The following is a 72,089-nucleotide window of genomic DNA, read 5'->3' as shown; positions in this document are numbered from 1 at the left end:
CCTAAGTTTTGTTTAGTAGGTGATCTCGGTAAGGGTCACTACATAGCCTGTCAATCATGGACTGCCTTAATCCTGCGTCGGATTAACTCCATTGCATCAGTCATCTGATGAATCATCTGAGGACCCTCAACCTGACGCTCGCCAATCTCATCCCAAAACAGAGGTGTACGACAACGACGTCCATAAAGAGCCTCAAATGGTGCCATGCCAATGTTGCGATGGTAACTATTGTTGTAAGTGAACTCCACCAACGATAAATGATCATGCCACGCTGGACCAAAATCCATTACCGCTGCGCGAAGCATATCCTCCAAAGTGTGAATAGTACGCTCGGACTGTCCGTCTGTCTCTGGATGATAAGCCGTACTCAAGCTCAAAGTAGTACCAAGGGCTCGCTGGAACCTACCCCAAAATCTCGAGGTAAATCTCGGATCTCTATCACTGACAATGCTCAACGGAATGCCATGCAATTGAACGATCTCTCTCGCACATAAAATTGTGCCAACCTATCAAAGGTATAGTCTCGGTTATAGGGAAGAAAATGCGCTGACTTAGATAATCGATCCACGAAAACCCAAATAGCATCACAATTCCTGGAAGACATAAGCAAGTGGGTAACAAAATCCATCGTCACATGCTCCCACTTCCACTCAGGAATCTCTAAGTTGTGAAGTAATCCTCTGGGTCGTCTAAACTCTTCCTTGACATGCTGACACACAAGGCATCGGGATACAAAATGATAGACACTGCGCTTCATCCCTTTCCACCAAAATCGAGTGCGAAGATCCTTATACATCTTCATGCTGCCCGGATGTACAGAGAATCTATTGCGGTGAGCTTGCGATAAGATCTCGTCCCTAAAAGCAGAATCATCGGGTAACACTACTAGACCATAAAGACACAACATACCGTATCCTTGCAGATGCAAACCAGAAGTATTATCACCCTCAGCCAAACGGGTTAACTTATGAGTCCTCATATCAGAATTTTGAGTTTCCCGGATTCGTCGATACAATGCTGGCTCTGCAAGAACAGAAGAAACACGAATCCCTTGTTGTTCTTTCTTATGACGGAACGTGAATCCCAAAGAACAACATTCCTCCACTACCTTTGAAACTAAACTGGTACAAAGGGAACTCACATAAGCGCATCAGCAACGGGGTTCGAAGAACCTGGATGGTACTTGACCTCACAGTCATAATCTTTCAACGGATCCATCCAACGACGCTGTCGCATGTTCAACTCAGCCTGAGTGAACAGATACTTCAAACTCTTATGGTCGGTGAAGATCTCAAATCTTTCTCCGTACAAATAGTGACGCCATATCTTCTGAGCAAAGACAATGGCTGCAAGCTCTAGATCATGTACGAGATTGTTCTCCTCGTGAGTCTTCAACTGTCTGGAAGCATAAGCGATCACATGGCCATTCTGAGTCAACACACACCCCAAACCCTGGAGAGAAGCATCAGTGTAGACTACGAACCCACCTGATCTAGACGGCAAAGCAAGAATTGGCACTGTCGTCAAACGATGTCTCAGTTCACGAAAACTATTTTCACAAGCATCAGACCACACGAAATAAGTATCTTTCTTTGTCAGCTGTGTCAAAGGCCTAGCTATCTGAGAGAAGTTCTCCACAAAACACTGGTAGTACCCTGCCAATCCGAGGAAACAACGGATCTCAGAAGCTGTAGTCGGACGCGACCAATTCAAAATAGCATCTGTCTTGCTGGGGTCAACAGATACTCCCTCCTGAGAAATGACATGATCAAGGAATACAACTCGGTTAATCCAGAAGTCACACTTGCTCAACTTCGCATACAAATGTCTCTCTCTCTCTCTCTCTCTCTCTCTCTCTCTCTCTCTCAAGACTTGGAGTACAGTGTATAGATGATAGGAATGTTCATCCATGCTGCGAGAATAAACCAAGATATCATCGATGAACACAACCACAAACTTATCCAGAAAGTCGCGGAACACCTTGTTCATCAGATCCATAAAGACAGCTGGAGCATTCGTCAGACCAAACGACATCACTAGAAACTAATAGTGTCCATACCGCGTACGAAATGCTGTCTTAGGAACATCCTCCTACCGAACTCGGAACTGATGATACCCAGACCGAAGATCAATCTTCGAATAAACTGAAGTACCCTGCAGCTGATCAAAGAGATCATCTATCCGTGGAAGAGGATACTTATTCTTTACGGTCACTTGGTTCAACTGTCGGTAATCGATACACAGCCGCATCGACCCGTCTTTCTTCTTTACAAACAGTAGTGGGGCTCCCCATTGCGAATCACTGGGTCGGATATAGACCTTATCAATAAGATCTTGCAATTGCTTCTGCAGCTCTTTCATTTCTGATGGTGCTAAATGGTAATGAGCTCTGGAAATCGGTGCAGTCCCTGGCAGTAACTCAATGCCAAACTCAACCTCCTGTACTGGCGGCAAACCTGGAATTTCCTCCGGAAACACATCTGGAAAATCACGAACCACTGGTATCTCCCGGATATCTGGTTCTCCTAAGGATGCGTCAATGGCGTAAATAAGGTAGCCTTTCCCGCCAGACTCTAAAGCACGCCGGGTTTTCAGAGCGGAAATCACTGGCATTGGGGGTCGCGCTCTCTCACCATAGAAATACCAAGACTCGCCATTCTTCAGACGAAATTGAACGAATCTCTGATAGCAATCCACTATCGCTCGATAGGTAGTCAGGAGATCTATCCCAATGATGCAATCAAAATCTTTCATAGCTAAAATCATCAGATTAGCACTAAGTTGATGCCCCTCGAAGTCCAAGACACAACCCACCACTAGAAGCTTGGTTAAAACCTCACTACCCATAGGAGTAGAAACCACTATTAACACGTCTAAAGGAATGTATGACAACCTATAATTCTTAGCAAAACGTGCTGAGACGAAAGAATGCGATGCATTAGTATCAATCAAAATATACGCATTTCCAAATAGGATAATAGGGGTGTGGTGGTTTTTGCACTAAAGAGAAATATTACTGCAATTGTAAATAGATGCTTAAACAAACATTTAATCCTTATAATTTATTTCTCATAAATCATTTTTTTAAGTTTGGCACATCATATATACGAGAAAATATTTTCTTCGTGACTTCGATCTAATCAAGTAAATGTGATAAAAGATTACTCCAGTAAATCAAAATGGATTCTAGAATTACCATGCTCTGATATTCAAGCACTTCAGAATACAAGGCAACTAAAAAAACATGTACATCTACAAATATTATTGCGGCCAATATTGATACAAAAAATTGGTGTAATGCAGATTTTTCATTTCATGTAGAAATTTAATTTTGCATAACACAAGAAATTTAGAATATCTGCCTCAAAATCACACTATACCTAATTTTCTAAATTTCACAAAACTTTCAAAAAAATCATCCTAATGCAATTAAACAATCGAGTAAATAGCAATATCAAGAACAAACCATAGAAATTTTAATCGGTTATGAAATTTTTCGGGTTTGAGGATGAAATCGGATTTAGTATCATTCTTCTATCCACATCCGACCTGAATATCCAATTAAATTATAATTTATATTTAATTAAAAAAATGTTAATTCTAATATATTTTTGATGAATTATGGTATTTTGATAGAATGAAAAATATTATTAGTACAAAACTAATGTTATTTTTTTTAATAATAATGTTACTTTTATGAAATATTATATATTTTTCAAAGTGGAAAACTTTATTTTTACTATAATTTACATATTCAAAATTATTTTTTTAAAAAAATCTCCCAAATTAATAACGTTGGAACCATAAAATTTTATTGATTTATAGAGATATTAATTAATCGATAAATTAATAATTTATTATTTTATAGAGTGCATTTTCGATCTAACTAATATATAGTAATTAAATTGATGCAGAGTTAATATTTTTGTATTATTTGCAAATAAAAAATATTTCTATATTATATAGGTAAAAATAGATGTGTTCACAAATGTAGTACTCAAAATTTACACTAATGCAATTGAAAATCACATTGACGATGAAATTAACAACAAAATATCTTTTGACTAGTCATGTAAAATGAAGCACATAAAAAACAAGTCTTCACAATTTTTCGTTACAGTTCGAGAATACAAGTAACAACACCATAACGTTTGGATGCAATGAGAAAATTTAGAGCTAAAATTCAATTAGAATAATATTTCAATTAGATTTGAATTTAAAGAAAAAAAAATAGAATTATCTTTTACCGACTTGTCCTAGAAGATTATTAATTTATAATATTGACGGGACCATATATTTATATAACAGTTTTTCGAAAATTTATTATCGTATTAATTTATCGAATTTGTTGATATAATAAAATGTCTCAAGTCGGAACTAAGAAAAAAATATTGTTTTAAAGAGATTGATTAATTAATCGTACGATTCTAATATAGTTCAAAATTTTCAATAATCATTATTTTTTTAAAAAAATAAATAGTTTGCCGAATTTAGTAGCTTCCTCGTATATTGGTAAAATAAAATCATCAACAAAGACAGCGAAAGTAATTTCACCACTTGTATTTCAAGGATTCCGGTTTCCGAGCACTGACGCCGGCACGCCGCCCACGAATGGGCCGAGAGCTCCAAATCCAACAGCCCTTTTCTCTTCCGCCTCCGCCCCCTCCTCCGCTCCCGCCGCCGTCAACAGCGCGCGATGACCCCCCTCATCCGTCATCATCTTCGCTTGGCGACGCCCCTGAGCAGCCGACATCCCGTTTCGATGCTAGTCGGAGTACCTGTCCCTATCTCTACTATTTTTTTCCCTTTGTTTGTGATCTTCTTCAACTCGTGAGTTATGATTCGATTCCCTATATTTTGAAGTGTCAATTTTTGTGGTTTGAGTGTGTACGTGTATTCTTGTGAGTTGTGCCCAAGATTCTTGATCTATGTCCTGTATAAGCTGCCCTTTGTATTAGTAGTTTGGGTTGTTTTTGTTAATGAATATATACACACCACCAGAGGTGTATGATGTTTGTATATAAACTTTCTAGCAATCTGTGCTTCGCTATGTTAAAAGATCAATTGTTGTTTTATGATTCTGCTAATTTATATGATGGTGAGTTACCGGGGAATCAAACGATTAAAGACATAAATCAATGTCTGCTTAAATTGAAGCCCTCTAGTTCAAAAACTGATCTTTATGTGGTAGGAAATTGCTGGAGGTTTGGTAGCGTGAAAATTTTGATTTTTTTTCCCCTTTTTTGTATACTACCAAGTGCTGGAGGTATATGTTTACTCGCCTAATTCATGATGGTTCAAAATAAGACAATGTGTTCTTCGACCAATCCCCAGGTTATGTTTAAATTGCCTCGTGACTGAAACTGTATTTTGGTTCTGCTTCATGAAGTGATTGGTATCATTCGACGGAAGGCCTTGATTAAAGATTTAGCCGGTTTATATCACGCAGAGTGCCTAACTTATTGCCAAGAACTCCTGGAACTTCAGAAAAAACTAGATGAGGTGCACACCCTTAGCATCTTCGGTGATCAATTTTTTTTAGCTGAATTTTGCTTCATCGCTTTATTTGCTCTCTTTTATCTTTGACTAGGTTGTGGTGGACTTGGTAGTGTAGGCAAGAGTCATCTTGAGTTTTTGTTTTTGTTTTGTCGCAAATTCACTAAATGTGTGAATATCAGATGTGGTTGTGAGATAGCCATTTGGTACGAGTTTGATAATTGGCTCTATATTGGGAGATGAATATCTGCAGAATTCTAGTTATCAATATGACAATTCATGATTTAGACTTGGTGGGCTGAGCAAAAATACACTTTAACCCATTGCTGTAACGCAAACATGAAATACTTTTTTCAACCTATAAAATGAACCTAAACACGACCATTACTGATGTGAATCATTAACCTAGTTTTTGGGACTTCCCTCTTCATCTATGTATATAAATCTTGCATTTTATATGTGAATTGCACCATTATATCAATATGTGCTTTCTATCATGACAGTTCTATATTGACGCCCGCAACACTCTCTCTCTCTTTGATTATTTGCAGCCATTTACTGACCTTAAAGCTCCAGAAAACTCACGGAAAGATGTGTCAAGACCTCCCAAACGCCTGAAAAAAACGCGTTAACCGACGATGTTAGTCTAACTTTTGATCTCTACCTACTAATCTAGACGCCCGTATCTTTTTAGGATTCGAAGGTATGTTGCATTGAACATTCTTTCAAAGTCTCCAAGATTGCTTAAGGCTTCTTTCAACTTGTTTTGTAGTGGTCAGAAGACCTTTTTTGCTCCACTCTTGGTGCGGATGTTGATACATTATGACTGTTTGTCTCGCGATTTCGAATCGGTTGATTAGATGCTACTGCCTTTTATTCGATATTCTTACCGAAAAGTCTTTGATAGAATGTTTAGTAATGTAGTAGCCTTCTCAAATTCAATTGCTAGAAGCCGGTTTCCTGAACCTTTGAAATTCAGTGAAAACATTTCAAATTTTTTGCATTATTTATTCCACATATTATTCGTGACAATGGTTTGAAACTTGTTTTCGATATTTGAATGCATTGCAAAAGAAATTCTAAATAATAAGGTATATACAAAGATAAATAATACTTGGTTAGAATAAAACTTTTGGCTCAAACAAATATTTTCATATTTTATGAGTACTGTTCTATTGCTCTCATATTCATGCTTGTCTGTCGCTAAATAAATGCCCCTTTTGACAGCTTTTTATCATCTTACTTTTTAATATACATAAATATAATATAATTAAAATACTTGTCACAATTTTGTTTTGTTATATAATTATGAACTCTGCGATAGTGGTGATGACAGTACGTCCATAAAGATTCTAATGGTTAATAATTTATTATTTGTTGGGTTTTAAGAATTATTTATGCTTGGCTTCCTTTTTACCGGCAAGTGCAACGCTAGCTCTCTCTTAAAGCTCAGGTTCTAAGTTTTTAAATTTGGGATTTTATGTCGAATTTGAGACCAAATTGTAATGAATTTCGCAACTCGAAGAAAAAAGAAAGAAATAAATTCCAAGCATTTGTGATCGTGACAAATGGCACAAGGGAAGTTTAAGATTAAATCGACACTACGAGAATGATATTTCCTATTCACGTGAATCAATCAATGTATTCTAACATGGCAAAGTTAAACGAGCTGAAAATGGATTCGAGACCCTACGCACAACATTTCCTCCTCAAATTCACAACAATTTTAGATTTTGCTTCTAGTTTCCATCAAATATAGTTGTGACTTGTGAATTCATAAAATGTACAAAGTTGTCCTTATTCAATCAACCATTGAATGATTGAATCAGTTCCCTATACATTAGGATATCATGATAAGTACCATTAAAATGGTTCATTTTTCTTGATCAATTAACAAATGTAGTGAGATATTATCATTTTAAGAGGACATAAAATTTCGACTTTGATCAGTAACTCCAACATTTTTGTACTCATTTTATCGAGAGGAATTAAATTATAGCCGATTACGGAAAATTAATTACGGTTGTATTTAGATGGAAGAAATTATTAGATTCGAGGAAATGATTTTTGAAATGACTCTATGTTTGCGATGGATTTGAATGAGTATGACTCGGAAAACAACTATATGGAATTTGAAAATCATTTGTCAAGTGGACTTATCAAAACACAACAATAGATTTGTTATTATGAATTTCAAATCCATATATTCAAATACAACGTAACGTTAATAGATGCAATATCTTACGTGGATTGTTTTTTTTGTTTTGTTTTTTCTGTTCTTTAAAAAAGGTGTCACCAATAATGCGTTTGGTTTCTGATGCAATTCTATCGTCACCATTATCTATTTAAATGGTGAAAATGGTGGCAGAAGCAGTGAGGCACATCGTACGGGAAATATTAGTTTAATCTCCATGTTACACTACTAGGATTATGAAGGTGCTTATTTTATATAGTGTATATAATATGAAAAAGGTTCACAACTTGACATGTGGTGGTGGAGAAATAAAATAAGACCCCTTTTGCTTTTAAATACTACTTTGGGGGGAAGCTTTTCATATTTCTTGGACCAATATATTAAACCACGTACGAAGAATATTAAATGTCTAAAATGGTGTTAGTTTTTAGATAAAGTAGTGATTCAATACACTAATAATAGAGTTAGAGATGCCCGAATGTGTCTTGAATCACTCACCAAAAAATAAAAGGTCCATTTTCTTATATATGTCAACAATGTACGTTTGCGGAGATAATAAATACTAAACATATCACATTTTTAGCAATCCAATCTTTTAATGAAGTGAAAATTCATATTGCATGTATTCATTATAGCATTGTAATATGTTTTGATGGTCTTACGGATTTATTTTCGTTAAACGGTCAACTCGGTTAATATCACAATGAAAGTAATACTCCTAACATAAGAAGTGATATTTTCTCATGGATTGAGTCGGATATGAAACATATCTCACGAAATTGATATGTTAGATCGTCTCACAAAAACTTTTGTGATTTTTCATAATCTCAACACATCAAAGCTCATTGTCGATAAAATTATCCGTTCTTTACATCATTTCATGTTGGACTCAAGTTTTACGGTAAGACCATTTTTTGAGCATATTTCCAAGATTATTTATTGGATGTTTTAGATACGAAATTTGGTCCAAAATATTAAAACAAATGGCCTGACAAAATTAAATATATTGTAAAATGAAAATAAAATGAGTGATGTATCCTTGTAATGTTGAAAAGATTGAAGTTGTAGATAGAGAGGTGTCTGAAACTGTCAAAGATCCAACTGTTGTGGATTTGTATTATTCCTCGTCGTTACATTGGCATTTCTCCGACCAAAAGGTCCACACACAAAACATATATCTTTTATTATTTATTATTATATTATGACTATTTTCGAATTTAAATCAAATATAATATTGTAAATTTTATCTCCTATTATGCGTTTGTACACTGTTTTATGTGTGGTTGGCCTTTAATTTTCCAGCATAATAGCAAACAATAATGACTGCAAAATTAAAGTTTCAGACTTTCAGGGCCAAGCTTTAATTGCTCACAGTCTCCTTCCCTCCATTTTCTCTAGTACCTGTCTCTTTCCTTCTGTCTGAACACAAGCCCAAATCTTGTTAATTTCGAAGCTAGAATCTTGGCGTTGTAGATTAATATAAGAAAAAATTGCGTTTTTTTTTTTTGGATTTCCCTTTCTCTGTCTAACTAATTGGCATCTGATTCTGTTTCCTTTTCTGGGTTTTGGCTGGATTCATCAGGATTTTATTTTATTTTTTTTTTGCCCTTTTCGTTTTCTTGGATTTTTTGAAGGTGAGTTAGCTGAGGGGAGATTGATTGTGAGTACGTTTAACAGTGTTTGGGTTTTTTTTTTTTGCTTTTGAGCCATAAAAAGCTTCAAACGAAAGCTTTCGCCATTTTCTGACCTTTCTCTGTTACCGAACGTGATGTATCGTACAGCAGAAAATACGGCTTTATGTGTGTAAGTCTGTTGTATGTATATGTCATTACAAAAGCTAAAGTACTTGGTGTAATAATCATCAATGCAAAGGGAGCTGGTGGGACTGTCTCCCTCCGAAACCACCACCCAACGTGACTGTGCTGCTGTATTCTCTCTCAGTGGGTGATAAGAACCCTAATTCAAGAAGTTGAGATTCGGTTTAAAGATTGGATCTTTTTTTCTTTTGGTTTTATGTGAAGAGTAGGTGAGGTGGGAAGGGAGCTGAAAAGGGGTTTGGAGGAAAAAAGGCATGAAATTGGTGGGATGGATTTGGATGAGATTCAGCGTAAGTTTCCAAGAATCAGCAAAGGTGATGGAAGGCTGGACTCGGGAAAAGTAGTCTACGGTAAGAAAATGGACGGCCAGTATGGAGATGAAGAAGATGGCAAGAGTAAGAGGGGTGGTGGTTCTAACGGCGGCGGAAGTGTTGGAGGAGTGGATCTCGGCGGTGGCGCTGGTGGGTTTTACGGCTGGGCTTCGTCTAGGATCGTTAGGGTTTCGCGAGCTTCCGGGGGAAAAGATCGGCACAGCAAAGTGCTGACCTCCAAGGGGCTAAGAGACCGACGTGTGCGCCTCTCTGTGAACACCGCTATTCAGTTCTATGATTTGCAGGACCGCTTAGGGTATGATCAGCCCAGCAAGGCGGTGGAATGGCTGCTCAAGGCGGCTGCTAGCTCCATCTCCGAACTCCCGCCCATGAATTCTCTCTTCCCAGACACCCCCAAGCAACTGAGTGATGAGAAAAGGTCTAGCATCGATCAACTCAGGCTAGATTCAGTCGAAGTAGAGATGGACGGGGGAGGCGGAGCCGGGGATGCCAAATACCACCGTCACCAGCAAATGACGAAATCCTCCGCCTGTAGTAGCACTTCTGAGACGAGCAAAAGCTCCGGCCTCTCGCTCTCCAGATCTGAAAGCCGGATCAAAGCCCGGGAGCGCGCAAAGGAGAGAGTTGCGGGGAAGGAGAAGGAGAAAGAAAACGAATCCTGTCAAATGGCTTCTCTAAACCCTCTCTCGCATACCACTTCCTTCACTGAGCTCTTGAGTTCAGGGATGAACAGCAACCACAATCACAACCCCACCAGCCCCAATAGGCCAGTTCAAGAAAACTCCAACGAGTCCAATAATTTCTTTCAAAAATCTCGTCTTTGGTCCTCAACTCCAATGGACTACTTCAACAATGCTTCGGGGCAAATCCACTTTGCGAATTCTATGGCTTCGCCGCTTTTTAGCGTGGCCGGAGAGAACCAGACAGAGACCCAACACTTCTCCTTTGTCCCCGAACACTTTGTCCCAGCTAGCAACAGTAACAGTAACCAAAACAATGGCAATGGCAGCAACGAGTACAACTTGAATTTCACTATCTCCTCCTCTTCTGCTAATTCGTCTGGCCTTGCTGCTTACAACGGGGGGACCCTTCAGTCCAATTCCACGCCGCCATCTATGTTGCCTTACAATTACCTCCAGAGATTCTCTCTCATAGATGTTCCTTCATCTCCTAGCATCTTCCTCGGCACGGCGGCGCCGGTGGAGAACCACCACCAATTCCTTCCTGGGTTCGATGCTCGTCTGCAGCTCAGCTATGGCGACCCAAATCCCAACAACGCCCCCAGGCATTCATCCCAGAAAGGAAAAGGAAAGAACTGAGGCCACATCTTCATATATAGGCTGGTATCTTTGCGATATTCAAATTTTTATTATCATTATTATTCATCTGATATTGTTCTTGCATTGATGTTATGATTGAATTGTTTTCCATTTCTTTTTTCTTGGAGATTCTTGATTGATTTGACGTGCAATACCATGAACAGTTCTCCATTTTCTTGATTTCATAAAAAAAAAAAAGATTGCTATTGGAGCCATTTATTGCTTCAGAATAAAATATAATAATCTCTCTCTCTCTCTCCATTCAATGGTTAAATTTCATAGATAACGGTGAATTGGGATCGGCTGGTTGTCTCTTTGTTTGGCTCCCTCGTTTTCTAACATGTCTATGGCGGAGACAGATGTTGATATTTGAGTTAAAGTTGCGCACTTTGGCATGAATTAGACTCGTAAGCAGGCGACACTTGGTGCTGTGTAAAAGGAACCTTAAATTTTTTTAGTTTGATAATTCCATAGTTTTATTGTCCTCTTTACTGCGCCTGCCCCAACATTAATCTAAAATAATGGTTGCAGCTCAATACTTGTCAGTTAGCCTTCTGCTCTTTTCTTTTCTTTTGTCCTTTTTTATAATATTTATAGCTCTAGGTTCTATGTTAATTTCCACACTTGGTTATTAAAACAAATTGAAATGGCTTGGGACCAGATCTCGATTTCGATATTGAAGAGATATAATAGTCAATATTTTAATTTAAGATCAATATTTTAATTTAATTTTTTTGCAAAGTAGATAAATAAGTAGATAAATTCATTTCATACGACACATTTTGAGCTTGACTAAATGTAAGTACAAACTCCATTAGAAAATATTAGATGTAGAAAAGTTAACTAATTAATTAGTGAACTCTCCCTCCTTCGAATAGTTCTCACTTCTCTATGTAGAAGTTTTTTCAATTAGCAAAGGTATCTAGTAGCCAAGAACTTCAAAACAAAAAAACTACAATTGATTTAATTACTAGATCCCACACCAACAATATAGCAAAATCCTCGGCTCTACTTGAAATTGCTGATCTTTTGGCTTTGGACTCATTCTTTTCTCGATTCAACGCCGACCACCATTGATGCTCTCGTTTATCCAACGTTGTTGAAAGTGACCGACTCAAGTACTTGTTGTCAATAAGGTGGTTTGTAAATTATATTATAGGTTGAATAAGATTCATGCACTGATGCGCGATAATCGATAGGTGCATGAAAACCGGCGAAAACGGCCCATGCTATCTCATATTTAAGAAGCACACGATATCAGGGAGTGAGTGATAAGCTTTTGAACTCAACTTCTCACACCTAAACTACTAGGATCTTGGGGTTTAAACTCTTCTATTGTGTATCATTACGAAGGGATGTAAATTTAGAGAGTTTGACGAAATTGAAGAACATCTGTTGCAATTTAGTCGGCCTTTGTGCATGAATTCATTTTTGACAGAATTCAATGTCCCGTGAATTCTTGTGCTTTTGAAGGTTATGCATGCACTGTCTGTATCCTGTGATGCAACAGTCGAATACGCATGTAATTTATTTTACATAAGAAATTTATCCAACATATAGTTCACTTCCGTTTTTGCCATAGCAGTTCAAGATTGAAGGACTGAGAAATTATACAAGCACGCATAGTTCCATTTGCATGCCTGGTCTGATCGTTATAATACCATGGATTGCGAATTTCTTGAATCTGTTATGATCCATATTTGAGATGTGATCGGCTTTCCGGTAATCTGCTGATAGATCAGTCGATATTATGTTGTTACCAGCATCTTATCTTGGTTAAAAAAGAAATGATATTATTGTTGTTACCAGCATCTTATGTTGTTTGTTTCATGTATATAAACACACTTGATATCTCTGGAATCTGAACAAAATTTAGATGATTTTGTCTGTTTCATGTACGTATATATACATACCTGAGGTCACTGGAATCTGAACGAAAGTTCAAACAAATCAAATCCTCAGTCACTGAACTAATAGATCAGTAGAATGGTTCATATAAAAACTTTCATTATATCTCGTTATAAACTCATTTAAACATCTACGCAATGGGTTCATCCACCATGTTCACTGCTTCAGGATATGCTTTGGACACAACATGTTAACCAATTTTTTTCCCATTTGTTTTCAGGCAAGTGAAGATGAGAAGCTGCACCATCGATCCTTCCCACGGATCAGACCTCGCGTTGTTTTTATTGTACCACCTGTGTCAAGTTTCTAGAAATTTTGCATGCCTTCACATATTCTGGGTCGTCGCTGCCGAAATCGTCTTTCGTGTTCGGCGACGCAGAATTCGAAGACTATCTGATTTCTTGTTATAACTTATCCTTGTCGAGTTCATTTTCATCCTTTGCTTTTAAACAATTGTTGATATGGTATGGAGCCCATTCGTCAATTATTGATGAAATGCATGTTCTTCAGCCAATGGAAGTTTATGTATATTATATGTATGATAATGTAACACACACACACACAAGCAGATTGCCAATGATGGATGTCATATCTGGAAAGTGGAAACAGCTAACTCAATAATTGATGCATATATTATATAGTTTAAAAAGTATACCCATCAATGTATTGATATATGACTCTGATGGAAAAGAAACGAAATGAAATGAAAAGACTTCAACTAAGAATTAAATGCACCTGCTCAAGGAAACATATATATATCCTAACTACTGGTTAAATAATACATCTGAGTTTATTCTACATTAGGAGTAGCTGTCCTGGTTTTGTTTTTTCATAAGATGTTAACACAAACATCTAAAAAAAAGTGAGGTACAGTAGTTTTTTTAGTTAGATGTTCCAGTGAACATCTTATTACTTGTCATTTAACCTCTGGAAACAGACAAATTCTACTCCAAATGATAATATAATAGGTGGAGATGCAAATTCCTCTATTCAGACATTTTACATTCTTATTACTTATTATTGTGGCAGTATCAGTTTTACATGAATACGCAGCCCAGAATTCAGAATACAGTCCATGAAACAGACAAATTCTACTCCAAATGATAATATAATAGGTGGAAATGCAAATTCCTCTATTCAGACATTTTACATTCTTATTACTTATTATTGTGGCAGTATCAGTTTTCCATGAATACGCAGCGCAGAATTCAGAATACAGTCCATGGTGTGTCTCTGAACCATCACATAAAGCATATAATCTTCACAACCATAATATTCACATATAGATAACTAACAAGTCTGAAAAATTCCAAGGAGATGCAAATTCCTATATTCAGACATTTTACATTCTTATTGTGGCAGTAAATCAGTTCTACATGAATACGCACGCAGCCGAGAATTCAGAATACAATCCATGGTGTATCTCTGAAACATCACATAAAGCATATAATCTTCACAACCATAATAATATTTACATATAGATAACTAACAAGTCTGGAAAATTCCAAGGAGTGTAACTCGCACATCATATCCAATAACAATAGTCTCTGCTCATAAAACCAAGTGCTTGAGTTCAAGATCTAAGCGACTAAGCCGCTGCATTTCATCCATTGTTTGACTGTAGGTGGGCAGTTTCTGAGTCATAATTAACCAACCAGAAATAAGGTTTGCTCGAAACAAAACTGAGTCTTCTGCTTCGGCGACTTGTCCATCCTTCAGAGACAAAAACCCCGTACCTTCCCTAGAAAAGCCATCGAGGAAACGGATAAATTTACTGCCAAGACATAATCTCAATAGACATACCAACTATAAAGGAGCAGATAGGTGCATCACTCATTCTCAGCATCAATGAGCACAATGAGCGCACAAAATAGATCAAAAATCCATCCTTCTAATAGAAATATTATGACTTCAGAGCACATTATATTAAGGAAAGAATCATCCACAACAGAGAACAACCAAGAGATAATCACAAAAAATGGTCAGACAACATTATGATTATGAACATCACTTGTTCATGAGCAAGAGTGTCAGGACAAACATTACTCGAAAAGGCCATCCTAAGTCCCAACAGATAGGGGTCTCATTTCAAGCTACCAAATTTTATAACAAAAAGTTAATCATGAAACAAATGGAGAAGTCGAAGCAAAATGTATTCCCTGTGCCGGTTTCATAGCTAAAATTAGATATTTTTGGAATGCTATTTTTCAATTTACTAAAACAATCAAAATGTTTCCAACATTCAATTTATTTGATTTATTAATAAGCTAAACAATAATTACTCGAGCCATGTAATCATAACCAAACATGACTCATGGTGTGCATGGTGTTACTAATATTTACAGTAAACTAGAACAATACTTTCAAACACACTAATGCAATGATCTAGAGTAAAAATAAAAATTACCTCAAAAATTCATTAGCCAATCTTATACCCAATACCCACTCAGAATGAGTTCATTTCCAGACAATATGTCCTCCTCTTCACCAACATTCTTGCAGCAGTTCCAAACGGCTCCTCAAATGCCGATGCAACCCAATTCACATCCAAACCCACAGCTTCTTTCTTGGACTGCTCAATAGGCTTAATAGCAACCAAGGTCGCTCCTTTTAGAATCATCCCATTCGGCAACTCCAAATGCGGAGAGTACCATAAACGCATATCCAGAGCTGGAACAAGAGTCCTCTTCGATGCCGAGGAAGCGGACAAAGGCTTCACCCGTAGTTCCTCCAACTGATCTTTATTCATTGACAACACCCCCTGCCCATCTGAATCCATCAACATCAAGCATTCTAGCGTCTTGTGTTCAGCTATTATCGGCTGAAGCAGGTAATGTCTCGCTGAGGCAGCAATCAATGAGCTAATAGTCCACACAACCCGTAACTTCAATCCCCCGTTCGTGTAAAAAGAGTCGGGTATGCTCCCATTATCATTCTCCACTCCATGGCCACGGTCGGTATTGCCGACATCACAAGAGGCAATACAATCGCCAACTCTATTCGGATTAGTAATGACGCTCGAAGCTCCAAGAATTACACAACTATCGAGGGTAGAACCAAAATTAGCTTTCCACTTAAGCAAAACACCCTCATCGATCCCCAACTCCCCACTAGGAAGTTCAATCCTGAGGATCTTGATCTCATTGAAATTTTTCAAGACTTGAGTAGGTGAATGGTGGGTGACGCTGCTCCGCTCATTTTCGCAATCAAAATCTTGGGAAATCGAAGGAAGGCGACGGGTGGAAGGGGTCATGAGCTGAGTGAGCGATTGCAACGGCTTGAAGATTCCCAAGAATAAGCGGAAAAAGGAGGAAACTGGGTGGCGGGACTTGTCCACGGAGGTCATGGAGGCGGAGGGATCATCGTCGGAGATGACGCAATCCACGCGGACGATTATGCTGTCCACTTGAGGAACGAGAGAATGAAATCTCTTCGAAACAGTACAGCATCGGCCCAAGGCTTTGACATCCCCGATTTTGTTGAAGATCAAGAGAAGGATAGAGTCCGGGAGCCGGTCGAATTGATCGATCGGTTCTGGATGAATCTTACCGACCAGATCTAGCCGAATCGACCCCATTTTCCACAACCCAGAAACAAAAAAACCAAATTTTTACACACACACACACCCCTCGATATCAACTGTTATACGACGGAATTTATTCGCGTAAGAAAACGAGGGCGTAACGAATGTGTCTAAGAATGGGTCAAGAAACTATGGATCTGAAAGAAAAATCACAGAATAAATGCGTACAAGTACAAATCCTCGATTCTTGTTAGGTTTTCAGTCAGAGGTTTTCTGTGTTTTGGAGGTTTAATAGTAGCAAGAGTGGATCCAACTTTGGAGAGATGACGATAATGGAGGAAAATTGGTGGTGGAGACTAGAGAAGGAAACGCGAAAACATACAAAGGCCAGAGGCAGAGGAAGAAACGACAGCGTTTGGACATTCTTAAATCTACCTATATATATACATATACATACGTTTTGTTATTAATATTAGGGCAATTTGCTCAAAAATCCCCAAATGCAAACATGTTTTGCTTTGAGCTTATTAGTTTTAAAATGTGGTACAACATCATACATCATGTGATACAAAATCATATAAGATATGGTACAAATTAAAAAAAAATTATGGTACAAAAAGATATCTAAAAAGTGTTGAAAAAACATGTTTGTATTGAAAATTTTTTAGCAATTTACCGTTGTTATTATTATTATATTATTATTATTATTATTATTTGAACCCGAGAACCCATGCTCGTTATCCTCAATTTTTAGCATTGATATATATTTTAATTATTTTCGTTATCTTCAATTTTCATACATTTCTTTCTTAAAAAAAAAAGTTGATTTCGAAGAGGACCTCATTCAACATGAGTTAGAGGTTTATTTGCTCATGCGGGATTAAATCGAGGAATGTGCACGAACGGCAGAAACTTAAGGAAGGGAGCATGGCCAACCCTTAGAGCATAACCCACAATATTTCAATAGAAAATATGCTCCACACGAGGATCGAACCCGCTACGCTGAACAATTTTTTCTCACATCACCTCAGACCTTACCAATTTACCTATGCCCCTGTGGGCCTACATTTCTTTCTTTGGTCGTGGAAAAGGTGGTTGCAATTGAGTTTTTGATTCGAAGTCTCGTTCAAACTTAATTTCGCGATGCTCAAAATTTGTAACTTTTAAAATAATTCGTCTTTTATGAGACAATAGGAGTAAACTTTGATCATATTTATAATAAAAAAATAATATTTTTGACATAAAAATAATATTTTTATATGATTGACTCAAATAAAAAATCTATCTCACAAAATTGACCGATAAGACCATCTTAAAAAAGTTTTTGTGCTTATTAAATTATGGACAAAACATTGTGATTATAATAATTTGAAATTGAATGAAGAATTTTATTCATGATAAAAAATCATTATTTTTAAAAATAAAATCTAGCACTAAAGAAGGAGAAAGAGCATGAGAAGAAGATGATATGTATTAAAAAGGTGTCGTGAATTATAACTAAATTTTGTAAAGCGATTTGATTTTACATATATTCCTAGAGTGCATTTGTATTTTGTACTAACCAATCCGAGATTGTGAAAATTTTGAAAAAAAAAAAAAAAAAAAAAAGCATTAATTTTTGTTCGGTGAGGTTGATTTGGGTGCGTGAATTTATACTTCGGTTCCTTTCAAAATTTAGATTACTCTTCGTGAAAGACAATTTTGAAATCTATTACGAGGTCATTAATAAAAGTGGCACATGACATGAGCACACTTATTGAATGCGTAAAACAATAAACCATAAATTTGTATGTAATAATTTATTTCTTAGTATTATACAAAACAAATTAAAGTGAAACATAAAGATTGTTACATGCAAATAAAATAATTTATAAATGATGGGTTATTTAAAATTATTTCAACAATCACCAACCTTTTCTTCTTTAAAATAGCTAGGGTTAGAAGTTTGGGAATGTGTATCTCATATAGGTTGGTCCATAAAAAAAATAACAATACCAATCTACTTGAGGAAAAGACGATGAATCCATCCATCCCCACATTGTATTAACTTCTTCAAATACCAAACCAATAAAAAAAATAAAAAAATAAAAAAAGGAGACAAATGAGTCTATTTCCAACCCCACATCTCAATCAACTTGTGTTTATAAATATATCTTCCATTTTCATTTTAAGAAAAATTAAATTCTTTACACTATCATAATCATTAGCTAAACAGTCTAATCCACATTTCGCCACATCACAAACACACATATATATATATATATATATATAGTTTTTGATACGGTGAACACCTATGTGATGATCATCTTGAGATGACATCTTGTACTTTCAATAAATGATCGACATCTCAGTTAATGCTCACATAAGTGCCGAGAATTGGTACTTCTCATATCAAAACATATATGCATATATATATATTTACACACATACATACACACAAACATTGAATGTCTTTGCAAAGATGAAATCTTGAATAGGTAAAGGTAACCATTTCAATGGAATAAAGACGACAAAGACATGACACCATTCTCACAAAACAATTAGAGTAAGTTTGGATGACAGAATTATATAATGATGAAATCCAGCTAAGGCTCTTTAAATAGTACCTAAAAACCAGGTCCCAGTTGTCTCTCAGACGGAGCAATCAAGATTTACAAAAGGGAAGAAGAGGCGCTATCATTTGTTTAAACTCGCATAAAGTTTCATAACTACCAAAATTCTAGGCCATTATTGTGTCTCCTCTTGGTCTCCCAAGAACTTGTATTATATATTTTATGATAGGCGTGTACAAGTCTGCACCTTACGTCAAATTTAAATATCTTGGGAGTATTGTGCCTATATATTATATTATTTGTCACACATTATGATTTCCCATACTTGGAATTTTATAACCACACCAACTACCAAAGCAGAAAAATTCGAACTCTTCGCTGACATTGACTCAAAAGTTTTAGAGATGAAAGAAACTTACATAACTAGTGTTTTAGATGGTATGGTTTAACTAAAAGAATGTAAACTAAATTTAAAAAAAAAAAAAAAAAAGTAAAGAGTGTGTGATCAACTACTATTGCGATTAGGAGGAACCATACAAGTTACGCCCGCATCTGTCGCAGGCGGTGGAAGCTGAATGGGAGATATTTTTGTCATCTGGCTTCTCTTTCTGCATCTTAGGCAGATCAAGTTCCAAAATATTTCGCAGTGCGTTGGAACCTTCTTGGAGCTCATCCCGACTGCATCAAGAAAATACGCTGGTGGTTAGTTATCATGTTAACGATGATGTGAGATTCAGTTTTTTTTTTTGCTCCACTTGAAGCACAGATCAATAGTCGCATGCGCATTAAGAAAGCAAGGAGAGTATTCAGCGTCTCCGAAATATACATGAAAGTAAACTAGGATACTCGACATCATGAGCATCTTAGATTACTCGATCTGTGCTCATATAATTTATCGGCAGTAATGCATTGAAAATGGATACAGGACGTTTAAAAACCACGATGGACAAAAGCTAAATCGTCGATAATTAAAGACCTATAATAATTTATTGTGCACACTATCTGGAAAAAACAGTTCCATACCTTATGGTCAGAGGAGGTGTCAATCGTATAATAGAATCATGTGTGGGTTTTGCAAGAATTCCTCTCTCTTTGAGCTTAAGGCATATGTCATACGCAGTTAACGGGGACATGGCGGCATTGTTAAGCTCCACAGCATTGAACAAACCTTTTCCTCGTATTTCTTTTATAAGATCGGGAAATTGTTGTTGAACCTTCACAAGTTGTTCCCTAAGCTCCTGTCCCAGTTGGGCAGATCTATGAAGAAATAGAAAATGAAACATTTGAATGCTCCAAGGACCATGTGACAATAACATTAGAGTATACAAAATTAGGTAATCTGTATTCCACCTTAGTGGTCAAGTCCCTATCCCAATGAAAAAGGTGTAGTAACATACGCAAGACACAGAAAATATTAAAAAAATTGATGATATCATTGTTTTCTTTAGCATACCATCACTTTGCACAAAATCAATTCAAAGACTCAGGCAAAATTTGATACCTTTCAGCAAGTTTCTCGTCTTTTATCACATCCAGGGATGCAATCGCAACTGCACTGGCCAATGGATTCCCTCCAAAGGTGCTGCACATTACCTCAATCGTAAGTTACCAATTTAGATTTTCAATATTCCAAATTAGCATATAAAGATCAGAATGTTCATATTCTACGTAAGTACGTAACACCTTACACCTAGGTCAAAACAATTTGAATAAACGATTCTCAAACATCCCTTGTGTTACAAGTAATGGTACTGTGAAATGCACAACAATTTCGATTTACAAGGTTATGGAAACCATTATCTCCTTGAATTGTATGGAGTAGCATGCTCCAGCATTTGGCGTGGTCTAATCTAACATCATATGTTTAGGAGAAACGTGATAAATCAAATAAAATGGGGCCAATTTATGTACGAACTAACGAAAGTTACAAACCTTCCATGCTCTCCAGGCTGAATGCAGAGCATAACATCTTTGTCTGCTAGTACTGCACTTACAGGAAACATTCCACCGCCCAATGCTTTTCCTAGTATCTTAACAAGACAACAATCAAAAGTGTCATTTTGAAGCATGGAAGTTAATCGTGTAATCAAATTATTGAGAATGCAATGCAGGCTGGTATTCTGCATGTGAATAATTAAACTTTGACAACAATAAAATGTAAACCCAGATATGAGTATAGATGACCACAATAGCCAGAAACTCTACCTATTCAGAACTAAAAAATGTTATCCGTATGGCATTTTTATCTGGGAATGTACACCCACTTGAAACCAAACTTTTCTAATTAAGAGACAAATAATATTCAAACCACTTCCTTTATCTTTTCAAATCATTTCTAAAAAACTCAAACGAGCTTGATATGCAACACATTATGCTCAACATCCTTGATTCGAAATAAAGTCCACAAATAATGTTTACGGTGAGAAACTTTGATATCAATTAATGGTGTTAAATTATGTTGGGAATTCATGTGTAACAGGCCTAATTAGATGTGAGGGTAATACTGTTGTGAGCTTAAATAAATTGGGCCAAATATTGTATATAGTTATGAAAAGAATTTTGGAGGAAATGAATTGGGAGAGAGAAAAGCGAAATATAGTAGAAATAGAACAGAGTTAGGCATTCGGTTATTTTATTCCTTGGGCGTTTACTAGCTTAGCTAGGGTAAGGTGGAGAGAACACCTGTTTTGAGGAAACTCCGGGTTATATTCTAATCTCAGTATATAATATAATAGCATCCTTTTGTTCTGTTCAGTCACATTTCATTGATGGACAGAAAAAATACCATGAGATCTGTTGCTTTAAACATATATGCAAGGTAGGATTAACAACCCAAAAATTTTGTCAACGCTTGCGGGAATTGAAAAGGTCTATACTTAAATACATTTTTTCCCGAGTGATAGCAAGGGTAGTGATATCCTTTTTCTAAAGAATCAGGGTTTCTAACTATATGAATATATGGAACATATGCAAAAAAAAATTGTCTGTTTTATTGTCGTAGTTTGAGAATCAAATTAAAGTTCTTACAACAACATCCGGATGGACATTCTCCCAATCACATGCAAGCATTCTCCCTGAACGCGCTAAGCCACTTTGTATTTCGTCAGCAATCATCAGAACATTATATTTTGAGCAAAGATCTCTAACAGCTTGTAGGTAACCATCAGGAGGAATTATAACCTAGGAAAAAAAAGGATCTCATCAAAAACTTATAATCAATTAAATGAAATTAGATTCTAAAAGGAAAAAAAAGAAAATCATATTTAACCATGTCACAGGGATCTCCCGACCACACCTAAGTTTTTGTAAACATCCGATAGCAGGATTTTTGAAAAATCATTCCTATAATGATTATACATGTCATATGGTATTGATGCAATAGAAGACCATGAACATTGTTAGCCTTTATTATTCATTAAGAGTCACTTTATCACAAATTATACAATGAAAACTATACAACTAATACTCTCATCCAAAACAATCAGTCAAGTTTCTTGGAGATACGTACCCCTGCCTCCCCTTGGATAGGTTCAAAGAGAAAACCTGCTATGCGATCTCCTTTCTCTGAAAACCATAAGAAATATGAGTTCACATAGCTTACAGGTAAACTATTGAAAGTTTAGCGGTCCTAGTGAATAGAACAAATGCAAATGAATATCTCTAAAGAGTAATGGCTTCTGACATTTGAGTTTTTTGTTTTAGATCATTGCACATGCTAAAAAGTCAGCAGACCTTTAAAGATTTTCTCGAGCGCAACTTCATCACCAAAATCAACTTTGACATGGCCTGGCAACAAGGGCCAAAACCCACGAGTAGCCTCGTTATCACAGCTCATGGAAATAACAGCTAATGTGCGTCCATGAAAGCAGCCACAACATGAAACAATGATGGCCTACCATGACGAAAGGATAAAAATGAAATATTAGTTTCTTGAAACTATAATTGAATAAGAAAATCTTGGGTTATTTAATCAACCCTGGAAATCATGTGTCCCGTTCAAATACAAGCATCAAACTCAGAAACATCAAAAGTTCCTTACCTCCTCTCTTGGAATTTTTTTCTTGAGATAACCCCATTTTCTGGCCAACTTCAATGCTGTTTCGACACCTTCAGCACCTGTGTTCATCGGCAGCACCATATCATATCCAAACATGTTGGTGAGACGTTCGGCAAATACTGGAAATTGGTCATTATGAAAGGCTCTTGAACTGAGCGTAAGCCTTTCAGCCTGTTCTACCAATGCTTTCAAGATTTTGGGGTGGCAATGACCCTGCAGCAAAAGCCTTCGGTTCATAAATTTACCTTCAATTCATGTACTTTAAAGGCCCACATAAAAAAATTAATGGCAGAATAAAGAATTGAAACAACAATGCCCTTCTCCACCTCACGGTGGAACTCTATAGGCTAAAAGTTGAATTCTGTCAGCAAAATGAGGTTGTGGGAATTGCTAAACCGCATTTCAGCTATACAAAAAGAATTAGGAAAAAAGTAATCAAATAAAATGAGATTATCATGTGCTTCGACAACAAGGAACTAATTACTAACATCCTGTTTCATTACTAAAACATAAACCTGAGCTACGGATAACAACTAAGAACCAAACGTCTAGTATTTTCCTGTCTCATACCTGATTGACGGCAGAATAAGCCGAGAGGAAGTCTACATATTTCTTGCCTTCAGGATCCCAAATATATGATCCTTTTGCTTGCGAAAAGACAACGGGAATAGGATGATAACTGCAACAAAAGTAAATAGTTACCAAACTTCCAATTACAGATAACCAGAATGTGATAATCTCATCAAGCAATCATATATAATAATATAAAGCCTCACCGTTGTGGTAAAAAAATTCATTTTTTTTCAATTAAGACTGTGGAGCCACCATTGGCATCATCTAATTCAATAAAAAATTTCAGTTTCGACATATTCAACTCAGATAAATAAATAAGTCAGACAGACAAACATCCTATGTTTGAAAATCAAACAAGAGAAATCGATGCAATAGAAGGTAGCCTTCCTTGGAACTTCCAGACTTCCAGTACACACTAATTGAAGAAACAAACACAATTTAAGGAAAGAAAATATCATGATACTCCAACAATTAACGTAAGTTCATCGATAACACTATTGATACTCCAAAGAACACCTATTATCAACTCTCTCGTTGGATATAAATATAACAAACCAAGAATAACCACAAAGTTCAAGAAAAGTAAACAACTTTGAGACGAAGCAGTAGGTAACCGAAACGCAACCCGTCACCGAATCTCTCTCGTGTCCCATTAATCCAATGAACAAAAGGTTCACTTCGTATATTTCACGTTCGGGTATCAAATTCTTTCTCCACCCCACCGAGTAAATTATAAAATATATTAACCACTCACGCCCACGCGGAAAGCCATCAAAACCCAGGAGGACAACAAAAAAATGCAAAAAATAACCGAAAGACAACAAAAAAACAAAACTTTCGAGGTTTAAGTGTTGAATTTACTTGTGGGCACTGTACTGTCCCTCCAAGTTGATGAGATTCTGAGAGGATTGTGCAGAAGCGACGCTGCCTTCTGGGAGTGCGCTTAAGCTCCTAACATTTCTTGCCCCCTCAACTCCGGCCAGTAAATAACGTAAACTTTTCCTCAACGCCATCTAAGATTACAATCCTTAATCAAGAAACCTCGGCCTTTTTTTCTTTTCCTCGATTAAACACCCAAATATCACTGGCCAAAATCTTGATTTACGCTGGTGAATGAGAGGTAGCAACAAATGAATTCATATTTCCAAAAAAACAAATGACGTCAAGTAGACAAGTAGTCTGGCTAATTAATTGACACGTGTCTTCTTTTTCTTTTTGGTTTTACATTTATTATTATTATTATTATTATTATTATTATTATTATTATTATTATTATTATTATTATTATTATTATTATTATTATTATTATTATTATATTTTATTTTATTTAGATAAGATGGAAAGAGATTGGTTAGTAAAAGATAATACAATAAAACCATCATTAGTTTGATAATAGTCTCTGATAAGAGTCATAAGACGACGGAGATTTTAGAAAAAACTCTAAATTATATCATTATCTCATTCAATTTGTATATGAGGTCCATGTATTATTAATAACTAACAACCAAGCACACATGTAACATAATATATATCCACATATTTCTTATGAAGATTTTGATTATTACTATATTGTACAAAAATAAATTTGATGTATATTTTTCTTTTGAAATTGTCGATTTAATTACTATATTGTACACAAGTAAATATGATATAATAAGTAAGACATTTGCTTGTATAAAATATAAAAACTAACATCACTACAAAATTAAATACGTTTAGGAGTTGATGTGTAAAAATCTATGTAGTTTTGGAATTAAGAGAAGGTGAGCCCTTGAGCAGAGCTCGGGTAGTCTAAGAAGGTGTCAGAGAGAAATCGAACTTCTGAGCTCTGTCCAAGGGTTCATCTACTCCACCAACTCGAACATCCTTGAAAGCTAATATCCATCTCTTGGTTTATTAATAATATATATAGACTGTTTGCAAGCTATTGCGTTAGTTCGGAATTTACCCAGTGCATACCGAAAAGTAGCGACTGCGGGTTCTCACGTCATAAAAATAAAATAAAATAATATAGATATAGGTTATTGCGTGTATATATATAAATTTTTTGTGTTGATTAATTTTCATATTATTTTTAAAATTATCGTGATAAATTAAATATTCAAAATTTAAGAGTGATATATCTAAATCCGAAAATTTAAAAATATAAAAATACATATATATATATATATATAATTGAATTTATAATAATATTATGCGTGATATACTATCTAATCAAATATATAGTATTAAAAAATGAATGATATCATAGGAAAACATAAAAATAAATTTCAAATTATCGATAAGAAGAAGTAAAAAATAAAAAAAAAATGGGCTTTCGTGTAAATTCACTTGGAATTTCACCAAATTAATTGAAAGTTAGTTATTATAAAGAACATATTTTTAATTGAATAGTAAGATATTTGATTTATTATGTGAATTTAATTTTAGATGAGAAAGAAGACGACGAACACATGAGGATGATTTTGGTGGATTAATGTTTATTTTTTTTAAAAAAAGAGAGAATAAAGAGGGAATGAAACGATTATTCGTTGATATCAACCAATGAATATTCATGGGAAAAACAATTCCTATTTTTATGCATTTAGAAATTTGGATTTGGATGTGACGTGAAATGTCTACTGATTTCATCCTACTAAGCATGACCTAAAACATATAAATTATAAATTTTACAAATTACAAATAATTAATATTTTCAGTAAAAATTCATCTAACTCCTCATAAATACTTCTATTCATCCACAAAAGGCAACATTGTTTCTTTAAATATTGTAATCTTTTTTTGTATAAAATTGAAAAGTTTTCTAAATCCAACATTTTATAATTAAAATGATAATCACTTTATATTCATCATTTAAAAAAAAAAAATGAATGACTTATATGCTACAACAAATATGTTTGTTTCGACTTTTATTTTGAGCATAAACTTACATTTCTTGTAACTCTTTTATCATTGAGTAAAATATATTTCTTACTTGAATTTTTTTAAAAACATATGGCAAATTTTAATGAAATTTAACTAAAATACATATTTTAACCCTTATAAAAAAATTCATATTTAAATTTGAAAAACTATGTATTTGATAATTCATTTTGTATAAGGGGTAAAATATGTATTTCAGTTAAAATATCCTTTTGCAGAAGGGGTAAAATATGCATTCAGAATTTCAAAAAATATATATATGCGAGTAAAAACAAGCAAAATAATGAGAAATAATAATAAAAAGAAATGTGTAAAATATGCATTCAGAATTTTCAAAAAAATATATATGCTAGTAAAAACAAGCAAAATAATGAGAAATAATAATAAAAAGATATGGATAATGCATTACACTTCCCAATACGAAAGTACGATTGGGAAACAAAGTACTCCATCCTCCAGGCTACCTGCTAAATTGAGTTTAATCACATGCGTCATATTTATAATTCTCATATTTATAAATCTCGAGATTGCTAAAAACTCCACGTATAATAAACAAAAATGATCTATTAACTTCACATGTTTTTAAATTTTGAACACATGCATCCCCATGTTTTCAAATTAGCATTCAACCTCTTATCCGTACGTGTTTTTCGATGCGTTTATGCTCAAAATTTGAAAACACAAAATTGATAGTTATAACAGGAGATTTTCAACAATCTCGTGATTTCACAAAAGTGATGTATGTCATTAGCCTTTGCACTACAAGCCCGTTTGATCAGAAAAAACCAAAAATAAGGACAAATTTTTGCCACTCATTCTATCGTCGCACTTGCACGGGCTAAGCTTGGAGCATACATGCTAGGTTCCAACTAAAATAACCCGACTCACTTTTCTCATCACCAACCAAATACAAATCCCAAATAGCAATTTGGCAAAGATAAAGGGCACAAGTTAACAGATAGACAAAGTCACACACACCAAAATTCTCCCAAAGAATATCAAAGAATCGTTGTAATACACACGAAACAAAAATGAATAGATAACGATGTTAATAATAGTAATGATACATGTCTAAATAATGCTACAAACTCTCATTCAAAAACAATAGAACTCATACAATAAATTTGAGATAATGAAATCAGTGAAGAAAGTTAAAAAAAACATAGAGCCGAATACATACAGTTGCTTTCTCCAAGAAAATAAACCATCACACCCACATCAGAACCACAACTCGAAGAATTCACAAACATCCGATGAAGGATCTATCTATTTGCGGCGAAGAAAACTAAAACCACGTTCCCGATAAAGGAACACCACCTACCATCTATAGAGGATCTAGATCCAAGAGCTGGAGTGGACTGAAAATGGTGAAGTTCCCTATTAACTTCACCAGCCACTCACTCCAACACTAAAAAACGTTCAACTCAAGGATGAAAATCAACATGCTCGAGTTCAGGAAACCTATGAAGGAAATGGCCAACTAATTCGTTTAGTGGGAGAAACAATTAGTTTCTCATGTTTTGAGTGCATGTGCATGTTAAAGAATGCAGGTAGGAAAAGAATTGCTAACGTAACATTACCCCGAACAAAAGAAAGCTACATCAGAAGAGTCGATAGAGCTCAACTGAAAAAACTGGTATTACTAACCAATGTCATCAACAGATAATGAGACAGGAGGGGGATTTGGTATCTTAAGTGGCTTTATCAAAACAATCTTAAAAGGAAATATCACTAAATTGGATCCACGCTAAAGGGGAGAAAAGGTGATCGGCGTGTTCACCGAGACCATAAACCCCATCCCACACACTCACCCCACCAAAAAAATTTTATTGACAAATAAATCAATGATGAAATGGAGAAAGGAGATGAGGAATGTCGAAAAAGGAAATCATAACAGAACATAACTGGACGGCTGCTACTATACTAAGACAAAAGTACAGCATACAACATAGAAGGTAGAGAGGCCCAAAAGTACAAAATTTATCTTGATACAGAAACAATAGGACAGGATTGTTGTCCAAAGAAGAGCAATCAGCTGATCACTGCACATGAAAAAGAAGTGCGCAGGCTAAGCATAACATTTCCACACAATGTACAGAAATTGGAGAATTGACCTTGAAACACATAAAATGTATTTGAAACCTGTGCTAGTGTTAACGACGGAAGACATTGTCAATGCGAAAAACACCAAAGATATTATCACATTCTTAGATGGTTCATAAGGAAACATGTTATCCTTATATATATGGTAAAACTACTTCAGAAGGGATTTTCTCTTTCCTTCGAGTTAAAGCAGGATTGATTTCATATTCCTAGAGGTGATGGACCATGCACAAATTGATGAAAGAATAACACAGTACAATTCTTGGGAGGCAAACTTGCAAAGCAATTAAATGTCAATCTAGGAAAAGATCATTACATTAGTATCGGATCAAAATTATTGAGGTCAATCCATTGGGAAAAAGGTAATACTTTCCGTACCACTATACCATTACCATCCAATCCAATTAATGAGTGAATGAACTGACACCAACAATCATTTTAATTTTGAAAGCAGAATAAATTAGGTGTGAATATTACAGGTCGGATATCAGAAAATAGAGGTGGCTATGAACACCCAAAAATAGTCGCATCTATCCTCATACCTAAGGGTCGTCAATAAGTACCACTATCTGAAAACAAATCACGAGTCTGGGAAATCAATTCAAGAACCACCAACAGTTCACGCTCTTGAATACCTAGGATGCAGAATACAACATGAAAAATTTTTAAAAGGCTTTGGCAGAAAGGTTATCATGAAGGGTATGGAATGAATAAAATAAAGAAACTAAGTCAGAATGATTAGTAAATGTCAATAAGAATCCCTGCACAAGCTATTGACCAGATTGGTATTTGGAAAAATTGCAGTACGCCTGGACTATCTAGACATAAATCAAGTTTTCATAAAGCGGGAGAAAATACTGCCCAGAGCTCCTGCATACCATCCATGGACCCCAGGAAAAGGAACATGAAGTAGAGATATAGAATCATGTATCGCACCAATATGAAAGAGCAGCAGCAGGAGGAACGGAAATTTCAAGGATGCATATAAGATTTCAGAAATCTAATTAACATCAGATCATGAGGAAAGCAATGCTGGAAACACGATTTGCAGTCAACAAAATCTGATAAGTACTACTTAAGGGAAGAAAGTTTTCTCCTAACTTATGAAGCTGCTGTAGATGAATAGATTTTACATGCTGCACAAGCACAGCTTGTACCACCTGAAAACAGAATACTCGATTTAACCTCTAGATTCATGAGATTTCCTACAGAAGAGACTGAAGTCACCGGATACTTGAGTTTGTGGTAATCTCAGCGCTGGAAACCTAGAGGAACTAGAGAGAAGAAACATTGGGGACGAATACTCCCCATAAGTTAAGTGGCCAATATAAAGGCTTGAATCAAGTTTTCAGCAGCACGCTTCTGCTCAGTGGTCCCCGATATTAAAGCCACACGATCACCATTGGAAGATTTTGGATCAGAAATCTCTATAGTAGCTCCAGATATCTGGAAGAGAATGAATGCACATGGAAATATAAGTTGAAAGAAATATGATAGCCACATGATGCATCATATCGTATGTGAATTAAGCAACATCATCATCATTTCCGACCCCATTACCAAGTCCTTGCCAAGCAAAGCCCACATGTGGACTAATAGACAATTAACATGTAAAAGGATTGCAAGAACGGGAAGAATCTAAAATAACAAGTATAACTTAAAACCATTAAATTCAGAGGACAACTAATGTTACAGCAACTCACTGGCACCCAAATTAATCATAAAAAGCACCCAGATCTTAGGACGGCAACTTTTTATTGCCAAGTTCACCAAGCTGTTAGCCTAAAAACATACACGTCACTTGGTATTAGTGACTGACTACTAGCCTAATCGAAATGTTTATGGTGAAGGCACAAAATTACTGGAATAAAACTAGAGAAACAGAAGGTAAGGTGAAAAAAAAACAGAAGATTAGTTTCTCGGATTAGGTTTGAAGTAGAAAAAATTTCCTTCCTTCCTTTCTAATCTTAAACGGTTAAACCCAAAAACAAAGTATTTTCCAACTTCACTTCTTTCTACAGTCAATGAAGAATAACTCACCTGCCGGATATTCTCGATATTTGTGCCACCTTTTCCAATGACTTTACCAATCGCATGTGCAGGGATTACCATATCCAGAGTAGATGGCGGAGGGAACCTGATCAAATATTGCGAACAAAAATGTACTTTGAGGATTTTATGCTCTAAGTAACAGGTCATAAATTCAATGCGAACAAGATATTAACCTTGAATATAGTGATGATGAGCGTGAAGCCAACTGTCCATGGCCGCTATCTCCAATCTTTATGAAAAGAGAACACAAGGTTAGAAGCCAAGGAAATGCAAATTATGCGGTAAAATCCAACAAAGCTACGTAAAATAATTAAAACAAAAAGGAACAATTACATAAAGATAGCATTTAACATTCGAGACCACAAATAGAAATATATTAAAAGTATCACAAATAATAAACGAAAGAGATCTGTAAAATACTGATGTCGGTGCAAAAATATAAACTAAGATATAGCCAAGCAGTGACGAGAACAATACTATGCCTTTTTAGTTTTTTATTCTCATTTCCAAGCAATCACGTACATGAAAATATAGTTTTTCAAATACGCCAAGTACAAGCATACCGATAAAGGCTTATATCCATAAGCACTGGAGGAAAGCAAGGCTAGTCCACTCCCGCTTTCTGGCCTTTTTTCATAACCAAATGAAGCAGTAGAAGACATGCTGGGCAAGCCAGATTGCATTGGTAGAGATGCTCCACCAGAGTATAATGCTTCGCCACCAACAAAGGAATTTTGGCCACCTTCCCTATCCTTTAATACATCGTCTCTAAGCCTCAAAACAATCTGAATAAGGGCATCTCTCACGCTACCAACTTGTCCAAAAATCTACATTGTAAATGCAATCCACACTAATTAATAAAGGATGCAAGATGTTTTGAGATAATTAACAAATAAAGTCGTACAGACCTCAACAATTTCATCATTATCATCAGCGCATTTTGGCTTTTCGCCTTTGGAAATTCTAATATCTGCTTTAGTTCTCTTTCGGATTTCATTGATGATAGAGCCACTTTTCCCAATTATACAGCCTATAACTTTTGAAGGAACAAGAAGCCGCATAGTTACAGTTTCATCATCTTCATCATTTATTTTTCCTTGCAACAACAGCACAGCTTCCACTGCCGAGGATTTCAAGTCATCCGAGGCCTATAAAATGAGTACCATATTAGAAATGCAGTAAGACAGACTAATCAATTGAAAGGCAGATATTTAAATTAACAATGACTACGGCACAACAAAACGATACATGAAACTCTTTAAGATGGTTCCTGACGCAAGTACATATGTCAACCTTGAACAGTGAAAATGGTTTTACATCTTCGGCTTGAACCATTAAAAAAATTAAAAATTAGCATTCAAACCAATGTCCTATATAATAATTGTTTTAGAATAGTCATGCCCCTGTGTCATGCTGGTAACATCAACAGAAATTCTGTCACATGGCAAAGTGATGGTCAAACATAATGATAGCAAATATGAATACTAATTTGCAATATTATTTGAGCACAACATATGATAAATGAACAAAAAAGGAGTCCCAGAAAAAGTGAATCCTGATACTGACCAAAAACACATATATATTAAAATACCTCCATGGAGATCACAGTGATGATACACTCATTATGCTTGGGCTTGGGGTCCTCCACATCAACACGAGCACCACTATCCTGCCTTATATTTCTAATGGAACTTCCTCCTTTTCCAATGACACGCCCAATCACGTTACCAGGGCATACCACTTTTACCGTCAACTCCTCAGCTTGTGAAGAACCTCCATAACCAGAAACCACAGGTATAGTAGATGAATAGACAGGCCATGAGCTTCCAGCATCTGTATAACCAGGAATATCTAGTGTGTTTGTATGACCTAAAATGGAAGGGATGGATCTAGTAGGGGCAATAGAATCTACATTAGGATAATGTCCCGTGGCAGGATATATGGGAACATCTGCTGGGATGATGATGCTTGGAGGAGCTTCAGGAATGGAAGTGTCAAGAGGAATGTTTTCCTTGGGCGCAAACTTGTGCATGATTGCAGAAATGGCAAAAAGTGCTTTCTTCACAGCCTCTGAGTCTCCAGATATCTAGAGTATTCACAAGCAATCAATATCTTAACAGAAAAAGCAGTAATAAGATAACATCTACAGAGTCAGAATCATGATGATTGACATTTAGAATGTATTGCCTATCAAGCCAACCGAAAACTAACCTGAACAAAATTGTCAAAATCAAAGGCGCAAGAGTGAGACGGATCACTGATATCCTTTGCAATGACCTTGATGTTAGTCCTTGTTTTGTTTCTTAATTTCTTGATGGTTGCACCAGATTTGCCAATAATATTAGAAGACTGGCTAGCAGGGACAAGAAGCTGGCATCCCTCCTTACTTTTGTCTCTATTTTTTCCATCAGAATCCCCAACTGTGGCAACAGCGTTTGCAATTGCAGCATGCACTTTCAAAAGCGCATCTTGCGCAGGACTCAGAGGTTTATTATTATCGAATTCCTCATCAACCTCAACATCTTCCTTCTCTCTAACATAACAATATGTTAAAATAACTCTATCTTTAGCGCCTGGAAACGGATCCACGACCTTGACTTTGGCTCTCGACTCTTGCCGGATAGAATTTATAACTTTTCCACTCTTCCCAATTACACTCCCGATCACACTATCAGGACACAGAATCCTGTACACTAGTAGTTCGTCATTGCCATTTTCATCTCTGTCTCGTCCTCTATCAGTCCTCCTCTTTTGGTTCTTGTTGTCCAAGTCATCGCGGTAGTGGCGAAATCGTTTCCCAGTTTCACCCATAGCGCTCTAAACAGGGCCCCAAAGTAAATTCCAGAGAAAGTGTTTCCGTCTATATCAAATTTATATATCAACAATCAATCATCTAGCTATATGTATCTATGATCCATACAAGAAAAATAGTATTATGGTAAAACTACAACTAAAAAGATGATCAAGAAGAATCTTGAATCTGAAGCCCAACGCGTAACCCAAAAAACAGAGCACTTAAACAGTGAAGCTCAACCGGAAATTTAGCAAGAACCAAAAGAACCTCACGGAGCTTCTGTGTCTAATTTTTGCATGACTGACAAAAAATAATATAATGCAATATATATTAACAGAAATTAAATAGAGATTCCGCGCAAATAGCAGGTTATTGATTTATTAACGAACATGATTTAAATAAAACTTGAACCTGTAAAACTCGAACCTGTAATTTCATTTGGACAAGACATTATTCAAAGAAAAAAAAACAATCTTTCACGAAAACCTGACCGTGTAAAGTCCTCAAAGAACAAAGATTGTTATGTCAGATGAAAATTTTCCAGTCGAAGAGCCGAACCTGATTGGAACAAATTCGCTGTCGATATCCGGAAAAATTAAAGATATGCACTTGTAGAGAAATTGATACAACTCGAGAAATTATCCAAAACTTTCAGCTTGCACAACCCCAGAAAAAAATAATAAAAGGAGAAAACGTAAATTCTTCTCTCTGTTATTGTAAAAATTAGCGTAAAATTCCTCTTCCGAAGGTCGAATTTCAAACCCTAATTCGTCAAATTACTGAAACACCCTTTAAAATAAAATCGTATTTAGTTTTCAGAAGAATGTTATTTACACTCCATCTCTTATTAATTTCACTCCATCTTAATATTTTTACAAAAATGGACAATGACACCCTCTAAATGATTGGTTTTATTTTTATTAAATTCATTAATGATTTCAATGCAAAATTCATAAAATATGTTAATTACTCAAAAAAAATGTATGGTTAAATTTGTTAATCATTAAACGCAAAAAAAAAAAAAAACAATTTAAAACTAATTTTTTTATTTTTGTGCTAAATTATATTTTTTAAATCAAATTTCTGTATCAAATGATGTTCCGTTTTTATTTTTTAATTTTTATTCATATCTTTATAATTTTTTTTATTATATCTTAAGAATTAGAATTTTAATTAAGCATAATATTTTCTGTCATAGTCACTTAATATATTTTTGTATTTAAAATTGTACAAAATAAAATAAAATTCAAATCATATCTTTATACTATAAAATCAAGTTGTTAATCACCAAAGGATATATTACAAAATAAAAAAATATATAATAACATAGAAATCTTAATTTTATCTTAAGATACTTTGTATATTATATCAAATTTAAATAAAATTTTGGTAAATCAAAATTTTTTACATCCACCATTTTATAATATATTTCGTGAAAAAAAATTCTCATATTTTGTATCATCATACTAATATTTGAGATAAATTGTAAATATTTTATGATCAAAATAAAATATTTTCGTTATTTTATTTATATATGATAAAATATTATGAAAAACTTTTAAAAATATTAAAATTTAAGTTGTTGACATATAAAAGTATCGTATTTGATGTTTTTTAAGGTAGAACAAGATTTTATTATATAAGAAAATATATTATAAGGGTAATCATGTCTAATAATATATTATTTAACTAAGATGGAGTGTTATTAACAATTTTTAGAGTGTAAATAACACTCCCCTTAGCTTCATAGACCTAAAAAATATTCAAGCTTTTTATCTAATAAATTATTTTTTGAAGAAAAATATTCAAGCTTTTTATCTATAAATATATTGTTATTTATTCTCTATTTTTTAATAACTACTATGCCATTTTATTTTCTTCTTTTAAATGATAAAATATTTGTTTACGACTTAGTCATTTTCATGATTTCAGGGTAAATATATATTTTTCATTATGCACATTATACTTTTCAAACGTTAAAAGAATATTGTGTTGAATAAAATTTTAATTAAATTGAGTGATATATTGGTGAATCCTAATTTATGTAACAAATATATTTGTGGCAGTCATTTCACAATATATATATACCCGCATATAAACGAACGTAAACTACCAAATACCGACTCATTTGACGTGTAGTGTAGTTTTCAACTTATTTATTATATTCTTTTTAGGACGAAGAAGCTTAAAATATCTATCATCCGATATATATTGGATAATTTTTCGAGCTAATACAAATGTACAATCACTTAGTCGAGTTAACCGTAATAAACAAACTATGTGCGATAATATTTCCTGAAAATTTAACGTTGGACTCATTAATGTTGGCCAAACTCCCAACCAATATTGAGGCATTGCCGGCCTAATTAAACGCACTTTGCATAGAAGCTATAGAATTAAAATAAAATAAAATATGCACCCATATTTGTTAATAATAACTAGTGTCGGGGCATACGTAATGCGTGTGCAACGAATAAAATTTGATATATAATTTATTATGATACGATAATATTTTTATAATAATTATTGTTTTTTATATCTACTTATCTAAAATATACGGATTTATGTATTAAAAATATTATGTGAACAATAATTGTGTTTCTATCGAAGGATGATATACGGATTTATGTATCAATATCAAAACTGACAGTAAATTGAAGGACTTTCTATAATTATATATCCAAATATTTGGCGTGTAAGTTTGATGAGGACAAACGGACAGCATAAATTCATGCATGCATTATTTGTTTCAAATCTTATCATATCACTAATACTGCTATTTAAATTTTTTTTGAAAGGTATACTGCTACTTAATTTTGAAAAAGCAAGATGACATCCGGTGGATGAAAGTTTGGAGAAAAGAAATCAACGTACCACTACGTTTCATTGTTTGATAATTATTCATTTATTCAAATGATAATCTATCTAGATACTGATATTTAATTTTTTTGGATCAAAATAATTCAGTCATTGTTTGATAATTATGCATTTATTCCAATGATAATCTATCCAGATGCTGATATTTAATTTTGATGGATCAAAATAATGACTTAATGGATAAAGGTAAGTCCTTATGTATGATACTTCACCATCATAAAGTTTTCAAATGACAATATGGAACAAAAATATATTTAAAAAAAACTGACTCCCTTATGAACTTGATAACCATACCGTGAAAGATTCTTCATCTAATCCTTCGTGCCAGGTTTTTCATGATTCACCATAAAAAATATCTACATGTCTTCTGAAATAAGTCATTCCCTTCCTCTGTTGTATACGGCAGCAAATTCAATATCCAAATTTTATTATTCAAATGAGAAAATCGAAATGAACAACAACCTAGTGCACAAAAACAGTGAATAAACACAATAATTTTCCGACGTTCGGAACTCCGACAAACATTGTATTAACCACAATCTTGAGATTAAATATGCAATTCAATAGTTTTTCCAACCTTTTTATTTTCATTTTCACCTCCTTCTTTCTTGCAGCGTGCTTTCTCCTTGTCAAGATTGGTTTCACCTCATCTTTCAAAAGTTCAGACTCCTATTTATTCATGCTTCCAGAATTCAACTCTTGTAATGAAAGTTAAAGGCTTCTTTTGGACCTAAATTCCTAATTAAAAAATGCTAAAGAAATGTTTATCAAGAATAGTGATAGATATCCAGAATTAGTGTTCATTTCAATTTGCACTTTTCTAGGGTAGATGTTGAAGGTAAAAAAAACATCAAACGAAGCAAAAAGAGAGGGAAACAGAAATTCATTTAACTCACCAATTCTTTATAATCATCGCACAAACCATCAAAATCAGAAGTGATATCCTGAATTACTCTTCAAGGGCGCAAACGAAATTGATTAAAGTATAAGAGTTCACTAAGCCTAGCAATTAATCATATGGAAAAAATTAATATCATACTCTGGAAAAACAAACGAATTGGGGTGGTGAGAGATGGAAGATGGAATATTATAAAACCATTAATAAAACAAACTATATAGATTGAGAAGAAGAAAAGTGCCGATTAAATAGACTTGCCGAACATATGTTTCAAACTTCCATCTAAGGTACCGTTTGATTATATATATATTTTTTAAAAATATATTATAAAACCATTAATAAAACAAACTATATAGATTGAGGCGTAAATTTGGAGAAGAAACTCTGGATTGAATTGAAGGGTAGGGGAGAACGTGAAACAGTTTGTTAGAAACGTGGAGTGAGATATATTTTTTTTAAAAAAATTATCGGAGGATGAAGAAGAACCGTGAAGGAGAGAGGGTAGAATAGGAAGTAAAATCTTAACAGTTTTTATATGTATCTCATCTATTATAAAATAGTAAAGATAATAATAATAACAATAATAAACCTAACGTCTTTGTTATAAAAAGCCACGTCCCTCCTTATAAATAAGGATGGAGTTAAAAATTCCAATTAAAAATGACGAAATGAATTTTATTAAATGAGGAGAGTAACTTGGATAAATTATTTATAAAGATAATCTTTATTACAAATTTGAAAGATATTATACTATAAATTGGATAAAATTGAAAAGAGACGAATGCAACCGCGGTCACTCTCGACTCCGTCCGCGCTTACAAATATCTGCAAAGTTCACCGCCTCAGTTTGGATATGCATGGCCAGTAACTATGACATGAACATGTTGTGTTATTTGTTGTCATGCATACATGTGGAACGTATATAATAAAAGAATTTAAAACCATCCATTTTGTTACTTAAAAAAAAACATTTTGGCAATGACAGCAGCCCCAACGCTATTGGATCTTGTTTCATTATTTTTGCAGCTTGTTGCCAATATAGATAGACTTTTGGGTTGATGAAAATTGAAGTTCTCTTTAAGAAAAAAAACCATTTCATCAAGTTGTTTAATAATAATTTTTCTACTCATTGAAACGTGGAATTTAGGTTGATGCATGATTTCAAAACTTTAGGTATATAATTTAATCAATCAAACATGCAACTTATTGTAATCCTGCTTAGTTACTCTACTTACATTGTTTGGTTTGATGTATTAATAATCTATGTATAACTTATCTCATTCAATTTCGGGTTATTCTCATCATATCATTTATTCATCTATTAATTATTAATTTTACATCAATTAAATCAAGTAAATTATAATCTATCCATCAAATCAAATAATGTATTAACTATTATTTCTTATTTATTTTTAATTTACATTATATTATTTATCTATGTATTACTTATCCTATCACTCAAACCAAACAGTGTCTAAGTCTTAAACTATAACATCTTTTTAAGTTTGTGGACATTGTTTTGTACGAAGAATAAAACATTGATGGTTTTCACGTTCTTGTTGTATTCAAGTTTGACTCAAATTTTATAATAATTGAAGTTATGCGTTTTGTTATTAATATCTTTCAATTTATCATATTCATATTCATATTATGTATATGTTGGAATAGACGTTAACGATATAAATGATGTCCGACGTTGGAAAATAAAGGATATGATGATGTTTTGCTACCGAGTGCCCAGGCTATCAGGGTAGCAAGGTGGGCCTGACGAGCTTACCGGGCTGGTAAGGATGGTGGGTGATATTTCCTTCCATGACAAAGATGATCTGCACACAAGGAAAATGCAACAAAAGCACGTTAGTGGGGCGCCGGAAGGTTTTTCGGCGGAGCCACTCCGATGCTTAAGTCAGACTCAGAAAATAGAGTGGGCTTTTTAACGAAAAATGAGTATAGTGCTTTTAGGATAAAAAATTAACATACCTCTACTGATAATTATGGCCAAGTATTTATAGGTCTCAAAATGAGAGAGTCACTCCTCAATTTCATGATAGTGGCCACGATCTGAGTCGTGGATGTCGGGGTTGCCCACGTCTACCTGTCACGCACGATCAAGTCGGAAGGATCGGGTCTATGGCAACGTGGGGGTCATGCCCCCTTAAAAATAGCTGTTCACTGGATCACGAGGTCTTGATCTTTCCGGCCTCACCAATCCATCCGAGATGAACTACTCTCTTGTCTTCGAGCTACTAATCCGACCTCAAGCCCTACTTACTCCCTACAAGGGAACAACCCTAACGCCCTTGCCTTCCCACGGCCCTGATATCCCTGGATTCCCTGGGTATCACCACTCCTTCCTAAAATAGTCGGGCTAGAGTCTTGCTCGTTGTCCTGACTAGCAGCCCTGATTATCCTGGGGTAAGCTACAAACCCGGCTTCATCAAAACCCTTCCCATCTTCCCACCGGGAAGTGACCCTGGCGCTCTATATCCACTGGGCAATTGATACCCCTGGCTTCCCGAGGTATCACCACTTCCTCTTAAAATATTCGGGCTAGAGCCCCACTCGCTGTCCCAAGGAATAACACTGATGCCTATTTCCATGGTGGTAAAAATTTGAATTTCAAATTTCAAATTTGTTAGTGTTGACGTCAGACATGACGCTAGCCCTAGAATATGAAGTGATGGGTCGTTTATTCGTGCATGCCTCATGACTTTCCATATGCTCAGTCATCATTACATGTCTGGCCCAAATTCCAAAGCTAACCCCCACCGTTTGATCATTCTGAAACATACGGCTCAGATTCACCCTTAATCTTCTATATATATATATGTTCCTTATCCGCATACTTTTCCCACTCTTCATCTTTTCACGCACTCACTTCCCTTGCCCTTACCCTCCTCGTTCTCCGGCGATCTGGTTTCCTCTGCGATTTCTTGCAAACATTCCTGGCAATCCTGCTTTTTCGGCTACTTCTTCCCGCTTTTTCCTCACGTTTACCCTCTTTCTTGTAAGTTTTCCACATATCTCCTACTATATTTTCCCCTCATTTGCCTTTTCTCTTGACACGATGTCGGAATCTGTATCCTTGACCTCCGGTGCCAACGCCCGCGGTTCCTCCAGCGTGGAGTCTGCGGCCCTACGCCCTGACACTCCTCTCCCCATTACTTTCTCTTCCACAACAGTGGCAGCAGCCCCCTCTTCCTCTCGTCCTAAGAAGTCCCAAATCGGGATTTCTAAGGACAAGGGCAAGAGTAAGGTTTTTGATACTACCCCACTTATACTCTCCCATAAACCAAACCCTGAGGGTCCCTGGTTTTCCCATTTTACCAGCACTCTCCGCCCAGAGTCCATAGAACAGCTCCGGGCTATGGGCAACATTCCCCCATCCTATTCTATCCTTATCCCCGGCCCTCTGGGTAGAGTGGACCAGCCCCCCGAGGGTTTCATTACTTTTTTTAAGAAGCAGCTCCGAAATGGGCTTTGCTTCCCAATCCCGCCCTTCTATTACAAAATTGTCAATTTTTATAAAGTTCCCCTAAACCAGTTCCATCCCAATGCTTTCCGTATGATGGCTGCCACTTATATTCTTTTTAAAACTCATAATTTGGCCATCACCCCACTAGTAGAAAAGTTACAATATACTTCGCCAATTTTTACTTCGGCGATCAATATTGATGAATTAATACATATCTATTTACTGTGATAATAAAATTAACGAAGTAAAATGATGTTTAGACTTCATCAATTAAAAACACGGGCTTCACTTAAATTTTAAGTCGGATTTTACTTCGGTTTACGTATTTAACGAAGTAAAAAAGGACAAAATTAAGTTTATAATTTCTAATTGGTGAAGTAATAAATCGATTTCACTCTCGTCGAGAACCCCATTCTCTCTATCTCTTCATTCTCTCCTTCGGGCTTTCTCTGATCTCCATTCTCGATCTTCACTTCTGTTTGCTGCCATCAATTCCAATTTGAGATTTGTGGAACCAATCTTTGAGAATTCATTTGTTGGAAAATTTTCTGTATGTCCTGATTCCATCTCCTCTTTGTCAACCCCACGACGTTGGAATCTCTGTCAAGAATCTCAAAATTCATCGAGTAATTTTCCGATTTAAAGGTATTCAATTTATTTCCTCTCGTTTATCCCTACAATATCGGTTTCAAAAATCATTGGCGGAGTCGATCTGCGACTTCGAGGTTACTATTCCTTAGTTAGGTTATACTTGTTCACATAGAAACGACGATGTTTGTTTTTTAGTTTGAATTTGGGTCTAGTATTTCTATTCGGGTGTTTTGTGATGTGTTCGAGAGCAAGAAATCCGCCACCGGGAATGGGCGGTGGCAGAGGAGGTGGAATGAATTATAATGCTGGAGTAAACCCTAAATTTTAACCCTAAAACCCGAATCAACAATACGCACAGAGGAATCGGGTTCCTATTAATCAAAACCATGAATTGTCGCAAAACCCTCAGCCACAGCAATGGATGCAAAGAAATCAGCTTCCGCTCGTTGATTTAGCCGTTAAGGAGGTTGAAAATACTGTGCTATCAAAGGTCGTTGCTTCAAGGTTAGTATTTTCTATTTCTATGGGGAATTCTCGGCCATGGTTAGTTTAGCTGCTCAACCTAGATGTCAGTTGAAGTTGTTCTTAATCAGTTGAAAATTTTAAAATCTTGAAGTTTGGTTGGTGGTTCCAGATTGGATACACGTGTACTTACAGATATCCTGATTGAATACATGTGAAGGCCTTCAAAGATTTGTGAATACGGTAATTTTTATTCTTGTTTGGACATGATTTGACTGTGATAAATATTTTATATTGATTTATTCTTACCACATGCAGACTTAAAAATGTTGGGATAAAATTAACTTGTTAACTAAAATGACCGAAGTGTTACAATTATTTTTCTCAAGTGTTTGTTTGGAAGCTCGAAACTCTTCGTTATTTCATTGTTAATTGGTTTGGTAATGGACTTTCATTATTTCATTATTAATTGGAGAAAATTTAAACCACTTAGATGTCTCTAGGCACACTCGAAATCACTCACTTGCTGCTATTTGAGCGATCTTTCTCTCTGGGCTTGCTGGTATGTTAAATCACACCTATCTCCAATTTAATCTTAGCTAATAAAATTTTCTCAACTTTGTTATTGTTTCAATCTTTTATATTTTTACCTTTCTATATAAATTTATCATCAAACACTTGCTAAAGCTCTAGTGCATTATTTTAAAGCAAAGTTGTTGTTGCTGGATATGACTCACTTTTCAATTAAGGTTATTGAGCATAATAATATTTTTTGGTGCTTATTATTTCCACATCTCTGTACTTAACTTCATCATTATTTTTTTATCGGTCAACCATCTATAGATACAAAGAAAGTATGGCAGCACCATGAAAGAGTTCGTGAGTATATTTTTCATATTTACGTTGGTTCCTTAAATTTTTTTAAAGAGGGTTATTTGGGTCCATTATACCATAGTATAAAAATTAAGCTAGAATGTAAAGCAGTGTCCTACTCTATCTACATCATTAAATGTAGTGAAAGTGAACTTGCTTGCTGAATGTGAAAAGAGTACTGATTCCAATTGTATAAACCAAATATTTATTACTTGTAGACCATATTTTGGAAATATAACTACCGTAGACAATACGTAAAAAATCTGAACCTTGTGCAACCTTGTAGCAGAAAAAGAGACAACTACTTGTAGAATTGTTAGAGACTTTATTGATGATGATTTATTTTGCAGTAACTAGTATTCTTGAGGTAGGTGGAGACTATCGAATGGGCACTATATCTTGGGTAGGATACGTCATTGATGATACCTTAGAGTCTATTATGATTTTTACCCAACTATGTATGCAATTGTATGATGTGGGCCATAGTGGAGGCCCGTGTGATTTCAATTCTAATGTACTAGTTTATCTTGCTAGCCCCCTTAATAAGGGTCATTTGTTTGATAACAAATATTTGGAATGACTGGTCTATCTGTTTTTCTCATGAATCTTCTTTCATGTCACTTTGACAGTGGTTGATAAAATTTAATCTTGACATGATATACGTATATTATTATGTATAAATTATAGTTGGCTTACCATTTTAAGTCACAAGGGAAGTGCATGATTTGATATGTGCTATTTGTTTTATATCCGATAATCCTCCCAATCTTAATAAAACCAAATAATTTATCATCGATTTTAAGTTTCTTTTTGGCGGTGTATTAATTTCTTTATGTAGTAATATTACTTATTATTAGCTAATTTCACTATGATCAGTCAATTCCTCTATACCATACCGTGCTTAGATGTGAAATATGATATGAAGACCAAGTTTTTTGTATTGATGCTGCAGGGATTTTGCTCCATATTATTCTTCACATACATAAGCTTACGAAGTTAAAGTTTTTATTCTTATATATTTTAAATGAAAAGGTTGTAGCACGTAAACTTTATTGAACAGTCTATGTAAATCTGTCTGATGCGATTAGATCTCCATTTTATTTTTGAAAATTTGAGTTTGGAAACCATCAAACATAAAAAAATCTCAGACCTTTTTTGTTTGAAAACTTTTGAAGATAAATATTTATATGGGCTTGTGGAGAAGAATTGGTTTGCCAGTGATTCATTGCAGTTGTCCTTGCTCTTTGGTTTCTATTAGTTTAATCTACATGCATCAAAGAAATTTTATAATGGACATCTAAAGTCATTTCAGTACTATATTGTTTATAAAACACATGTGTGGCTTGTTTAAGTCTGTTTCTACTACAATCCAATTTGGGTAGTGAAAACAAGGTTGCAGCTTCAGACGCCTCAGCAAGCTCGTCCATATTCTGGTTTTCATGGTCCGTTTAATTTCTTATTGAATATCTATTAATTTGATTTATTTTATGCAGATATAAATCATTTCTTATTCAGTTCTTGGAATGATAACATGAAAGAGCTTGCTTACAAGTAAGTACAGAACATTATGATTAAAGAATTAATGCTACTGTTCCTGTCTTTTTTGTTTAAAGAAGTGTGATATCTGATTAATAATTTGGTGTATATGCCTACATTTTTGCTTTACCTTTGTAATTACAGTGTTGCCTTCATTGTCAGTTCAAGAACATCAAGAGAATGACAAGTCATGTGTATGGCATGCTGCTGATTTTTCCGATGGAGAGTTAGAGATCTGTATTCATTTGCATCTATGGAGAGTGAGTTAATTTTACTTTACCTATAACATGCTTTGTTGGAGTTTTCGGCCTTGAAAGTCCAAGCTTGGTGCAGGGCATGATTTTTGCAAGGGTAGCAAATCTTCTTAGCACTTAATTACTGATAGAAGCTATATTCATATAATTCTTGTTCATCATGTGATGTTCAATACTGAATACTAGTTATTTATGTGTGCGTGATATAATTTATTTTGGTGGTCTTAGGCTAATCTTATGGTTGGAAATGTTCATTTTCAGCAATGAAAGCATTTTATCACCATCATATTTTGACAACTTCAACTGAACTTTGCAACCACTTCCAGCTTATTATTCTTGTAAACAGTAATCAAAGTCCATTTGATTTTGCAACTAATAAATTATGTTTCACATGTTAGCTTGTTTGGACAAAAATTGGTGGTGTTGTCTTATTTTTGTTGCTTTAGATATTCATTAGTTTACTTTATGTTGGCAGAGAATGACACCGTCTTCAAAGAAGAATCGTAACACTGCAAGTGATCGACAAAATATGATGGGTAGGTGTTTTTTGTTTGTTTGTTATATTATATAGGAGATGGGATACTATTTCTATCTCATTTGCTCAAGTAAAATAAACAAGAAAATGATTGCTAGTCAAGAGATGCCTACAGGGTTTCTTAAGGCTATATAGCCGCTTGGCACAGATTTGAAATAACATCATTAGATCATTTCAACTATTGCTTTTCCGTCTACTGTGTTTGTCAACCTCTTTAGGTTTGTCGTTTATCAACAAGCTTCTGTTTAATTTACAGGTTTCACAAGATCAATCCCGAAAAAATGAAGCATACCTGTTGTTTTCCATTCATTTAGATGGAACATTGTTGGACAACGCCAAAATTATGAAAGCTAAGAAGTAGTTCTTTTTAACCTCAGATGTGCTCCAAATATTTTGCCAGGTACATAAGAAGAATATCTCATGCCTACCAAATTGAGAATGTTTATATCATATCTATCTGAATCCTAAGAATTTTTTGAAGCAGATGGTTTATTGAATTTAAAAATTGCTCGAGGCAGTACTTTAGTTCACTTGTTTTCAAGAGATTGTTTAAAGTGAAAATCTACATTAATTATGATTCATAGTTTTTACATTTCAATTTGCAACTCTGCCTTGTTGGTTTACCATGACATTTCTATTATTTTTTACATTTCAGTTTGCAGGAACTATCAAGAATCAATGTTACAGCTAGCCAAGATCAATTTGATGAAGTTAGAAATGAAAATAGTGAATTTGTCTACTCCTATGTAGGTGCTTAAATATGTCATGCACGTTGGGATAATACTTTCTTTTGTCTATGTGTACACGTTTAGATTTATGGAAATACGTGTGGATACATGCATAATTTCATGTTATTTTTGTGGATATACTTTGAATTTATGTATGTCGTTTTGGGATGGATTTATTAATCTTATTAGTGCATTTTAAGTTTCAAAAATATATTTATAGTGACATTATTGTATCTAAATTTTAATGTATTGAAAATGTGTTTTTACTTCATTAAAATTAAATGGTGAAGTTAAATAAATAATTTACTTCGTCTATTAGTAAAATAACGAAGTAAAAAACTTTCTTCTACTTCATCGATTAATGAAATTGTCGAAGTAAACGAAATGCATTTACTTCAGCAATTTAATTAATCGACGAAGTAGAAAAATATCTTTTACTTTGATAATATATGAAATTAACGAGGTAAAAGACTTGTTTTACTTCGTTAATTAATGAAATTGTCGAAGTAAAGGTATATCTTTTACTTCGACAATTTCATTAATTAACGAAGTAAAACATATCTTTTACTTCGGGAATTTATGAAATTGACGAAGTAAAATATATGTTTTTACTTCGTCATTGGCCCAATTCTGAACCCATTTTGGCTCCATGAACCGACCAAAGACTTCGGTAATTTAAAAGATATGACTTCGGTTATAACGCAAAGTAAAACATTATCCTATTACTTCACGTGACACTACTTTGGTAATTATCTACCTACGACTTCAGTTAATAACCGAAGTTTTTCGCGAATTTTCTACTAGTGCCCCCTCGTTTTCCATTACTACTATGCTTACCGATTCACTGAGGCGGCCTTCTCTTTGAATGTCCAGCAAAATGCTTGCTTTTTAGATGATACCCCTTCCTCCTGGAAAGGGTGGAAAGAAAGATTCTTCTATATTCAACTCCCTTCCAACCGTACCAAACCCACCAAGTTCCTGACAGCCCTTCCACCCCAACCTGAACTCCCTAGAAATTACAAAGTGGAGGAACATGTAAGGACCCAATTTTAATATGTTAATTAATTTGTGTGTTAAAAATATATATGTATAAATATCGATTTATAGACGATATTAAAATGCATATGTTATTTATAGAACACACATAAAATAAAATAACGTAAATCGGGTTAAGTTATAACCCCAAATAAATAAAATAGGACACACATTTAAACTAATACATATCTTATCTAATTAAATGGATATACATATACAGATATCTTACACTCTCTCTCTCCTCCACCTTATTTCCACCGCCTCTCTGCGTCGTCTTCTTTATTTCTTTTCTTTTTCAAATCTTTTCCGTCACTTTAAATTATCATATCTCCTTCGTTTTTGGCCGGATTTTAAAAGTAAATATAGTTCTGGAATCCTCGCGACGAGAGCTAGCTTTAGGTACCAATATTGTAAGGTTTTCTCGCGTTGCTCGAAGCTTGATTTCCAACAGCCGCCGCCATTCGTCCTCCCTCGTCGCCGCTGATCGTTGCCGGAGTTTAGGGGGTGTTGTTTCGGTTGATTAGACATCTAATTCGAATATTTGAGGTAGATTTCGAGACTAGGGTTTCATATTTTGGGAATATTGATTCAATTGACTTTCAATAATTGATATTTGATTTATTATTGGTTGTAGGTATTATATCGGACTCGATTGGAGGTATTGGCTAATTTTCAGAATTTATTTGAAAATGTTTCGAATTTTCAGATTAATATAATTGGATTTTCGAATTTTTAGGGTTATTGGAATCAATATTTGGATATTTGATTGTGTATAATTGTTAGATATGAATTTCAGAATTTATTCGTATTTTCTGGAAATTTCAGATTATTTACCTTTGGGTATTTCGACATTTTAGAGTCATTTATCGATATTTCGACATTGATAGGATGATTTAATATGAAATATGGATATTTGGAAATGTTAATTTGATTTTTAGATTTAGTTTTAATAATTTTCAGATTTGTAAACGAAAATAGGAATTGATGTGAAATAAATGGTTTTTCACAGGATTGGAGTATTCGATTAATACTTGAGATATTTTTGTGCTAATTAAATGTTGGTTGAGGTACGTATGAGCTGTTTATATTACGACGTCTATAATGGCATGTAATGATATTAAGTATTTTATAATGAGTGATAACGTGCTTTATGTGCTTATATGGATTATATGATTGCATTCACTCATTTACATTGATTGTTAATGTGCAGAATTGAGAATAATCCCTATTTTCATTTAATAAAATAAAATAAATTTCAAATATATTTATATTGAAAATATTAAGGGATATTCGTCAAATAAGCATGTTAACAGTTTTACATAGCACGTTGAGCCTTGACTCCTTTGATTGCTATTGATATTGATCTCTTGAGATGTATTGAGTCATCATGGAGCGAGTGACATTGTTTAGTGCACTCCTGAGATAGCATGAGGCACGGACAAGTAGCTCATGTCGCCCTCCGATGCTACGTACGACACTCCTGATGACAGCATGAGGCTGGACGGGTCGCTCCTGTCACCCTCCGATGCTACGTGTATGGATTAGCAGGGATGATTCGAGGTCTGCTGCGTTCCTGGCACGGGTGGCCACTGAGATTATTGTGATACGATTATTTGGACTCCATTTGGTATCCCTTATTTCATTGATACCTGTCACGCATTACATTGCATTTCATTGCATTGTACTTGATTTTATTCATGTCAGTTATATTTGTCGTAATTTTCCTAGTTCGTCGTATTGGGGTCCGACCCCTGTTTTTTTTTATGTTGTGGTTGTTTGTGATTCCATAGCAAGTTATCCAGGGGAATTTGACGCATCTGGTGGAGCGTCATCTAGTGGTACCCAGTGAGTCGAGTGTGAAGTCAAGTTCCCAGATATATGTATATCAGTTTAGCGAGTTTTATATTTGCTGGGGTGATACCCTGTGTATCAGTATCGATAGTTTTGGACTTTGTTTTGGATTGTTATTTGTGTGATCGAGCCTTGCCGGCTCTGCATGTGTTTAGTCCTGGCCAGTGTGGCTATAGGTTTGTAAATTGGTGTTGTGTCTCTATTTTCGAGTATATATTGCTGGTTGTGTTGTACAGGTTTTTGGGATGTCCTATTTACGAATAGGTCATGCCGAAATTTCTGTAGGCCCAAAACGCAAATTTTTAACTCGTTTTCGCTGTTTACATTAATTAATTCTGGTTGTTTGCTCATTAAATATAAATCAGGACACGGGCCCTTTCAGAACCCTACCTCCATTTCCAGGAACTGGTGGAAAACCAAAAATTTCCTTCCACCTCCCTTTTCGAGGAAAAGAATTTGATTGCTTATGGGCTAGGCGCCCGGGTAGTAGATCCAATGGACCGGATAATTGATGAGTATCAGGCCCCGGGCCCGACTCCTGGTATGATTTATTGCCCCTATGCACTTGTTTGTATTTATCTGTTATCACTAATATACAACTTTCTCCCTATCTCTTATCCAAAAGAACCAGCCCCAAAGAAGAAAAAAAAATCCCGACTGATGAAGCAGACTTTTCTCCAAAAAAGGGCCGCTAAGAAGGTGGCTGCCCAAGAAAAAAAAGAGGCCCGGGCCGTGGAGGCGGCCAGAAAAACCAGAGTCCTCCAGCTGGCCGAGGAACGCCGAACCCGTGAGGCCCAGGACCAGTATATTCCCTCTTCTGTTGCAGCATCCGTCCTTCCTATTGTGCCCACAGTTCCTGCTGCTTCCGAGTTTGAAATTCTCGACCAACCAGCTTCCAATGTAGTTGAGCCTTCCTCCCTCCTGTCTCAAAAACGGGAAGCGGTGGGGGAACCTGATATGGTTGTTCTAAGCGACCCGAAAGAAGAGGCTCCACTTTCTCCTTCATTCCGTCCTCTGGCTCCCTTTTACCAAGCTTCCCAAGGCTCCAGCCCCCCTGGTGCCCAAGAAAATATCTTCATGGCTGGGGCTTCTGGCCGAGGGGTACGAACAATGAAAGATATGTTAACTCTTTCCGAGCAGAACCATCTCTATCACAGGGGTCCAACCATCAAATACTTTGAGGGCACCAACCGGATTCTATCAATAAGCTGAATTCCATCTTGTCTTGATTGTATTAATTTTTTCCTCCCTAACACTTGTGTTTTCAGGTTTTGCATATGTTGGTGGATATCTATGAGGATGCTACCCGATTCGAAAGGATTGAAACGGATCGGGCTCATATAGAGGGGGAGAGAGCCCGAGCTGCTTTCGAGGTGAACCAGAAGCTGGAGCAGGATATGGAAATGATGAGGCAGACCCATGACCAAGTGGTGTCAAGTCTTCATTCCATCCTGGACGCAGCCAATCAGGCCCTTCACTCTGCCCAAGCGGATCTCGCCCATTCCCAAACCCAACTGGAAATGGCCCAGAATGAAACCACAGAAGCCCGGGCCAAAGTGGCAGTTGCCAAGGATAAGGCAGAAAAGGCGGTGTCGGCTCTGGAGACTTGCCTAAAGTCTGAGAAAGAGCTTAAGGCATCTTTCCTCTCTTCTGCAGAATTCCAAAAATCTGTGGAGGACAAGTCCTACTCCTTCTTCCAGACCGGCTTTTATAAGTGCCGGGATCAATTTGAGGAAGCTGAGCTTTGGTCTGCTGATCAAAAGGAGTTCCCAGATTTGGACAAAGCCATTGATTCTCTCTCAGGCCCAGCGGAACCATCTGGAACAAAAGCCTCCCAGCCAATCGAGACCCCAATTCCCGAGGGTGGGGATGTTCTCAATAACCCCATAGTATAGGTTATGTATGTAATCGGGCCGTAGAAGCCCCTCTCCTTGTAATTTTCCCTAAAATGCAAACTAGTTTTGCTTATGTCTGTATTCTTCTTCAACTGCTCAATATTTTGAATTCTGAGTATAAATAAATAGTAGATATCAAGGGCTTAGAATACCTTGAGCTTTGATAAGTACTAGGGCATATAACCTCCCGTGCTTGCCTAGTGCCAAGGGCTTACCATGCCTTTGGCTTATATAGGTGTCGGGCATGGAATCTCCCGGGCTTATGTTAAATAGGTATCGGGGCATGGAATCTCCCGGGCTTATGTAGTGTCAAAGGCTTAGAATGTCTTGGGCTTAAATAGGTGCCGGGGCATGGAATCTCCCGAGCTTATGTAGTGCCAAAGGCTTAGAATGCCTTGGGCTTAAATAGGTGTCGGGGCATGGAATCTCCCGAGCTTATGTAGTGCCAAGGGCTTAGAATGCCTTGGGCGTAAATAGGTGTCGGTGCATGGAATCTTCCGGGCTTATATAGTGTCAAGGGCTTAGAATACATTGGGCTTAAATAGAAGTCGGGGCATGGAATCTCCCGGGCTTATGTAGTGCCAAGAGCTTAGAATGCCTTGAGCTTAAATAGGTGTCGGGGCATGAAATATCCCGGGCTTATGTAGTGCCAAGGGCTTAGAATGCCTTGGGATCATCAGTTCTTTCATTCAATATTAATCTTTTCAAAATTACCGAAGTGATTAAATTCTGTTATCTATGAATTTAGTTTTGTTTGAAAATGCTGGTGGGAGTTTTCATTTACTCCTGCAACAAAATCGTGTTTTGGAAGATATTTATTTAACAATATTTTATACCACATGCCGTTTCTGATGTAATTTCCAATGTCTTACTCGTCTGAACTTTGGACACATTTGTCTTTCATTCAAAAAAATAAAAGAAAAAGAATATCCATAGCTCGTTTGTTGATTGTTAACCAAAATGTATCTCTCGTGTACAATAAAAAATGATTAATCTCACAGTATTATATGTTTTCATTTGTTTTGGATAAATTATAGTTATAACTAAAAATGAGCAATTACTGGCATTTATTTTTCTTTTGATAAGTAATCACATACCATTAGATGTGGGTTTGAAAATAAGAAAAGTTTGCTAAGAATACTTTGATCCAATAGTAAAAGTGAGATTTCTAAGACTCAAGAGGTTTGGGGTTAGAGTCTCACTTGTGTGAGTTGTTTAGTACTTAGATAAAAATCCACCGTCACATTGTATTAAAAAAAACACAATATTTTCGTGAGGTAGATCTCCTGCTCGACTCGATGCATGAAAATGTATTGTTTTTTAGGAAAAATTACTTTTTTGATCCTGTTGTATGTTTTTCACTTTGCGTTTTCGGTACTTTATATTTTCAGATTTTAGTTTTAGTCCGTTATCTTTGTTTTTTTGGCAATTTTAGTCATTTTTCTGATGTGACGCTGATGTTGCACCAAAGTAGTGCTGATGCATGTGTAGCTGATGTGTATAGTGCCACGTAAATATTTTCGAAGAAAAAAACTAAAATTGAAAAAAAAAAAAAACAAAACATGCAGGACTAAAACTGAAATATAAAAACATAAAGGATCGAAATCGCAAAGTGACAAACTTACGGATCAAAATTACAGTTTTTCTTATTTTTTATTCAAAATTTGTAGATACATATCCGTAAAATCATCTCATAGAAAACATATAAAAAATCGAGTTTGATCATAAATGTGGTTTTTTTTTTTGGGAATAAAGTCCATCAAATGATCAAATACACAACTCACCAAATATGATCCTTGTAGTGTGGATTGGGCTAATAAATTTAGATGGTGTAACAATCTTGACTAAGAAGCCACAAACACAAATTGAGTATTGTGATTTGTGTCAACACAACTATTGTTTAATCGGTTCATTGGGGTGCTAAGTACATCGAGTTGTCTCACAAAATTCCGAATTAACATGAACAATTATGTTTTTATATGAAATTATATATTTAAAAGATTTTTTTTTATTGATCAATCCGACCACACCCGCATGGCACATACTACTGACCGCACGGTGAATCAAATTCCAATTAAATTATTTTATTCACAACCCGTGAACCACTTTTACGATTAAAAGGAAAATTGCAATCTTACTTCTGTCATTTGACTTGTTTTGGATCTTGAGCATACAATTTTTCAAATTTGGTTAAAGAAAATTGCAATTTTAGTTTCGTAACTCGATACTCTCCTATGCAATTTATGTTGATGCGACCGGAAGAAAACATATGTACCCACATTAAAATCCACGCGATAAAAAGTAATGGAGAAAAATAGAGTAAAACAAGATCCAATATTTCAAATGAAAGGGGAAAACATATGTATTTCTTTCCCTATAGGTTTTATATTTGTCACATAAACCATGAAGGAAAACATCAATGTCAAATAAGAAATTTTCGGTGCATGGATCTGATGGTTTCAAACGAAAAAAAATGATGAAAATCATAAAAAAATTCAAGCCACTTAATAAATGAAACTTTGACGAGTTACACAAACAAACCGAATAGTGAAATTCATGACATAAATTACAATTTTCCTAGACGTTAACATGTGCTTTATGATTAAACAAACTCATAAATAGAGCCGTCAAAAAGTCAAAACGGGTCAGGCCCGTTGGGCCAGCCCGCCCCACCATAAAAAATTGGCGGGTTGGAATAAAGTTTTACTGGCGGGCCTAAACGGGCCAACCCAAACGAGCCTTCAATTTTTTAATTTTTTTTTAATTATGAGCATAAAAACACTTCTGTTTAAATAATGTGATTTTAAAATTTTAAAACTAGTATTTGTAATATTTTTAACATCTTACATTATTATTTTTTTATTGTTAAATATCTATTTATATTATTTATATTATTTGGAAATGTGATTTTTTTATCCAAAATATAATAGTTAACATCAAAATTTTATATGATTTGTTTAATTGTGACATTTATTATTTGTTTTTGTGTAAAATTGTTGATATATTTTTTCAATCTCAAATAATAATTTGTTTTTTTGATTTTTTTTTAAAAAATTTTGCGGGTTGGTTCATCTAGCCCGCAACCCGCGGCAGGGCGGGACCAATTGGGGTTTTTATGGCCTGTTTGAAGACGGGCCTAAACGGATCAACCCAAACGGGCCGTGCGTCGAGGCGGGATGGGACGGTCCGAGCTGTCTGACACGTCTACTCATAAAACCCAATGTAACCCCGTAATTGCTTGGATGAATAATTTCAAACCAAATGAATCTTCCGATCATCCAATGATTCAGCAGCCAGCGTCTGGTCAAAATTGGCGAGTCCACTCCAAATCAAAATCGAACCACCCGAAGTTCGGTGAATCGAAAATGGAGGAGTCAAATCACATCACGTTGCCACTTCAATCAGCTAGCTAGCTAGCTTCACTATCAATTTCCCCGATTGATGGTCACACGCTCGACTAGCGCGTGCAAAAGCGTCAAGCTTGATTCCCTGTGGATAAAGAAGTCAATTTGCCGCGGAGTACAATCTGGAGGAAGGAACATATGATCTTGGATGAAGCCAATTGTACTTCGTTCCAAAGAAATCAGCAGAATAGAGCCATTCGATTTTCCTGCTAAATAAATAAAGGAAAAGGATCCCTTTATTAGCGTAAAATCTGCGCGAACCGTGTTTCAATCAACTTTTCTTTCTTTCTAGTATAAATTATCTGTAAGTTGTTCCCTTTTTGGTTCTTCCTCGGTCCTTTAAAAAATTACTATCTGGTTTGTCGGCGCCCCTCTACTTTCTGCTTTTAAGGTGTTAACCTCCAGATCATTAAATTCTGTGACTTCAGGGAAATGGGTTTTCTTGATTTTGTTAGCTTGTGTAAATCCATGTAAATCATTCAGTATTTAGATTTTTTTTTTGCAATTGGGTTTTGGAGATTGTTGACTATCTTGAGATTGTTATGGTTAATTGTGAAGCTTCTCTCTGTACTTTTCAGTAAGATTTTACTAGCTTTTGGATTCTTAAAGTTGTGACTTTTACAAGAATTCGGGCGAGAATTAATCAGCGGCTCCGTCGTTTCAATAGAGAAGAAGAATGGTGTGTTGTTTTACTAATATTTAGGTTCAAGCTGGTAGTTATTGATCTTGTCTATCAGTTAAGGTAAGTGATTTTGTGCCTCAAAAGGATCTTTGTGCACAAGGGTCTAGTTAACACTTCTTAACACGTGTTGCGTGACTAGATTTTAGTTTATAGTTGTTGGTTCTAGGATCGATTTATTCCGTGCATTTGGTGCTATATATTGCGTGTTAAGGGGTATAAATGCAGAGGGTGCGTGTTTCATCTCATCAAGCTCCAGTGCACAAGCTTGGGGATTCTCAAATGACCTTATCTCCAAAATTTAGATTAGCTGCAATGGAATCCAGTATGCAAAGTCCTGCTCTAGAATTTGAGCTCTCTGTTAAAGGGGAGCCTCTAATCCCGGGACTTCCCGATGATGTCGCTCTCCAGTGCCTCCTTCGTGTTGCAATCGATAATCACGGAGCCTGCAGGGCAGTCTCGAAGCGTTGGTATTTACTATTTGGCAGCAAGGAGCAGTTCTTTACGCGGAGAAAGGAGTTCAGGTTTCATGATCCGTGGCTTTTTGTGTTCTCACATCACAAATGTACAGGAAAAATAGAGTGGAAGGTTCTTAACCTGATCCAGTTCTCTTGGCACACAATCCCAGCCATGCCTTGTAAGGAGAAGGTCTGCCCACAAGGTTTCAGGTGTGTTTCCTTCCCACATGAGGGTACTCTCTATGTTTGTGGTGGTGTCGTGTCTGATGTAGATTGCCCTCTCAATCTAGTAGTGAAATTTGAAGCGAGTAAGAATAGGTGGACTGTTATGAAGAAGATGACCACACCAAGGTCGTTTTTCGCGAGTGGGGTGATAAATGGTTTGATATATGTTGCTGGAGGAAACAGCACCGATCTTTTTGAGCTTAATTCAGTTGAAGTCCTGGATCCTAAGAAAGGGACATGGCGAAATGTTTCTAACATGAAAACAAACATGGCCTCCTATGATGCAGCGGTTCTTGACGGTAAGCTTCTAGTGACAGAAGGTTGGTTTTGGCCGTTCTATGTGGTGCCTCGAGGTCAGATTTATGACCCACAAACCGATAACTGGGAGAATATGGCTACTGGACTCAGAGAAGGTTGGACTGGTTCAAGTGTCGTGATTTATGGACATCTGTTTGTGGTTACAGAGCACGAGAGGACGAAAGTCAAGGTTTATGATGCGCAGTGCGATTCTTGGGATGTCGTGGAAGGTCCTCCTTTACCAGAACAGATATGTAAGCCATTTTGCGTAAGCTGTTGGGAATGCTACATATATGTTGTTGGTCGGAATCTTCATGTGGCTGTTGGACGTGTACAGAGGGTATACTCGAGTAACGATTGCGAAAAGAAATGCAGGTTTTCTGTTCAATGGCAAACCGTGGATGCACCTGGATCACTTTTTGACCTTACACCATCCAGTGCTCAGGTTATGTTTGCTTAGAACTTGAACTAGCGGCGGCGACTGCTGCTGTAATTGTTATAGTGTGAGATGAATGAACAATGAGATCTCAGCGTGTTGATGTCATTTGTTGTATAATATATAAGAATAGTTTACGGCTTGCCTTGTGTAATATCTATTTGTAGCTCTAATTCTGGCATTGGTGAAATGTAACACTAGTCCGAGTGACACATGTTCGTCTTAAAGTTCGAAATTTTGGGTACACAACAATATTTTACCTTCAGATGTAACGATTTTCTAGTTTCATAACCGAATTTGTGCACCCCATCAAATTTCTTTCTCTCTCAGGTCATTTTGGCTCGGAAAAGTATAGAACCAATGTCATACTATTTTCACCACTCACCAGGTTAAAGACTCAGCATTGAAATCCATTGTTTCAAGGTTAATTATTCAAAAATCATTTGACATGGCTCGAGTTCAACCGATCTTCAATAGAATGAAACCATTTTGTATTTTACACGAGTAGGTATCTTGTAACATATTTATATCCGAAAAAAGAGTCGATCCGATCCATATTTATAATTAAAATTAATATTTTAACATGAAAATAGTATATTTACAAGGATCATGTTAAATAAGAATTCGTCGCACAAAATTAACCCGACCATGAAACCGTCTCATATGAATTTTTGTGATTTAATATTTAATCTCATGTCATGAAACATTAGATGCAGCGCAAGGCACATCCCTCGAACCAACAGATCTTCAATCGAATAATTAAGTCATTTTCAATTTCACTTGAAGCACATGCCATGAGACCTGAGAAGCAACACCACTTCGACCCAGTTGCAACATTGTCATTAAAATTACATTCCTGAATATTTCGACTCGGATCTTGAGATTTGATTGCATGATGCTTTTTTAAAAAAAACTTGCAATTTCAGTTTTCTCTCGTATTACCCGTAGGCTAGCTTTGCCCACTGCCTCAAAATTTGTCCAAGAAGAACATCAAGTATACGAGCAGCCTTGCGTTTCTCAGAATACTGGAACATGATTTTATAGAATGTAGCATGGAAATATACTTTCACTGAACACAACGACAAAAATATCTTCTATGAGTACCTGTACATATAAATTGACATGGGATTCTCAGGCTTTCAGCTTCCTCATAAAGGGCAGGGATTCCCATGTCATTTACAAGAGGAAACGATACGTCTTGCAACCATTTTACGCAAGGTAGTTGTACACTTGCGGGTTGTTTTTGTCGCGCTCCAGGTATTCTCTGTCAATGAGACTTTCGATCCTTTTCTTCAGGTCGGCAGGTTTTATGGGAAACTTGAGCTGCAATGGAAAAAAGAACGCTTTAAAATTACACATCTGTTTTCATAAGGAGCCACATAACACAGAAGATACGGTTAATCACCTGTTGAAAGAGTTCAGTTATCAGGAGAGTGTGGCTTAAAACTTTTCTTGTCTTCATAATCCGAACAATAGCGGCATCAACCTGTACGAACAGCGGAATCAAGAGTCGTATTTACTGAGCAGATATTCTTAAGCAACGTATAACCAATTAACAAGAGAATCTTGGAGAATGAATATCATGTGTTAGACCTGATATTGACGGTCTTGGAAGACTCGTTCCGTCGTACTGGCATTCTCCTCTACAGTCTCCTTCATCTGAATGGCATTTACCTATTAATATAAAAGTATGTTAGTTCTTCACCACCAATCACATTGCAGTGTTATAAAATATGCATTAACAAAATAACCTTGATACGATACAGAGGTGCAGTAAATTGATCGTTGAAAACAAAGGAGTCATCATCTTCCACATCTCTCCCTTTGGGGATCTGCAAGGACAATTTATTATCTTGTTCATAAATAAATTCTGCAAGCTAGCAAAGAAACTGAAGCATCAGCTGTTGGACAATGATCACTCACTTTCTGAAGAACACGAAATTTTCCGCATGCAAGGGACTGCAAAGTTCTTCGCAGCTCTTTATCTTCAATACCCGTGGATTCCTTGATATCTTGAAAGCTAAGGTTTTCGGCATCATTAAAGAGCATCAAGACAACAGTCTGGCACAGACAAAACAGATGCAACATGTTAGCATATCAAGACTCGAGAGAAGCATTATTAATTGCCAAACAAAATTATGCACGTACAATTCAATGAAACCAACCTGAAATAGAGAAACTGACAGCTCCTTTCTACCTTTAGGAAATTCTGCTTTTAGTACACAATGACCCAATGAAATTTGCCACATTAGCCGCCTTCCACTGTACTTGCTCAAATAAAACTCCTTAAATATATCCTAGAGAGCAATTGAAGCAATTACATATGGTTATTCCGCAGAACTCTATGCTCTGTATCCAATTTAACTTTGTTGGTGTGTGGACAAACCTGATAAACATTGAGTTCATGGGGCAGCCTGACATCCATGGGTGGATAGGTTGGCCAGTACCTGAAGCAAAACCATTCATTTTTAATCTCCTAGAAGACTAAGATTGTAGTGACACTTATGTATAACCAAGAGAAATGGTTATGTACCCTGTTGTCAAGACGTGGACACTCATCTCGATTCCAGAGGGAAGTTTTGTCCGAGCTTGGGATGATTGCTTGAATGATTCATTAATTTCCTTTGACAATTCAATATCCTGGAATAATGGATTAATGCAATTAAGTTAATGACTAGATACAAAAGCTCATGGACTTATCGGACAATATACTTTAACATGGAATCTTTCTTTTTTTGTTTTGTTTTTGTTTTGTGTTCTGGACATATATAGTTTCTTGCCATGTTCTTGAAGATACATCAGAAGAAAAACAAGGTTTTATTAAATGCAAACCGTGCAATGGTAGGGAGAATTAATCTGAGATCCCATAAAGGTATTCTAGAGATTCTATGTAAAGGGATTTATTTTTCCCGACCATGACAATGATCTAAAACCACTAAAAAAGAAAGCCAAGAAAGTGTGGAATGAGGCAACTCTCGTCCAACGGTAATCAATAACTGGCCATGGTGAAAACACCAAGAGAATTCAGAAGAGAGCAGTAAACACCAGAAAGGCCAAGGGGGGACGGGCAATATGATAAAAATTTAAATGAGTTCGAGAAACCCATCTATTCAGGTAAAAGATTCATCTGAAGCTAGGGGTGGTTTTGAAATAGGGTAGGCCTTTTTCCCACAAGTGCAACAATTGATAAAGCTACGACAGCATATGCATCAGGCATGCAAGATGGAAAATTGATATGCACCTTGAACATTCCTTCAAGTTTGTTAGTGAACTGACTGCCACACTCTGTTTTCAACTGCAGTATCAACGTAAGAGTATTAATTCACCATGGAAACAAAAGTATTGGGGGCCTTGGCAATAGAGCAGTAAGTGTTACCTTGGTAATCATGGACTTCTCGGCGTCAATAGATGCGCTCTTACCCAACAAGAGCCTTTTAGCAAGATCCTTTTTATAGAATGCTTCGAATACGTCTTTACCCTACAGACACGGTGAAAAACATACTCGATAAGAATAAATTTATGAACATAAACAAGTGAATAGCACAGGCGGCGTTTGTTTTCGTTCCCCAATAGTAGTTTTTCGGTTCCCAAAATAAAGCCAAATATTATTATCTCACTTCAATTCCTGTTTTATCAGAATAATCTTCGCACCAATTCACTTCTCTAAGACAATTATTACTTTAAACTTTATTTTTCATTGTTCCCAAAAAACTTTATCACCCATACTATACTATATAGAGAATGAGTGTCATTCATGGCTGTATAATTAAACAAAACTAAAAAATAATATTTAAAACAATTATATCAACATAATTATTCTTTATACAAAAATTTAATATAGTTAAATTCAATAATATATTAAAATTTAAAATGTATACACACAAGTTCACCAAGAGATACTAGTAATTATACTATATTATAACCCCAAATATAATATTTTATCAATCAATTTTAATATGATTTGATATCTATGTTATATCTATTTACCTAAAACAAAACCAAGCATACATTAAACATTTCCGCAATACTGAACCAAACAAGCCCAGAATATGTTCTGATGCTATTACTGTATCTTTGAACCCACCCTAGCCACCTCCCATTGCCGCCATTTTCACTCTGATACTGTCATACACTCATACTTTCTTACTTCTAATCTTTCCTGTGCCGGCGTATCTCTTCTTCACGAGTAAACCAAGCCCAAATTGAAAACAGATACATGTGTATTACCTGTATAAATCTGAACAAAACCAAGACTTTGTCAAGTGTACCCTCCAACTCTTCCTCTGATGTACCCTTATTTCCAGCACGGAGCTTCTCATCCACGAACTTGGCAATTAACTCAGCAGGCCGATTCTAGAAGAGAACAGAATATTGATTACAAAATAATATTGGCAAATATGATGACCGTGAGTTAATTTTTGGAATGTCAAAAAAAAAAAAAAAGAATTAAAATGATGGTTGCTAACAAAAACGTGAGATGAGATCGAAATATGTTTGGGATGAGGAAATGATTGGTTCATTTTCATTCCCAGTAAATGTATGACAAAATTTATTGGAAATGACACAAAATATGTAGCAAACTTTGCCCAGCATATTGATTTCTAAAAATATGCCTTCAGATGCAGTTGTCACGACTTTACATTCACTGATTAGCGAGGTTGTGATGCTTTCTTGACACTTGCAAAAGCAATAGTTATATCTAAATATCTAAATAATGCAGTAACGTATCTTACCTGACGGAGATTAATGAGATGCTCAAATGCATCCTTTATTGTATTGCTAAATGCCTCATTTTTAGAGAAACTTTCTTCCCATATCATATCAAGGTTCGCCTTAAATTCCAGTAAGCAGGAAACCATATCTTTGTCCTTCTCTTCGTCAATGACAATGGTTTGGCCTGCTCTTCGGATGTATTGATTAAGAGATTGCCTTAATGATTCAAGGGCATTAACCCTGGAAAAAAGTAAATACATTCTTTGAAGATCTTCAATACGCTTCCCATCCATCAGCATCACGAAACCCTGGACAAGAATTAGATCATTAGAATGCCAATAAGGACGCAAGCACAATATGAGCAAGTTCAGAGGAAAATGATCTGTTAAAAGCTACCTTATCAAGAATTGCAGATATGTGACGTTCAAGTAGTTGCCTTTCTGCTGTAGCTACCAATGGCTTCCTGGTACTTGCATCTACATAAAGTAGGCATCTTTCATGTTCTTCTTGCAACCTCATCTGGAGGAACACGTGGAAAAATTGAAAATGTCTCCAATTTATGATAGACAAAATTAATAACTACTGTGAAACACTGCGCTACAATTGCATGGCAGATTAAATTACCCATAAGTATATGGAGAAAACACAGCATCATTCATACCTCGACGTGCTTTAAATAATCCGGAACATCCGACTGCTGCATGTATTTGACTCCTTCAGCAGCATAAAACTCGGATGTACATTCAAGAAATGGCTTCTCAAAACTTTCTGGGTAAATCCCCAGTGCAGTTAACATCTTCAACAGATGATTAAGGAGAGTTCTTTCAACTGCTTCACCCAATCTATAAGAAACACCAAAACAAAACTGATATTGGAAAACCATACAACTTATTTACCAACTAATCAAGTTCAAGTCCGTTTATATAATTAGTGCATGGTCCTGATTGGTCTCTGTGGGCTAACAATAGTAACAGGCATTTATAAATAATACTTTCTTAAAAAGTTGGCAGCATGAAGCAAATTGTGGTCTAAATATTCCATAACGATGGTAAAATAAATAGCCAATTTACTCCATAAAGTTAACTGAAATCAATGCCATGTCACAACACCTTACATGCCCAGAGACAAATCATTCTCACTTCATGAATCAAGTTGGTATAAATTCTGCATCTAAATCAAGCTTCATAAACAAATATACGAAATTACCTTTCACTCTCAATCATTTTTAACAAACCAAATACAGTTTTGTGCTCGACTTCTGAAGATAGATTAAGATGTTTGCGGAAAAGCTGCAAACCCATGTCCCACAATGAACACACATTCGGTGTCTGCTTCACATATGTTCTATCAAGATATAGAGCTATTCCACGGATCATCAGCATTTGATCACAAAAATCCTGCCAACATTTCTCAACTAGTGACAGAAAAACGACCAAATCTTCACTTTGACCAACCAAAGATTGTAGAGCGGCATTAATGAAAGCTTCACACTCCTTTTCAATTCGCTGATAAAGACTCCCCCCCATCTTGTGCAGGCAAAGGTCATTGACAGCCTAAAAATTATGATGTTGACTTGTCAGCATTGAAGACATACTGTCCTTGTAATAGAATACAATCGTTAAACTGACCTGATATAGCTTCTCTAAGTCACAAGGATCTGGTCGTTTCAAAAATATGGCACTTATAGCTGATTTGAGCGTGGCCCATGTATTTTCTTCGAAATTAGTCGGCAGTGTCGGTTTAGCTTTAGAGACATAAATCAAGGAATTTAGCAATTAAGATCGTTAATAAGCACCAATAATATATCAGTATACCTTGAAAATATATTTTTTTCCAGATTACCAAGCTCAAATGATGCGCCTTCAACATATGTTTCAATAAATAATGAACCATCGCATTGGTTTTTTTTCTTATGGAACCAAGCAACAAGAAGTAAATTCTACAGTATAAGGATAATGATTTCTCATTTCTATTTCAAAGCTTCAGAATTTCATTTATCTCGGGATAAAAAAGGAATTTCTAATTCACAGGAAGTAAACAATCATGATCTCAGATTTTTTTTTTTAAGTTTAAGAAATCACATGAAGATCGCTTTCCTTGTATTTTACAGAAAATGTGTTGCAATAATATTCAGGAATGTGGAAAATAAAAATTGTAATTTCTTCATAATCTATATCCGCATTCTTCCTTGTGGAAGGATTTTAAATCACTCAAAACCCAGCATTTGGCAGGTATATCACCTCAACTGCCTAATATGATCGATCATTTTCAGACCTCATCATTACAAAAATTGACAAGTGCAATGTCAGTTTTTTCTAATACACTCGCCAACACGTCATGGAATATCTGAAACACACATTCATATTCATGAGGAGCACATATATCAGAGAAGTTAACTCCCATAAGTTCAGAGTTTTTTTATAATGCACTCAATTCTCAGTTTCTCACGGGAACAAACCAATAAGTTGTGACTAATGGAAAGGTAAGGCCTTCTTCATGAACTGTGGAAAAAGTATCAGTTTGGTTCCAGGCATGAGAATAGCATGGTACCGACATAAATGCTTTTATCCTATACGACTCTCGTTCATTTAACATTGACGCATCACTGTCAATACAATTAGTCCGAAAATAATGGAACAACCAGGAACTCATTCAGAAGACAATATGGCAGACCAAATTTCAGGATAGGCCTTAAGACCAAGCGGAGAGAAACCGTGGCCAAGGGAGAGAGAGGCAAGTCTTTGAGTATATTGACATATGTATGTTTTTTCTATACTCAAATAAAACATAATTAATTTCCCCTTCCGTGTAAAAATAAAAAAACAAACAAACAAAAAATTTCACAATTGTTTACACAAAGCAGATTAATTCAGCTCTGACATTTTCATAATCACATTTTGATCACTTAGATATCAACAACCAAATCAGAAATCCATAGAACAATCTATACATCAGTAAACCCACTGCGCAGCTAAGCACTGAGATTCAACTAAAATCAGTCCAATTAATCACAATTCACAACAGTTGATTTTCAAAGGAGCTCTCATTTTTTTTTAAAAAAAAGGGAAAATCCCAGATCTCTGCATACCAAAAACAAAAACATAAAATGCAAACTTTTTTCCACATTGCCCTTCTCAAATTAAGAAATCGCACACTCCAAACCCTAACATTTTCACCTCAATCACAACAAGGGCTACCCAGAATTCTGAGAAAACCTCGAATTCAATCCACACCCATCAACAATAGATACTTCAATAAATCCAATTCGAACAAATAGACAGGATTTTCAAGGGGGAAAAAAAGAACCTTTAACGAGCTTAATCACAAGCTTTTTCGTAGGTTGCGGAGGCGTGGCCTTTTTCCTAGCAAGATTAGCTGTGATTCCTCCTCCGCCAGCGCCAGCGCGGCCACCAAAAGCTCCGGAAGCCGCAGATGCCTCCAATACAACGTCGTTGGGATCATTTTCGATCATTGTGGATTCAGAGAAGTGCACGTGAGGAGTAATCTGCTGCTGTCCGTTCTTGTTACCTTCAATTGATGATGCAACAGCCTGTGACTTGGCCTTCTTCATTGCTGGGAAAATAGAAGCTGCGCCGCCGCCTACAGCGGTGGTGGTGGGAGAGGAAGAATATGGAGATGAGCGTTTACAGACTTTAGCGGAGGCGGAAGTGGAAGCGGTGGGCTGAGACATAGAAGAATCACAAAGAAATCTCGAGGAGAGAGCTCCTCATAGCACGAGAAGCAATGAAGAAAAAGAAGAAGGCAGCTACGATTGAAGATCAGGAAGCCAAATTATTTTCCGAGTAAAATATAATCTTTTTTTAAAAAAAAATTATTTTTTGGGTTCTTTAGTTTGGGCTTTACCTTGCAGTTGGGGCTGCATTAAGACGTAAATAAGCCCTGTTTTTACAGGCCTCATTTAGATAACAAATGCTATGATATATCCATCAACAAAAGAAGCCCAACATATTCATAAAAAAGTAGCCCAACTTATACAGGATAGCCAGTCCACATGATTATATATATATATGAATCAAATGTTTGGACGGCCTGGTCCTGTTGATAGTGATTTTGAAGTCAAAGGTTTAATCCAACTCTTTTCCTCTTTCGATTATGAGATAATGTATTTTTTTTTAAAAAAAGATTATGAGATAATGAAATTTTTTACTAATAAAATATTTTATTAAGTGTAATTAGTATATACTAATCGTTTTTGGTGTCTCGGTGATTTTTCACCATTTTTGTTGCCTTCTATACCCCTACCATGTCCTCTCCCCATCTCTCTCGATCCCACTCTGAGCCTGGACAAAACTCCTTGATCAAACTCGTCAGTAACCCACTTCTCCCACATTTTTTCTCAAGTGCTCGCATTCACGACATCATTTTTTTATAAAAAAAAAATAGATTTGAAGAAAAAAATCTACAACACAAACAAATCAGACGACCTGAAATCCTACAAAGCACATAAATTATTAATTTATTATTTGACAAATGTAAAACATAACTGTTAAATTTGGACTTGAACCTAACTCTCCCCAAAAACTAACTCAATGGATAACGATGCAATCTGAACTCTCATACAATGTTAAATTTGGACTTGAACCTACTCATCCAAAAAACTAGTTTAATTAAGTGTGAGGTTTGTCATTATCTTTATAAGGAACTCTCAGTAACTCTATCTAACCGATCGATATGGAACATATTTCAACATTCATGTTCATTAAAAGTATCTAATTTAATTATGACATTTCGAAACATATTTAGAAAAAAAAAATCAGAATATAGTGACGATCACATCTTTCATGCACTTTGTTATATAGCCTATTAAAGCATCCATGTTTTTTTCCTCTTACGCCCAACTTGCTTATCTTATCACAAGATACAGTAATTTCTTTATGGAATGATAAAGCAATTATGTAGATTCATCAACTGATCATATATCGCTCCGCTCCTTTTCTTTTCTTTTCTTTATTTATTTATTTATTTATTTATTACTCTCACCAATATATTACAACAATATAATATAATATGCGTACGTACGTATGTATGTATTAATGGATATCCAACGTGTCTGTGTCATGGATTACGCAAACATTTTTGCCATTCATATCCTTTGGAAAAGAAAAAGTGAGCCATCAATTCCATGTAAAGTCTATTTACATACCTATACGCTGTACATATAGTAATTCTTATATACAAAACATGCATGTACACGTATACGTATACGTGTGTACTAGAAGAAAAATCCGTTCATGCATGCATCATTATATTTTTTTTTTGAATCATCATGCATGCATCATTTGGACCAGTGTAAAATCGACAAACTATATATACCAATATAAATAAAGTAATTGAAAGATCTGGATAACATTAGACATATTAAATATGGTTTGATACATTGGATTAAAGTGAGATAATTCATAAATTTTTATTCATATCTTGTTTTTTTCATTTTTTTGTTAACTCATTGTCATCTCATGGCCCGGTATGACATTAGATGTGGGCTTGATGAAAAATCATTTTCAACCCATGGTATTAGTGGAGGATGAGTGTCATACATGTGAAATTGACAAGGACAATTAAGATATTCTATAATAATAAACACAATAATCCTACAAAATTAAAAACATACAAAACAACATATTACTCGTATCTATGTATTACTTATCTATATTTCATCATGTTTTTATTAAACTTCTATTCATCTCACATACATCTGCATTCATGATACCAAACAGTGTCTTATACTATGAAGTTATCCTTCATATCATATGATTAATTTCTCTCTCTTTTATGTTTCTTTAAATACAAAGATCTCTATATATTGTGATTGTATATATATATATATATATATATATATATATATATATATATATATATATATATAGTTTTTTTATGGTGGTCAACTCTATATGCCCACTTCATGCCCACCATGTACAATAAATAAGTTGACCGGTACAATAGATGAGTTAACTTGCACATGGTGGGCATGAAGTGGGCGTATAGTGTTGGGCACCATAAAAGAATATATATATATATATATATATATATGGTCTGATCTTCTGAACATGACTCACTATGAACAATTACGTGAGCACCGACTGTCTTAATATACACGTACGTCTTTTGGTTTTTAAAATTTGGGTCGAAAGGAAGCCGGGAGACTAAAGAAAGTGGAAAGTGTTTGGTAAATGGATAAGGAATGTAATATATGTTACGTGGGAATGATGCGACTCTTGCAGTTTCCTTATCTTTGAATTGATTTCCCCTTTGGTTTGCTGATGCAATATCACTCCTTTAAACTGTTGTTTGTGCCGACAAAAGTTATTTTCAGGACCCCAAAAATCTTGTGTAACTTTTTTCTAGTCGTTGTATTGCATATGATACCATCATGCAAGCTCATCAATTTGTGGTAATTGCACCTTCGTTTTAATTAGTGTATTCTTACAATCATGTTCAAATATATGTGTGTACGTGCATGTGTGTTAAATGCAATGGTCACATATTGGTTTAAGATGAGAATTGGGACATTAAAAAAAAACCCCTTTTATTTTTTTGCAATTTAAGATGAGATTAATTATTTATACTAGTAGTTAATTTTATACGCGTGCTTCATGTTTGTACAGTCAAATATTTATCTAAACATGCTGATTTTTGTTATTTTAAAATTAATGATTTTTTCATATTTTTTTATAATAAGATAAGATGTTATAGACAATCTACAAATAAGGAAAATGTGATTGCGCTTAAAAAACACAGGGATTAAATGTGTTTGATACGTGAAACCATTGGGTCGATCGCAATTTCATTTTTACAAATTAAAGGTGTGAAATACTGTTTGCCCAAAAGATATCACGGTTATAATAAAAAAAATATAAGAACTTTCAAATTTGATTTATTTTATTTCTCCACATGTTATGTTTTCCGTATAATCACCTCCATAGGCTCGAAAGTTGAATCATGGAAAAAGACTAAATAACTTTTTAATATTTATAAATTAGAAAACCTTTAATTTACTTGTTTTGACAATAAGTAATATCAAATATGTGTTGCCACATATTATTAAAGTTTATTGATTAATTTTTCCAATATTGAAGAACATGGAAACAAGCAAACTTTACTACACTAACTCGCATTGAAAAAAAAAGTTTTTTAATTGATTATATTATAAGTACATTGTGGAAGAATCTTTTGCTTAACTCCTAAGAACCGGTTGCGGTACACCGTGATATATATAATTGTAATTATGCATCTACTTTACATAAAAGCTGCTTAATTATAGCTAATTAGTCGCTTTATTATTCATACACACTTGTTTTGTCTCCGTTTCAAGATCCAACCATTTAGTGTGCAAGTAAAAATGTTACTAAAAAAAAAGTTTTTTTTTTTTTTTTTTTTTTTGGCGAGCACCTGCACGAATATAATGCCATCACCTGTATATGATGAGGATGTATGAAAGCGATGAAGATAAACAAAACAAAAAAAAAAAAGAAAAAAAAAACGAAAAATGAAGAAGAAGGAATTCGAGTGTCATCGATCATTTAAAGAAACTTTGACAAAAGCATATCCATCGAGAGGTGTTGGGTTGATCTCTAACAATTACCAAACACAAGCCTTTTTTTTTTTCTTTTTAAGTTTACTGTTTATGCATCAACAACCATATATACAGGAACTTAACTACTGATTAATTAACAAAGAATTACGACTTCATCCGATATGTTTTGTCTGTTTGCAATTTCGGTTCTGTATACCGGCAAAATTGGACATTGTCATTTATCTTTCAATTTAATTTCTTTCAGTTTCAGTCGTTTTCTTCATAAGTAGCGTTGATGTGACACTGCATACGTGATAAATGTTAACGTCAAGTCGGGAAAATGACTCATATTTTCGAAAAAATAAAAGATAGCAGACTAAGACTGAAATTAAAAACTCAAATGATTATTAATCTGTTAAATCTCGCTCCTAATTAATCATATATAGGTATCTATTTTTGAAATTAGAGACTTAGCCATATGCTTTCTCAAAATATATCGCTCAATATTGAAACAAAGTTGGTTTGGCGTTAATTAAGTACGTCTTCCTACAACTAAATATGGTAAATGCAATAACAAAATTTTTCAATTTGGTGTGAATGAAATAAAGAAAATGGGAAAGGGATGTGGATGTGTATTCTATAGAATTCCTAAAGAATGGTATATATATAAAAGATATATGGAGCTTTTGTAAAGCTATATATTTGGTGTAAAGGTTCAAATAAAGCATCACATAACCATAAAATAGAGAGAGATGATTTAATGGTTTTTGTAGTGCATGCATGCATTTATACATGTTTGAGATCGAGCTTGCTTTTTAAACCTTCTCTTTTAATTTCATATTTATCTGAATCCATACATATTTTGATATTCAAGATTCAGATTTCAGAGTATTTCACGTGGTTCAGATACCTTTATGATCATTATTCCAACCATTTCATCCAAATAAATACAAATATATATAGTTCATATAAATATATATATATTTACATTAGATATTACTAATACTAACCACGTATTTTTCTTCCCACTGATAATTAATTTTTATGCAAAACACAACATGTATATTTAGGTTTTTTCTATGTTTTTAATTATATATATGTTTGAATATTCAGCATCAGATAAGTCGGCAATTTCTAATTCAACTTTAGTATTTTTGGGTGAGATGTTACATTTTTCGGTGATACGTCGTTATTTTTATTATTTTATATATTTTTAATTGCCTTTAATCACAAAATAAAGTTCTTTTGTTTTTTGTTTTTTAAATATTTCTTTATTAATAGTTATCGTACTTATATAATAATGCACTGAATTCCTCATTGACTATTGTACTAGACGGCCAAAATATACGTATACTCCATTAATGTTATCTTTATTACCCTTTATATCCCACCAAGCCTGCCTGACTAACCGATAGGACGAGTAATGATGATTTATAATATTGTTTGAGCGAATAATCTAATAAAGATCGGGATTATCATAATGAATGATTATAACTTTTGACATCATCAACACAAACTTATTAGACATTTTATTATTATTATTATTATTATTACTACAAAGTAGTGATGCTAATTTTCAAAGTTCCCTTAAAATTTTCAAGTAGCTCACCATATCAAATCTCTTTATATATATATACATACATATTCTTTGTGAAGTGTTCAATGAACTTATGAACCTTAGAGGTTATGTTACATGTACACATATGATTACACATTGAATTACACATTGAACTTGAAATTATAACTATTTACGTGCATTTTCGAAAAAAAAAATTCCAATAAATTGCAGGGATAATTTTGCGACCTCGAAGCGAATGTGTAACACTATGTTTCTATTTAGACATAATTTTTATTAAAAAATATTATAACATGTACACATTGAGTTACATACTGCACTTGAAAGTAAATTACAAAATTACTCCACTTTATTTGAAAAAACTCTTTCCAAAATATATTAAAGATAGTTACATAATTTCAAGTGCAATATATAATCCACCGTGTACATGTTACATCACCCACTATTAAAATGGTATAAAGGTATCATCTTATTCACCGTCAGTAAGTCAAACACCAGGTCATGTTGCATGGGCATAGACAGTGACAAAAGGAGGATATTGGACTCCTTGAAAAAGATACTATGATACCAAAAGCTGGCGATGAGATATATGTATATATTCCTCTTTCAGCATCCATTTTATTTCCCCCCCTTCACTCTCTAATTAATCAACCATACATTCAACAAATTGGTTTATCTTCCCCTTTTTCATCTGATCCCCAAAAACAATTATCTTTTTTTTTTTCTTCTAATGGAAAAGTTTCTTGGTAGGAATGTCATGTTACATATTCTTCTTGGATCATTCTTGCTTACTTTATCAGGTATGATCATTATATAAATTAAATTCCCCAGATTCTTCGCTACCATCCGCGAGTTCTTGGTCGTTAATCGCGATCCATCGTGCATGAAGCTAGCGTAATTTTAGTTACTTGTGATCATATTGTTCTATATATATATGTTGATGTGGATTTTGTATGAACATGCATGCAGAAGTAGAATCTCTGGGAATTAACTATGGTCAAGTGGGGAACAATTTGCCGCCTCCGGAGAAAGTTCTGGAGTTGCTTCGGTCGCTTAGTGTAACCAAGGCAAGAATCTACGACACAAACCCACTGATTTTGACATCATTTGCCAACTCCAACGTGGAATTGATCGTTACAGTGGAAAACGACATGCTCGCCACGTTGGTGGACCAAAACCAGGCCTTTCAGTGGGTATACACCCACATCAGGCCCTATTTTCCGGCCACGAGAATAACCGGTATCGCCGTCGGGAACGAGCTTTTCTCCGGCGGCGACACCGCTCTCTTGTCGTACCTCGTGCCGGCGATGGTGAGCATCCACTTGGCTCTGGTTCGACTCGGGCTCGATAAGTTCATCAAGGTCTCGACCCCCAATTCCTTGGCGGTTCTCCAGGAGTCGTTCCCGCCTTCCGCCGGGTGTTTCCGGGCCGAGCTCGGCGGAATAATGCCGCAAGTCTTGCAGTTCCTGGCCGCCACGAAAGCCCCGTTTTGGATCAACGCGTACCCGTATTTCGCCTACAAAGACGACCCGAGCAACGTCTCTTTAGACTACGTGCTTTTCAACCCGAACCCGGGTATGATCGACCCGAACACGAAGCTCCGATACGACAACATGTTGTACGCTCAGGTGGACGCGGTGATATTCGCGCTGTCCCGCATGGGGTACGGCGGAATAGAAGTCGGGGTGGCGGAAACGGGATGGCCTTCGAGAGGGGACTCGACGGAAATCGGAGCCACGCTCGAAAACGCGGCCATATATAACCGGAACTTGTTCCAGCGGCAATCGGAAAACGAAGGGTCTCCGTTGCGGCCCGAGACAAAACTAGAGATTTACGTGTTTGCTTTGTTTAACGAGGATCTGAAACCGGGCCTGACTTCGGAAAGGAACTACGGCTTGTTTCAGCCCGATGGAACAATGGCGTACAGCGTCGGGCTTCCTTCATTGTCTCAGACTAGTACTTCATCTGCATCTATTTCCTTAACCTCCGATTCCAATTTCCAGGTAAAAACAATTTTTTTTTTTTTTTTTGTTACTAAAATTTGGTCAAATATATAGGATGTGCATATATATATATATATATCTTCCCCGTCCCCGTCTGCATGTATATATTTAT

General features: G+C 35.4%; 7 protein-coding genes across 8 annotated transcripts in view; 3 read left to right on the top strand and 4 right to left on the bottom strand.

Moving 5' to 3' along the window:
• The first annotated feature begins 8,952 nt into the window (after nt 1-8,952).
• Nucleotides 8,953-13,573, top strand: LOC140890610 (transcription factor TCP2-like). 2 transcript variants are annotated; one of them, XM_073298527.1, is made up of 2 exons: nt 8,953-11,178; nt 13,287-13,573. In XM_073298527.1, exon 1 carries the CDS (start codon nt 9,776-9,778, stop codon nt 11,156-11,158), a length of 1,383 nt encoding a protein of 460 aa, XP_073154628.1. In that variant the 5' UTR covers nt 8,953-9,775; the 3' UTR covers nt 11,159-11,178; nt 13,287-13,573. The 2 variants fall into 2 exon arrangements, with proteins under 2 accessions (XP_073154628.1, XP_073154627.1); XM_073298526.1 differs by having other exon boundaries at nt 8,955-11,182.
• A 793-nt stretch (nt 13,574-14,366) lies between these two features.
• LOC140887465 (F-box protein At4g18380) lies at nt 14,367-16,989 on the bottom strand. Its single transcript, XM_073294715.1, has 2 exons — nt 15,474-16,989; nt 14,367-14,807 (listed from the first exon to the last, which is right to left on the bottom strand). Exon 1 carries the CDS (start codon nt 16,641-16,643, stop codon nt 15,513-15,515), a length of 1,131 nt encoding a protein of 376 aa, XP_073150816.1. The 5' UTR covers nt 16,644-16,989; the 3' UTR covers nt 14,367-14,807; nt 15,474-15,512.
• A 2,515-nt stretch (nt 16,990-19,504) lies between these two features.
• LOC140887464 (ornithine aminotransferase, mitochondrial) lies at nt 19,505-24,908 on the bottom strand. The gene is made up of 10 exons (XM_073294714.1): nt 24,633-24,908; nt 23,769-23,877; nt 23,181-23,411; nt 22,874-23,033; nt 22,650-22,705; nt 22,169-22,321; nt 21,074-21,171; nt 20,643-20,723; nt 20,165-20,398; nt 19,505-19,819 (listed from the first exon to the last, which is right to left on the bottom strand). The coding sequence occupies exons 1-10, from the start codon at nt 24,782-24,784 to the stop codon at nt 19,663-19,665; spliced, it is 1,431 nt and encodes a 476-aa protein (XP_073150815.1). The 5' UTR covers nt 24,785-24,908; the 3' UTR covers nt 19,505-19,662.
• Nucleotides 24,909-29,871: 4,963 nt separating this feature from the next.
• LOC140887831 (KH domain-containing protein At4g18375) lies at nt 29,872-34,341 on the bottom strand. Its single transcript, XM_073295340.1, has 8 exons — nt 34,201-34,341; nt 33,060-33,708; nt 32,440-32,934; nt 31,757-31,996; nt 31,412-31,675; nt 31,022-31,077; nt 30,837-30,933; nt 29,872-30,242 (listed from the first exon to the last, which is right to left on the bottom strand). Exons 2-8 carry the CDS (start codon nt 33,657-33,659, stop codon nt 30,111-30,113), a joined length of 1,884 nt encoding a protein of 627 aa, XP_073151441.1. The 5' UTR covers nt 33,660-33,708; nt 34,201-34,341; the 3' UTR covers nt 29,872-30,110.
• Nucleotides 34,342-54,003: 19,662 nt separating this feature from the next.
• LOC140887221 (F-box/kelch-repeat protein At1g30090) lies at nt 54,004-56,416 on the top strand. Its single transcript, XM_073294330.1, has one exon. It carries the CDS (start codon nt 54,958-54,960, stop codon nt 56,173-56,175), a length of 1,218 nt encoding a protein of 405 aa, XP_073150431.1. The 5' UTR covers nt 54,004-54,957; the 3' UTR covers nt 56,176-56,416.
• A 771-nt stretch (nt 56,417-57,187) lies between these two features.
• On the bottom strand, nt 57,188-64,643 carry LOC140886677 (cullin-4). Its single transcript, XM_073293395.1, has 17 exons — nt 64,171-64,643; nt 62,493-62,608; nt 62,071-62,417; nt 61,526-61,706; nt 61,261-61,383; nt 60,885-61,172; nt 60,379-60,504; nt 59,528-59,629; nt 59,393-59,446; nt 58,685-58,791; nt 58,538-58,598; nt 58,317-58,448; nt 58,075-58,212; nt 57,903-57,983; nt 57,745-57,825; nt 57,557-57,637; nt 57,188-57,474 (listed from the first exon to the last, which is right to left on the bottom strand). Exons 1-17 carry the CDS (start codon nt 64,553-64,555, stop codon nt 57,361-57,363), a joined length of 2,517 nt encoding a protein of 838 aa, XP_073149496.1. The 5' UTR covers nt 64,556-64,643; the 3' UTR covers nt 57,188-57,360.
• Nucleotides 64,644-70,617: 5,974 nt separating this feature from the next.
• LOC140892345 (glucan endo-1,3-beta-glucosidase 11) overlaps nt 70,618-72,089 on the top strand; it is a 1,901-nt gene continuing 429 nt past the window's right edge. Inside the window, exons 1-2 of the mRNA XM_073301196.1 lie at nt 70,618-70,774; nt 70,944-71,977. Coding sequence (XP_073157297.1) covers nt 70,705-70,774; nt 70,944-71,977 — 1,104 coding nt within the window. The 5' untranslated portion in view covers nt 70,618-70,704. The remainder of the gene's footprint in view (nt 70,775-70,943; nt 71,978-72,089) is intronic.

Source organism: Henckelia pumila, chromosome 3, assembly GCF_033568475.1.
Source record: "Henckelia pumila isolate YLH828 chromosome 3, ASM3356847v2, whole genome shotgun sequence".
NCBI classification, from domain to species: Eukaryota; Viridiplantae; Streptophyta; class Magnoliopsida; order Lamiales; family Gesneriaceae; genus Henckelia; species Henckelia pumila.
Note: the sequence above shows the minus strand (reverse complement) of the source record. Positions and strands in the feature narration are given on the sequence as shown.

Bases quoted from the DNA above. Each gene is read 5' to 3' on its own strand.
- LOC140887464 (XM_073294714.1), bottom strand. From the start codon at position 24,784: ATGGCGTTGAGGAAAAGTTTACGTTATTTACTGGCCGGAGTTGAGGGG. The intron at 20,724-21,073 runs GTTTGTAACTTT...GGTAATGTGCAG, and splicing joins CAGCCTGGAGAGCATGGAAG to CACCTTTGGAGGGAATCCAT. The intron at 19,820-20,164 runs GTATGGAACTGT...TTCTTGATGCAG, and splicing joins ACACCTCCTCTGACCATAAG to TCGGGATGAGCTCCAAGAAG.
- LOC140890610 (XM_073298527.1), top strand. From the start codon at position 9,776: ATGGATTTGGATGAGATTCAGCGTAAGTTTCCAAGAATCAGCAAAGGT.
- LOC140886677 (XM_073293395.1), bottom strand. From the start codon at position 64,555: ATGTCTCAGCCCACCGCTTCCACTTCCGCCTCCGCTAAAGTCTGTAAA. The intron at 58,792-59,392 runs GTGCATATCAAT...CCATTATTCCAG, and splicing joins AACTTGAAGGAATGTTCAAG to GATATTGAATTGTCAAAGGA. The intron at 58,213-58,316 runs GTTGGTTTCATT...TGTCTGTGCCAG, and splicing joins TGTCAGTTTCTCTATTTCAG to ACTGTTGTCTTGATGCTCTT.
- LOC140887465 (XM_073294715.1), bottom strand. From the start codon at position 16,643: ATGGGGTCGATTCGGCTAGATCTGGTCGGTAAGATTCATCCAGAACCG.
- LOC140887831 (XM_073295340.1), bottom strand. From the start codon at position 33,659: ATGGGTGAAACTGGGAAACGATTTCGCCACTACCGCGATGACTTGGAC. The intron at 31,676-31,756 runs GTCTGTACGACT...TTTACAATGTAG, and splicing joins ATAATGATGAAATTGTTGAG to ATTTTTGGACAAGTTGGTAG. The intron at 30,243-30,836 runs GTGAGTTATTCT...ATTCTCTTCCAG, and splicing joins ATATCGAGAATATCCGGCAG to ATATCTGGAGCTACTATAGA.
- LOC140887221 (XM_073294330.1), top strand. From the start codon at position 54,958: ATGCAGAGGGTGCGTGTTTCATCTCATCAAGCTCCAGTGCACAAGCTT.